This window comes from Dendrobium catenatum, unplaced genomic scaffold, assembly GCF_001605985.2.
Source record: "Dendrobium catenatum unplaced genomic scaffold, ASM160598v2 original_scaffold_86101, whole genome shotgun sequence".
NCBI lineage: Eukaryota > Viridiplantae > Streptophyta > Magnoliopsida > Asparagales > Orchidaceae > Dendrobium > Dendrobium catenatum.
In genome coordinates this window covers 126688-181384 of record NW_021404542.1, presented here as the reverse complement: position 1 = coordinate 181384, position 54697 = coordinate 126688, and the positions used below count along the sequence as shown (strand labels likewise).

Sequence of the window (54697 nt, the reverse complement as noted above, 5' to 3'; positions counted from 1 at the left end):
AAGCGCGCGGGCGGGAGCTTATCGGGGAAGCCGACAGCCGCGGTCAACGCGGGAGCGGGGAGCGGCGTCGGCAGTGGGTGGCGAGAGCGATGAGGTTTTTTTTTTTTATAAATTTGACCGGCGGTTTAGAACCGCCGGCTAGCCACCGGCATAAATTGCCGCCTGTAAAAACCGTTGGAATTTATTTTCCTACGCCGTTTTTACCGGCGGTCTTTTTTTTATAAATTTGACCGGCGGTTTAGAACCGCCGGCTAGCCACCGGCATAAATTGCCGCCTGTAAAAACCGTTGGAATTTATTTTCCTACGCCGTTTTTACCGGCGGTCACTTAACCGCCGGAAAACCGCCGGAAAAATTCAAAACCGTTAGAAAAGGTTCAATTACCGCCGGAAATGGGTGATTTTCCTGTAGTGTTAGGTCATGGGATAAGGGTCAGCACCCCTGCGGGGGTTTTCATGGGCAGCGCCTCTGGAACAAATTTTGTTTGTAAAGGAAATTTTAGAGTTTCATTTATTTTTCGGTACCATAATTGTTCCATGAAAATCTCTTATATTCATTTGTGTTTTGCATATCATGATTTTTTTTCTCCTTATGTTTAATTTTCCTTTTTGTCCTTTGGTGGTTTTTATATTGACATAGACAATATACAATTAATAAAGCATTAAATGAAAAAAAAATTATATTGACAATTTATCAAACAAATTATGTTTTACAAGTTCAATTCTAAACGTACATTCAATATGAAGTAAATACACAGCTAATACGTAGTAAATAAATAGTAAAGTTGTCTTGCCATATTATCAAAAAAATTTCCTTACAAGTTCAATGCTGAATGCGCTTTTGATATGCAGTGAATATACAACTAATACATAGTAAATATGAAGTGAAGTTTCTTGATATTTTATCAAAAGTTCCATAAAAGTTCAATTCTAAAGACACATTCGATACGTAGTAAATACACAGCTAATACGTAATAAATATGTAGTGAAGTTTCTTGGAAATTTATCAAAAAAATTGTTTTCATACTAGTTAAATTATGAAGGCACATTCAATACGCAGCTAATACACATTTTTGTGTATACTTTGTATTACCATTGACTCATATTATATTGTATTCTTTGATTAATTTTTCCTGCAAAATAATAAATTTTGTAATTTTTAATAAAATAATACTGCATTCCTTTTATATTTATATTGTTCCTTAGGTTCACACATGTTAAATAACATAAAAAGTGTAGTGGTGCGCAATATATAACAACATAATAAAATTGCTGTAATAGCATGGTAAGCACGCATTAAAAGCACAACAAAAACAATGAATATGCAGTAAAAACATAGAAAAAGTGTAGTAAAAGTTCATTAAATATGTAGTACAAGCATAGTAAAAAGAGTAAAAAATGAATGAAAATAACTCATACATTTGAAAACTATGCAACCTATTTTTTAAAATTGAAGAAGACGATGCAGATTCGATACCATTGATTACGTAGTAAATACTGAGTAAAAATGCAGTGAAAGTATAGTGAAAGCGCACTGAAAGCAAAGTGAATATGTAGTATAAATACAATGATTACACAAACACATTTAATATATAGTGAAAACACGCTTAGTAACATGATCTGAACTAAAATTACTCTTTTTATTAGAATGAATTTTCAAATATTGAGTTTAATACAAAGTTATTTTTAATTTAACAAATAATCATTACAAATAAAAATTAATATAATTGCAACTCTAAAGTAATGATATCCATCATCATCCTCGTGTACTCAGGCACCGGTTGACTGGTTGCTACCCCTATTATGAATTCCTCATTAAAACATTCGGGCAGGTTGGAGAATTTGATCTGGCTTGATAATGAAGAGATTTTTGTTGTATTTGCCTTCATGTTAGTTTTATTTTTTGAAAATTAATCTAAACAAAATATACATTCTCCTTATACACACCCTATTGATACAAAGTAAAAGCGTAGTGAATATGGAGTAAAAGTACAGTGAAATGTGTAAAAGTGCATTAAAAATACAGTGAAAGTGGAGCAACAAAAGCGCAGTAAATGCACCCAATTTTTTATCTACACAGTGGCTAAAAGAGGAGAAAATGCACAATTTTTATTCTATATCACTGCATATTTACTACACTTGTACTGAGCTTTGCTGACTTTTTCTGTGCATCTAAAACCTAATCCTGTGCTACGCTTTATTTTAGTAAAGGCATTCTATTCACAAAACGTAGCTCATGTAAAAAAATACAAAAACTTGGGAAACCATTAATAAAAACTTGGGATGAATTAGAAATTTATTAAAAATTTGAAACTTGCAGTAGCTCCAACCAAATTAACTTTCACTTCTTGGACATCTGCATACCTTCTTTCAGCCTCAGCATCCTGTGAGCATGCCATCTCCGTGAAGAATGAAACATTTTTCTCAATCTTCATCGGCTATTTCTCATTTTTTCTTTCTTAGCAGGCATCAAAAGTTTTGCAAAAATCCTAAATATTTGGATTTGAGAGCTTTCACGCATTTTTTTCTAGAGTGCCAACCCTAAATCCCTTTTTCAAAAAGTAAAAAACTCTTGGTCGAGTCGGTCGAGCTGGAAAAATAAAAATGAAAAATAAAATTTAATTGAATATCCACACATCTAATCAAATTGTCAAGATTTAATTGGAGTCCGCACCAAATAATTTCTCCCAACATATTGAGGCTTCTCCGCATAAATTAAATAGGCGGACAAGTGTACATAATAAGGGTAATTTTGACTATTTGATTTCAAAATGGAGGGCTTTTCAGGCTGATAAAAATACTTTTCAGGCTGATAAAGAAACTTAGTTTTTGAAAAAATTATTTTATAAAAATGGTGGTTCCAAACAAGTTAAGTTAACTGATTTTGTCATTTAGAACCAAAAAATGGTGTAATTAAGCCTAACCAAACCAGGCCTCATATTTATTGGCTTTTTTGCTTTTTAATCAAAATGACAAATGTTGACTAAGCCCAACTAAATTAGTACCTTCATAAATCAATAATCTAAATGACATGTTCTAAGTTATAAAAAGCGGAAAGCCAACATTTGTCATTTTGATTATTGATTTATAAAGGTCCTCTTATTTGTAAATAACTAAAGAAGTCTTTAGTGAAACAATGATAGAAATTTTAATAATTTATAAATAAAATAATAATAATAATAATTTATAAATAAAAAAAATAATTTAGAATGAAAGCTAAAGGTTCACAAGGACCACTTAGATTGGGACTCACCCTTCAATGATAAGCAACCATCAAAACTACTCACCTACACCTAGGGCAAAATGCCATCAATAGAATCAATCATCCAAGGTATAGGGAATGACCTTCTTAAGAGGGTTGTAGCTCGCCTCATCACACTCAATCGACCATGGAGTCCACTTCCCCACGATTTGAACTAAATTGCCTACCGTGTCAAAGCAATATGAGGATTCCATCCAAAGCCAACACTTTAAGAGGACTCAAAATTCTGATCTTGTTAATACCCATTGCTAAAGTGTTCAATTCATTTGTATTGAACTGATTTAGACCTGGTAAGAGTTAAAAGTTTATTGAAGTATTTTGAATTTATTTTTGTTGATCTAAGTGGGAGAATTGACGGCTAGAAACTTTCCCTAGGAGCACTGCAGTGTTGGGATGAGAGCAATGTGGCACGAAATGTTAAGAATCATGGAGGCAATAACAGTGTATTAATGCTGAAGGGAGTGTTGTGGAGCCAAGCTCTTTGTTTGAGGGAAAGATTCAAGGGAACGTTGTGTTGCTGTTGGTCACCACTGCAATGATGAGTTCTCGATTTGGAGGAATATGGAAAAATCTATAATATTCTAGCATGGTGTTGTGGTGTGGCATGTTAAAGCATCGCAATGTTGTCCACTATATATATAAGCTTGTTATAGAAGGAAGAAGGAGAAAGAGAGAAAGAGAAGGAAGAAGGAGAAAGAGAAGAAGAGAAAGAAGAAAGAAGAAATAAGAAAGAAAGAGAGGATTCAAGGGCTGAGGCGTGGGATTCATCTGTCTGTGATGTTCAGGAAATTGTTCTTGTTAACCTCAGAATAACAAAACAAAAAAAATCTTGAAAGCGAGCGGAGGCCGGGGTCGAATTTTCGGAGCCCACAGTTCTACTCGAGGTAGGCTTAGAATATTCTATTTTTTTATTTTATTTTGAGGTTTTTATAAAAAATTTTGAGATAAAATGTGATTAATATGAGTTTTACTAACTTTCCCTCATGTAACTTCAAATATATTTTAGAATATTTTATTCTGGTGATTTTGACAATAAGAAGTTAAAATTTCATTGGTCGGTTTAACATACATGAATTTCTGGGTAAAATATTATATATATGGTATTTTTGATAATTTTTATAGTTCAATAATAGTCTTAAAATGATATTTTCAAGTAACTCTGTGAATGGTTTGTTAAATGGAAAATTTCAAGGGGGAAAGTAAATCATACATGTGCAAAGTCCTACTTTTTTTGTATATAAGGTAACTCATGCAATTAATGCACATATTCAATGTTATGCAAGTATATTAATTTAGTGATTACATATCATGTCATTGGAGGAGTTATGATGTGATGAAATGTAAAATGCACTATTAGTTTTATTATATGGCTTGACTTTTTGTTTTGTTTTTATTCTGTTTTGGCCCTAATGTGTGGATGTGGGCAGGTACTTGCCCCTTTTATCTAGTGCAGATGTGGGAGGTTGAATAGTAAATCATACATGTGCAAAGTCCTACTTTTTTGTATATAAGGTAACTCATGCAATTAATGCACATATTCAATATTATGCAAGTATATTAATTTAGTGATTACATATCATGTCATTGGAGGAGTTATGATGTGATGAAATGTAAAATGCACTATTAGTTTTATTATATGGCTTGACTTTTTGTTTTGTTTTTATTCTGTTTTGGCCCTAATGTGTGGATGTGGGCAGGTACTTGCCCCTTTTATCTAGTGCAGATGTGGGAGGTTGATTCCATTTCTAGCTCTATCTATCAAGTATGGATATAGGAGATAAAAAGAGATGTATAAGCGGAAGTGAAGATATAAGCATGCATCGAGACATGTGCATCACATATTACATATTGTATAAACATGTATAAGTAAATAAGTCAGATTCACATAATAATCGTTCTACTAAATGAATCAGGTTATGACACTATTAATGATTTTGTTCCTTACATGGTGACAAACATGTTCAAGTAGTATTCTTCCTTCTATATATATTCATGTTTTTATACTAATATAAGTTTGAAATAAGAAAGTTTAAAAAATACACATTATTTCTATAGCATTGAGTATATAATTGTGTTAATATTTATATAAGCATGCTTAACTCATTTACTGTAAATTTGTAACTGATCGCTAAATATTACACATGCATAAATGTGAAAACATGGATTGATATCTAAAATAAAGATTGGAATAGCCTACTAAGCACATGAATGCTCATTGTGGTCTTTATGAAATTTTAGGAAAAGAAAAGGGTCTAGTTGAGTACTGTTGATAAGGACCAATTCATGAAGGGGTCTTTTTGTCAAGGCACTTTTTTGAGGATTTAGTTTCTTTTTATTTTGGATATAAGAAATCCCAATATGTGGTGATAAGTTTTTATTTTAGATAATTATTTTTTAAATGAAAGTTTTTTTTTTATAAATGTAAATTTTGTATATTATGTGATTATTTCTCAATGTTATTAATTCATCCATTTGATTTTATGGCATGACATGTTCCTTATATTATGCTATTATATTAAATGAAATGCTTAAGTTAGGAAATCATGTTTATGTGATGCTATGAAATGTTACTCCTGTTTTAAAGTTATGTACAAGGAATGCATATGTTGTTATAGTTATATGTGCATACTCTTAACATTTATCTCATAATAATACAAAATTGCTAAATACATTTCAATACAAATATTAGGATAGTTCACTTTTAAATTTGATTTATTATTCATATATTGTAGATTTATATAAAATATATTTCTTATATAATAATTATATTGAATTCTAAAGTAGTAGGTTTTTGATGACCTACTAAGTCTGTGATTTTACACCCTATATATTTGTAAATATTTTCAGGAATGGTAAAGCTCCAATTGAGTAAATTGGGTTAATAGAGATTGTTTACCAAATTGAGTCTCAAATCTTTGTATGTTCAATATATACATTCTTTTGTTAGTCATGAATATATGTTTTGATGAAAAGAAAGTTAAATCATGATTAATGTATATTATTCTTTTGAAAGTAAAGTTTGATGAAATGAAAAAGATGTTTCATTTTCATGTATATTGGATAAATTACAATTTATATATATTGTATATTGAGGAAAATACAAAGTAAGATAATTCCTCCAATTTGGTCTTGGGAAGTAATAAGTCCGTTGTTATGACCTTAACATAATTTGACATATTTGGGTGTAATAGGTTGTATTGGGTTAGTTTGTGGCAATACCTTTAATGGTGTTAGAGCAATGGTTTGTAACAATTAAATTGTAATTAGGGCCATATGAATGATTGGTAGATAAGTGCTAAGAAGTTGGGGTAGTTTAAACTTATTTTATGTATGTCTATCCTTATATGCAATAAGTTGAATTCTATGCATATGTGGTAGGTGAAAGCATTGAAAAGTATGAATCACCAGGATCTATAGGTAGCTAATAAATAGAGTTTCAGTCAATCAATGACTATATAGAGTGTTGCAAGGGCAATAATATATAATTCAATGATGCAGATTCCTAGCTTAATGGCCAAACAAGTGGGTGAAGCACAAAGTATAATATCCATACCAAGGGTAAATGAAGTAAATAAGCATTTGCATATATTTTTTAGGCTAAAGCCTCACCCTTCTTAGGGTGCTATAGAGCCTAGAGTGGCTAAGGATTGACTATCAATGATAGAAAATTATTTGATAATATGTAGGGCTCTGAGAGTTGGAAGGAGACATTAGCCTTGTTTCTATTAGATGGAGAAGCTGAGCACTGTTGGTTAGGCCAATAGAAATATTAAGAGAAAATGAATGTGAAGAATTTCTTAGATGAGTTTTTTAAAATGTTTAAAGTCTAGTTTGTGTCACCATTTGCTAAGCAGTATATGTAAGAGTCATTTTTTAGGTTGGTGTAAGGAAGTAAGTATGCGATGCAATATGAAGCTAAGTTAATCACATTAGCTAGGTATTCCCCACAATTATTTAGCACTCCTGAAGCTAAGTGTAACCAATTGTTAAGAGATTTGAGAGGTAGTCTTAGGCACTCATTAGCTCCTTTAGGAATTCCATTGAGCTCACGAAGAGAGCTAAATTGATAGATAATGACCTGATAGCGACCTAGTAGTGTTAGGATGCCAGTAAGAAGAAGCTTGGTGGGGAGCCATCCAAGAGTGGAGCCAATGGGAAGAGAGACAATTTAGGGCTAGTGAGTTATAGAGGAGAGGTACAATAGCTTCTGGGTTGCAAGTTTTTTGTGTCTATGAGTAGCACTACAATAAGTGGTTCTTGTGGTAGGAGGCCTTAGGGCCATTGTTTTCTATTCACTGGCCAGTGTTTTAGGTGTGGCTAGTTTGGCAACATAATAGCTCAGTATCCCCATAGAGGGGAAGGGAGATCCATAGTCAGAGGAGGCTATAAGTTTGATAGATAGTCAAAGGTAGTTCTATCAAGAATTCTTAGTGAGAGATCGAGTAGGGGTGATGGAAAATTTGTTAGGAGGCAATTAAGTTGAGTTCAAAGAGAGACTAATGCCATAGTTAATATCACTCCAGCTCAGCCTAAAGTTTATTTTTTGACTCAATTAGAGGCTAAGGATACTATAGACATGGTGATATGTACGATTTCCATTTCTTCTCATTATTATCGAGCTTTATTTGATTTTGTAGCTAGCTACTCTTTTCTCTCTGAGAGATTTCTAGATTCCTTAAGTCTATCTCATATATCTTTATTTTCTAGATTATTTGTTATGTTGCCTATAGGGGATTATTTAATTGCTAGCCAAATATATATATATGTGAGATTATAATCGCATATAGGAAGTTGGAGTCTAAATTAATTATGTTACGCTTGATCAAATTTGATATTATCTTGGTTATGGACTGATTAAGTAAGTGTGGAGCTTAGATTGATTGCAATTGAAAGAGGGTAGCATTATGTGTTGATGGAGAGATGTTTTATTTCCAAGGTTCTAAAGGAGTATTATCATCTTTAATATCAGTTGTGCAAGTTGATAAATTATGGAAGAAGGGAAACTCTGAGTTTCTAGCATATGTGAAAGGTGGAAGTAAATATATCAAAGTGATTAATGACGTCCCTATAGTATTGGAGTTCCTTGATGTATCTTATGAAGAGTTGGTAAGTTTATCTTCTTAGAGAGAGGTAGAGTTCTATATTGAGATGGTGCCTGATACATCCCTTATTTTGAAAGCTTCTTATAGAATGACACCCAAAGAATTATAAGAATTGAACATTCAGTTGCAAGAGCTATTAGATAGAGGATTTATTTGACCCAGTGTATCTCTATGGGGTGCACCAATATTATTTTTAAGAAAAATTGATGGGTTAATGAGGATGTGCATTGATTATAAGGAATTGAATAAGGTAACAATTAAGAACAAGCATATATTGCCACAAAAAGAGAAATTCTATATTAAAATGTGTTTTGAACCTATGATGGTTAGAAATTCATGAATGCAAAAATTGGACTTTACTAATGTTGCTATGAATCAGAGTAGTTTTACTCTTAATCTTTGTGGAGCATATAAGAGTGCCTAGCTAAGGTTTTACTCAACTTTAGTGATTATGTCTGCTTAATTTCTAAAACTCTAGTCACCATATATCTATGCATGATAGAGCTTAGTCTTAACTCTCCTAATAGTTCCTCTATTCCTTCGTTGTGGTAATATATCACTCTTATTTTTAAGTTCATGCAAGACATATGAAGAAACTAAATTTAGTACAAGGAAATTAAAAATCTCATTCAAATGATTCATGAAATTAAGATCCAAACTTAAGCATACATGATTTCTCACACATCATATGCCAAAAAAAAACCTAGTCAAGAAATTAGAAATAGTGAAAACAAAGTTCATTTAATTGCAAAACAAAATACAATAGAGAAGTCATGAATAAATATCACCAAAAAATTATTTTCAACTTGATATAGACTCTTCTTAGTTCTTACCATTAGAATTAACTCTCTCTCTCTTCGTTCCTGCTCCTTCACTCTCTTTAGACATTTCATAGATTGTTTGCAAATAAAAATATGGCTAGCCCCTCACAAATTAAGACAAAATTATTCATATTTAGCACTAATAACAGCCTCAAGCATCATAGCATTGCTAATATGAGTGGTAAGCATGTAATATTAATATTTTGAATGTTAAATATATAAATAATATATAATAAAGTAATATGTCTATAAGATAGATCATTCGACTATGTTTTATACATAATTTATTAACGAATTTATCAACAATGACAAGCAAATCAAATCAGCCCCAAAATATAGGCTTCATATGGCACAGCTTAGCGCTTCTTAAAACAACTTTCTAGTACAAAAATTTTAATTTTTATACTAAAAAGCTACTGAGTAGTAAAAAAATCTCCCCAAACGAAACCTTAATATCAGCGAATGCACCAACAAACTTTTTTGCTTGTGGAGATGTACAAAATTTTCCAAGTCTTAATCTCCTCACTATAATAAACTGAGTATAGGAATTTCTTTTGGTCAGATTTCATAGAAAAGCTTCTGCACTAAACAGCCCTCTCTGTGTGGAATGAGAAATTGTAACAGCTGGGAGCCTTCTGTTAACTTCATAAAATGCTGGAGCTTCAACACAAATTTGGAGCACTCTAACAACTCTCTTCTTTGAGTTTCTATAATTAACAGCAAGGTGACAAAAATGCACAAAATATCATGATGATGATAGAATCATCAGAGAGTTATATGTTCATCATCACCAAGTGCATCTTAAATGCATAAGAGAGAGAGAGAGAGAACAAAAATAAATTCAAAATTATAATACAAAAACAGAAATTACAAAAGCAATACACAACAGCTTCCTCTCCATTAGCCTCCTTGCCCATTTTGATTGAACCTTTCATAATAGTAAAGCTTATTAAGTTTGTTAATTAAATTCTCCCTGCTAATTAGTGATCTCTCCTTCCTCAGATTTATCACCATCATGTAAGATGAAATCCTCGCCAATAGTTTCACATACTACATCACTAGCATCATCAAAGTCATTATCCTCATCACACTCCCCCTTTACAGCTCCAACTACAGTTGAATATTTTGCTGTCTCAACCTCTTCATCACTTCCATTCTTGGCTAGTAAATTAGCTTCAGAATCTATCCTATCTTGAAATGGTTTCTTCTCCAGAAACACCTCTGGCTCAAGCACACCATCTTTTGTTGTGACTATTGGGAATAACAAAGGCTTATCAGGCACTCCATTGAAGAAAGTATTAAGAACCATGAATCTGAAAGCTTGCAGTAATTGACACTTATCGTGCCTTATATCACCATTCAGAAGCTTCCGCAGAAGGGTTGGTTCCCTCCTCTTGACAACTGGTTCATGAGAAAGGGCTGCCTCATTCCTAAACTTCAGCCTTTTGGCATTTCTCTTATTGCTTCGGAACCTACCTCTCTTTTTGCTAGTTGAAAGTTTGCATTTAGTTTCAATATTTGTATTTAATGCTTCACTAACATTCACATTTTTCGATGCTTGATCTTCTGGTTCAGTAAGGTAGATTGAAGGTATTTCAGCGACTTCAACTCCGAGTTCTGCCTGTTTTGCTAGAACTTCCTTTAGTTGCTGCAGAAAGAGGGTGTTATTGCTTATGAATATCATGGCTAATAAGAAGTGCACCGATAAAATAGGTTGATAAAGTTTTTTCTGATTCTATGTGAAAATAGATAAAATAACTCAAATGGAACTAATAAGATGGAGATTAAAAAATGTGGATTGATGTAGCCAACCGCAAATAGTTGGAATAAGACTAACTATGAGATGATTGGCCAGAAAAAATGACTTTGTCAGTTGAGAAGGATGATGGGGTGGGAGTTTGTGTCATCGAGAATAAAGATGAATACCTGCCGGCGTACTTTAGCACGTGAATCTATGTCTTCCTTGCTTGGGCTCAGCTTCTGGAACACAATATTTATTTAAAACTTCTTTTTCCTTGGAGAGAGAGAGAGAGAGAAAGGGAGAGGGAGAGAGAGGGAGAGGGAGAGGAAAAGAGAAAGAGAGGGGGGATACTAAGACATTAAGACATACCTTCTCAATGTTAGTTCTGGTAGGGAAATTCTTCTTGCGTGCCTCACGCCACTGCTGGATTTCACTTTCACTGTATACTACAGAAAGGGGCCTTCAACAGAATATGAGTCAGAATAACACTGAAAAAAAGTGATGGGATTACTGTTGATGGACAATTTCTTGAATGTTAGAATTGTAGATAAGATAAATCTCTAAAACCATATAGATGAAATCCAAGCTACAACAACAGAAAAAGGTTTACCAAGGAAAAACATGCAAATTGATCAAATATTCATTTATGAGTGATAGAAATTCTGTGAGCAGTTGATGCAAGAGCAAAAAATAATGAAGATATCAAATATTTTCACCGTTCTTTACACCTCCAGGTTTTTCTACCTTGTGAAGGTGAAGGAACCTCTGAGGATATGCAGCTTCCAAAATCTGAAAGCTGGAATAATGGTTTTTGACAGTGAATGATTCGCCTCATTTCCATTTACAGATCTCAGAAGGAATTTTATATTCAAATTTAGGAAAAGATAAAACCGCTATTGTTGGAGAAGAGAGTTTAACGTTAATATGACGTACCATCCAAAGATTTATGCAAGAATTGTGAAAAGTTTTTCAAAAATAATTTATGGAAAATACATTTAAGATCTCTTGCAACACTACAACAACAACAACATCAAGACTTTATCCCACTACGTGGGGTCGGCTACATGAATCCTTTTTCTCCATTGTGTCATATTAAAACTCAAATTCTCGTTTAAATCTAATAAAGAAATGTCATTCCTAATATTTTCTAACCAAGTCTTTTTAGGTCTAACCCTACCTTTCTTAACATAAGTCAAATCTAATACCTCTACTCTCCTAACCGGGTCATCGGAAGGCCGCCGTTTTATGTGACCAAATCATCTAAGGCGACTCTCTCTAATCTTATTTTCTACTGGAGCTACTCCAACATTTTCACGTATATGCTCATTTCGTATCCTATCTCTAAGGGTAAAGCCACTCATCCACCTGAGCATCCTCATCTCTGCCACAGTTAACTTAGTATTATGCTTCTCTTTTAATGACCAACATTCGGCACCATAAAGCCTTGCAGGCCTCACTACCATCTTATAGAATTTTCCCTTAAGTTTGAGGGGTACATTTCTATCACATAACAAGCCCGATGCATTCCTCCACTTCAACCATCCAACTTGAATTCTGCTGATAATATCCCCATCTATTTCACCATCACTCTGAACAATAGATCCAAGATATCTAAAATGTGTACTCTTATTAATGACTTGATCGCCCAAAGTCACAATCCCCTCACTAGGTCTATTACTACTAAAATTATACTCCATATATTCCGTTTTAGATCTACTCAAGCGAAAACCTTTAGACTCTAAGGTTGACCTCCATAATTCAAGTTTACCTTCAACTGCCTCTCTAGTCTTATCAACAAAAAGAATATCATCAGCAAAAAACATACACCAAGGTACATCCTCTTGCAAATGTCTAGTGAGAAAATCCATGACCAAAGAAAAAAGATACGGGCTTAAGGCTGATCCTTGATGTAACCCAACCGAAATAGGAAAATACTTGGTCAATCCACCTTGTGTTTGAACACAAGTAATAGCACCTGCATACATATCTTTAATGATTTGAATATAAGCATTATTGACTCCTTTCTTTACAAGAACTCTCCATAGCACTTCTCTTGGAACTTTATCATATGCTTTTTCTAAATCAATAAATATCATATGTAGATCCTCCTTATTGTCTCTATATTTCTCCATCAAACCTCTTAATAAATGTATTCCTCCTTATGGCCTTTTAAGGTCAATCACTTTAAATTGAGTTGGTATTAAACAGTGAAATTAACTCTTGCAAAGTCTAAAATGATCTCAGGAAAAGTTTTTCTATGCTGATTCTATCTAAGGAAATAGTAAAGTTGATGATATGATCAAATTAATTTAAATTTACTTGGTCGAGAAACTAAATTGAGCACTGAGAAAATCTAGAACTAAAATAGACAAACCTAAAAAAATCTATAGGCCATTTTGATCATTAACTTGAATAGAAAATAAGTATTTATAAGACTAACTATAAATACATGTGATAAGGCTAATGATTATTATGATGAAGAAATTTACAAAACACTAAACATGTTTTATTTTCATTTGTTAAATAGATCATATTAAATTTTGAGGCTAACTGATTCTGCATAGCCATTTACAATTTTACATGATCCCTTTCTGCTTAGATTTCTTAGTTGGACTTTGAATGATGGCTTAGTGGTTGCATGAGCCAAATAGATAGTGTGAACAACAAGGTGATGTAAAACAAACTAGGAATTGCTTAGAAATTAATAAAATTTGATATAAGCATAGTAACAATAAATTAAAGTTTCACCAGATGGGATTTAAGAAATTAAGGATATCAAAATTGTTACGGTAATCGGTTACACAATAGAAGAACAAGAACTTAAAATAACTTCAAACGTAAACCTAAACTTAAATGCTGTAAACTTTTAAATCCACCACATAACATCTAGAAAAGTCACCTCGAGTTTTCCTCACTCACACTCTTTGAAGGGATTTAACGGAAAAAAGATGCCAACAATCTTAGCGATGCCACCAAAAGTGATAGGACACCAAGGGTCTTGATCCACAGGAAGGTAGACGGAGGAGAACACGCGGGTGGATGTCCGACGATTTGACACTGTCCAGAGGGTAGTTGTTCATCGATAGTCTTAGCTAAGTGGAATAGGATACGGTCGACATAATCGTCGACGGTGTCTTCTATCTCCTAGTCGGGGTCGAAGAACGACGATTGAAGAATATATATATGCCCTTGAGAATCGTATGCAAAGCCATAGTCTACTTTAGAATTGGTCATCCACTTGCAAGAGTGGGAGAGGATGTGTGTTTTCTCCTTCTCTTGGAATACTATTCATGAGGGGATAAAATCCAATAGGAAAAAAGAAAGGGAGGGGGTGGCCTAGAAGGGGAAGGGACGTTTTGTGAAATTAGGGTTAGGGTTTCATATAGGGTAAGGTACAAAAAATCTGAAATTAATTTCAGATTTAGTAACATAGGAAATGAGATTTGGAATTTGAAATTTGAAGTTCAAATTCAAGTGGAGGGAAATTGAGGTGGAGAGAGGAGAGAGGAGAGAAGCTAGGAGGGCGCCGGCAGCAAGCATGGGGAAAAGGAGAGGATTTGGAGGGAATTTAATGCTTCCTAATTTATGGGTCTAATTTAGGAAAATGATAATTAAATCCAATCTAATTTAAAATTAAATTAGATTCAGATTTAGGAACTTTCCTAATTTAGATTTAGTTAATTTAGAAAGGTGTTTGGAATTCAAATTTGAATTTCAAAAATTGAATTTATTCTTTTTCAAATCATTTAGAACAATTTAGGTAACTAATAATGATGATTGAAATCAACATTAAGGGGAAAAGGTGGGGTGGCCGGCGGTGGGGCTTGGGAAATGGGCATGGCCAACGGTTGAGGGGGCTGGGTCGGCGGCTATAGATGGGGATGGGGTGAGGGCCGACAGGTAGGATGGTAGTTGGAGGGTTCCGGCGGTTGGAGCAAGGGGAGGAGGTGGCCGACGGCTTAAAGCAATGGGAAAGGAGGGGATCCAGCGGCTTAATGCAAGGAGAAGAACTTGAACCACGAGTCGGAGACACTTCCACCGACTGGTTGGTGTTGCTTTGCCCATACCTTGGGACTTAACCACTTAAGAACTCACAAGTTCAAGAAGAAATCAATTTTTTTTATAATAAGCATTAACCCTAATACAAGACTAAGGACATCATATATAGGTTTTGAAAGAGAAAAGAAAAGAAAAGACTGAGATGCCCTCAAGGCTACAACTCAAGCAAACTACCCACAGGGGTAAAATAGGAAAAACTAAAATATAAAATAAACAATAAATAAAATGCATCAAAAGTCATAATCATGGTTGCTAATCTATGGTGTCTCATCTGATAAACACGCCAAAATCTTCTGTTGATGTCCTCATCATTCTCCCTAGGTGGGAGGAAACTCGACCCCGTCGAGTGAGTGTCATGAGAACTCTCGTATAACTCTAAAAGATCTGGATCCACTCTCTACAGCTCATCCCGATCAATCCACGTGTTTTCCGTCTCTTGTTTCCCTTTCCACTGAATCAAATACCTTTGGCATCCATCTTATTTGGTGGAGATGATTTCATCATTAAGTATTGCTTCGATCTTTTCTGCACTAGATAGAGTAGGGATATTTGGAAGTGAAGGTAGGCTAGGGTTCTCACTAGGTATGGTCTCACAAGGCTCATTATTTAGTTGATTTTTTGGGTTAAACTTTGGTCCTTAAAAGGTTACAAGATCTTCAATTTAAATGTAGGATTTATGTTAAGAACTTCAGGTAGGTATAGCAGATAAGCGTTATAATTTTTTTTTGAAATTATTTTGAAAGGTCCAGCGCTTCTAGCATATAACTTTTTAACGGTCTCTTGAGGAAACCATTCCGGACAAATCCAAACCATTACAAAATCTCCAACCTTAAATTTTTTTTATTCTCTTGAGATCTGCATTAAATTTATAGTTAGCATTGCTTTGTTCAATTCTTTTATTAATTTTTTTGTGCAATTCCTGAAGATGAGATGCAAATGCAGATGCAGACTCATATATTCTAATCTTAGAAGTCATAGGGATCAGATCTATAGGTTGTCTAGGTTGATACCCATAAACAATTTCAGCGGGACTTAGGGGTTGTTTGATATGCAGAATTAGGAGGGTAAAGTAATTTATTTACGTGCATTTCATAAATTAGGTCGTTTGGTTTGTTTTGAGCGGAACGAAAATAATTCCTCCGAAGCATCAGCGATGTATTGCGACGGATATACCTAACCAAATAAGGGAAACAATTCTCTTGCGTTTATTTTATAGACAACCAAACAGCCTCAAAGTATTCGGAATACAATATATTTACTTTACATTACATTTACTTTACACTGAATTTCTTTATTAGGAAACCAAACAACCCCTTAGACCCGTAGTTCGATTAACAAAGTTGTTGTAGGAAAATTCAGCTATTGGAAGTTTAGAGTCCAAGTCCCGAATGTTTTCTCCTACCAAAGTCCTTAGCAGATTTCCTAGACTCCTATTCACAACTTCGGTTTGTCCATCTGTTAGGGGGTGAAAGACGGTAGAAAATTGAAGTTTGGTCCTTATTTTATGCCATAAAGTTTTCCAGAAATAACTAGTGAACTTAACATCTCGACCTAACACAATGGTTTTAGGCAACCTGTGGAGCCTAACAATTTCATCTAAATATAGTTTGGCAATCCTAGAGGCATCAAAAGTTTTGGAGCATAGGAGGAAATGAGCCATTTTGGAGAATCCGTCCGCTACCACAAACACAGAGTCATACTTTCTAACAATATTGGGTAGCCCTAAAACAAAATCCATGCTAACATCCTGCCAAGAGCAATTGGGTATAGGGAGGGGTGTGTAGAGTCCGGTGTTTTGTCTTCGCTGCTTAGCTAACTGACAAGTGTGACATCTCTTTATTAGTTTACTAACATCGCGCTTAAGACTAGGGCAAAAAAATCTATGCTCGACTGCAGTGATAGTTTTAGTTTGTCCAAAGTGTCCTGCTAAACCTCCCGTGTGTAATTCCCAAAAGAGGAAATCTCTAAGTGAGGTGTTGAGAATGCAGAGTTTTTGGTACTTCAATAGATATCCGTCTTCCAAGAAGAAATCATCAATTATGCTTTCACTTCCATTGGTCAATAATGTGTATGTTTCTTTAAAGTCAGGGCAATCCATATAATTTTCTTTAACTTGTTCAAATCTAATCACTTCTGCCCTTATTTCTTTAGTTATCATTATCCGACGACTTAAGGCATCTGCTGCCTTATTTTCAGATCCGGCCTTGTGTCTGATCGTATAAGTATACCCTTGAAGGAATTCAACCCAACGACCATGTCGTGCATTGAGTGTCGTGCATTGAGTTTCTTTTGGGAATTAATGTATCGCAATGCTTTGTGGTCAGAAATGGTAACAAATTCTTGTGGGAGCATGAAGTGTCTCTAATATGTAAGGGACTGAATGATGACATAAAATTTCTTATCATAGGTGGAGTATCGTTGCCATGTCATTTAACTTTTCACAAAAGTATGCAACAGGGTGTCCCTCTTGAGATAAGACTCCGCCTATACCGATACCAGAGGCATCACAATTTTCTTCAAAAACTTTGGAAAAATCAGGTAGGCGCATAACTGGGGCATCTACCATTCTTTTCTTTATTTCCTCAAAAACTTTAGAGGTAAGAACACTCTAATGAAATTCTCCCTTTTTCAAACAATCAGTTATGGGGGCTACGATGGTGCTAAAATTCTGAATAAACCTCCAATAGAAAGTGGTCAATCCATGGAAATTCCTAACATCTCTGAGATTTCTAGGTTCAGGCCATTCATTAATTGCTCGCATAGAAAGTAGGTTGTTTGTCAGGTTCAGCAGATATGCCTTGGGAGGATATGATAAATCCAAGAAAAGTCACATTATTAGTGAGGAACATACACTTCTTAAGATTAACATACAATTGTTCTATCCTCAAAACTTCACAAACTTGCTTCAGGTGATCTAGGAATTGATCCACCAAATTACTATAAATCAAGATATCATCAAAGTAAACTACTATAAACTTTCCTAGAAAGGGTCTAAGGACTTGGGTCATAACTCTCATAAAAGTACTTGGTGTGTTACTCAGACCAAAAGGCATAACCGTCCATTCGTATAACACATCCTTAGTTTTAAAAGCAATTTTTCATTCGTCTCCAAGACGGAATCTAATTTGGTGATAGTCACTCTTGAGGTCAATCTTAGAAAATAGGGTGGCTCCGGTCATCATATCTAACATGTTATCTAGACGATGAATAGGGAAACGATATTTGACTATGATTTTGTTGATAGCGCGGCTATCAACACACATTCTCCATGACCCATCCTTCTTGGGGGTTAAGAGTGCGAGGATAGGACTAAGGCTTTCCCTTAATAAAACCACGTTGCATTAACTCATCTAACTGTCTCTTAAGTTCAGCATGCTCCGTAGGATTTATGCGATAGTGTGGAAGGTTGGGTAGGGATGCTCAAGGTACTAAATCGATGATATGTTGGATATCCAATAGAGGTGGGAGTTGGTTGGGCAAATCTTCTAGAAAAACGCCATCAAAGGTTTAAAGGAGGGGTTTAACCTCTTATGTGATAGGTTCTTCCATATTCACACTCACTTCCCGAGCTATTAAGGCGTATAAGGGCGAACCTAACCCTAGTTTAGTGTCCGGGTTTTTAGCGGTTAATAGATTTAGTCATGTGCTGGGTTTAAGGGGAGTGGATTTTACATCCTCCTTGGTAGAATTAGGTTGGGAGGATAAGAGCTTAATCTTCTTACCATCGTACTCGAACACGCAAGTGTTAGATCTCCCATAGATATGAACATCATTATCGAAAAGCCAGGGGAGACCAATGATGATCTGACCAACATCCATGTTTAAAACATCGCACAATATCTTTCCATGTATCTCACAAACTCAATTGGGATACGAATCCTTTCTTTCACTTCCAAGACGGTCAAGTTGATCCAAGCGACCTTGTATGGGTTTGGGTGCGGAGTTGTTTTCAGGAGTAGCTTAAAAATTATAATAGACGAAACAACGTTCATGCAGCTTCCACTATTGATGATAACCTTACAGTTCTTGTCACCAATTTTGGTGAAAGTTTGAAAGATGGAAGTTCTACGCCAATCGTCACTCAGTTTAGGTTGTGACAAAGCACACCTAACAACTTGAATGTTCAAGTGATATATCTTTTGAAGGCAGTGGATCACGACAGTGTCTTCCTCATAGAAAAAGTCCTCTTCGTCATCAATGTGATGAACTAGTTCGGTGTCAGGTTCATCCTCCTCATCGATAACTTCCTCGATTATGATTACTTATATGGGCTGGAACATTGAGAGGCAATGTGTCCATACCCATGACATTTAAAGCATTTGGTTCCCGCAGGATTTTAGGTGTCTCATGTTCAGGGGTTTTATTCTTATAGTCAGGACGGGGTTAGAATTGTTCAACAATGGATCGACCAATCATGGGGCCAGGTGGTTTTGTTTGAGGTTGGCTAGAGGAGGATTTAAAATAATTTGGATGGGAGTCTTGGCTCCTAGAGTAGGCATGGTTCCTAGATTCTTCTAGATCTAGCACAAGACTACAAGCAGCCTCTAAGGTAGTAATTCCTCTAGCAAAGGGTTCATTTTGAAGGTCTTCCCTCAGTCCAGCTCTAAACATGGAAAGAAGTTGGACATGGGTAGTGGTCTCCTCGCCACTACGGCGGATCATAAAATCATCAAAAACAGATATATAATCCTTCACAGGTTTACTACCCAAGGTCAACCTATTCCAACGATCAAAAAGTCTAGGGTAGTAGGATGGGGGAAGATACTTTTGTTTGAGCTCATGTTTCATTGTTCTCCAATCAGTGATAGGGTATTCTCCTCGAGTTTCTCGCATATGTTGAAGGTTAGCCCAGTACTGACTAGCCCTACCAGTCAACTTCATTTCAGCAAATCTAACTTTTCTCGCATCTGAAATGTTATACTACTTAAAATAGCTATCCATACCCTTAAGCCAATCTAGGAAAACTTTGAGGGCTAAGGTTCCATCAAAGGAAGGGGCATCTATACGGATGTTCTTAAGTAATTGAGCAACGTTATCTCTCAGCTTTGGGTCATGTCCTACAGGTTCACGATTGGGCCTTGGTTGTTATAACGATAGGGATCTTGGGGTGGTCCTTCATCAACTCGAGCCTCTTCGACATATCGTGGGATTTCCTAAACGTTCGATGTTGTCAACTCGTTCTCTAGCTTGTCACCTAAAGTCAGCTAATTCACTCTGGGTATCTCATAGTTGTTGGATAACAGTACCTAACTGACCTACAATAAAGTCTAAAGTGCACTGAATTTGTTCCGGGTCCATTGGGGTAAGCTAGGTGACAACTAGGGATGCTAAGGAATAAAGGGCAGCACTATACCTATATGCCAAAACACATAAGGCTTACTAAATGATGCTGAGATGTAGAGGACAACAAACAACAATAATGTAAATGTTGCGTGGAGGTGAATTCAGCCTAAAACGTCTAGTGAATGTGTATGAAGGGGATCCTAAAATGAACTAGCATGCAACCATGCTCTGATACCAAGATTATGTAAAACAAACTAGGAATTCCTTAGAAATTAATATAATTTGATATAAGCGTAGTAACAATAAACTAATGTTTCACCAGATGGGATTTAAGAATTTAAGGATATTAAAATTGTCATGGTAATATATTACACAATAGAAGAACAAGAACATAAAATAACTTCAAACGTAAACCTAAACTTAAATGCTATAAACTTTTAAATCCACCACATAACATCTAGAAAAGTCAACTCGAGTTTCCCTCAGCTCTTTGAAGGGATTTAGCGAAAAGAAGATGCCAACAATCTTAGCGATGCCACCAAAAGTGATAGGACACAAGGGGCCTTGATCCACGGGAAGGTAGACGGAGGAGGAGACACGGCTGGATGTCCGAAAATTTGCCACTGTTTGGAGGGTAGTTGTTCGTCGATAGTTTCAGCTAAGTGGAATAGGATACGGTCGACGTAATTGTTGACAGTGTCTTCTATCTCCTAGTCAGGGTTGAAGAATGGTGATTGAAAAATATCTATTTGCCCATGAGAATCATATGCGAAGCCGTGGTCTACTTCAGGATCGATCATCCACTTGCAAGAGGAGTGGGAGAGGATGTGTGTCTTCTCTTTCTCTTGGATTCATGAGGGGATAAAATCCAAGAGGAAAGAAGAGAAAGGGAGGAGGCGGCCTAGGAGGGGAAAAGACTTGTTTTATGAAATTATGGTTAGGGTTTCCAATAGGGTAATGTACAAAAATCTGAAATTAATTTCAGATTTAGTAAAATAGGAAAGGAGATTTGAAATTTGAAATTTGAAGTTCAATTAAAGTGGAGGGAAATTGAGGTGGAGGAGGAGAGAGGGTAGGAGGGGGCTAGCAACATGCATGGGGAAAAGTAGAGGATTGGGAGGGAATTTAATGCTTCCTAATTCAGGGTTTAATTTAGGAAAAGGATAATTAAATCCAATCTAATTTAAAATTAAATTAGATTCAAATTTAGGAACTTTCCTAATTTAGATTTTGTTAATTTAAGAAGGTATTTGAATTTCAAAAATTGAAATGATTCTTTTTCAAATCATTTAGGATAATTTAGGTAACTAATAATGATGATTGAAATCACCATTAAGGGGAAAAGGAGGTGGGGTGGCCGGCGATTGAGGGGGCTGGGTCGGCGGCTATGGATGGGGATGGAGTGAGGGGCTGATGGATAGGATGGTGGTTGGAGGGGTCCGGCGGTTGGAGCAAGGGGAGGAGGTGGTTGACGGCTTAAAGCAAGGAAAAAAGAGGGGATCCAGCAGCTTAAAGCAAGGAAAAAAGAGGGGATCCAGCGGCTTAATGCAAGGAGAAGAACTTAAACAACGAGTCGGGGACACTTCCGCCGACTGGTGGGTGTTGCATTGCCCACACCTTGAGACTTCACCATTCAAGAACTCACAAGTTCAAGAAGAAATCAGAATTTTTTTATAATCAAGCATTAACCCTAATACAAGACTAAGGATCTCATATATAAGCCTCAAAAGAGAAAAGAAAAGAAAAGAAAAGATTGAGATGCCCTCAAGGCTACAACTCAAGCTAACTACCCACGGGTAAAATAGGAAAAACTGAAATATAAAATAAACAATACATAAAATACAACAAAAGTAAAGGCTCCTCATCGTGGCCACCGATCTTCGGTGTCTCCTCTGATAAACGCGCCAAAATCTCCTGCTGATGTCGTCATCACAACGTTTCCCAAATGTTTTCAATTTTAAAATTGATATTATATATTTTTTCCCTAAACACTAGATATGCATAAGGTTTAAGTTGATTTCAACGAGAAAAAAAAAACCTGAGAATCTAGTTGTTTCTCCGAAAATTAGCTTCATGAGTTCAAGGAACCAAACTATGAAATTTTGATGGATAAAAGCGTGGTTCATAAAAATTATGATTGATTCCAATTAGCAGGTAAAGGTTGTACCTCTTACGCATTGTAGATATATTATCGCTGCTCTCTGAGAAATTAGTATTTTTCTCTTTCCTCTTGCGATGTCCTGCTTATTAGATTAACAAGATAAGAATATTGGATCAATCTGGTAATGAAGCCTTGAAAAATGCAATGAAATCAACTAAGCGGAGGCCCAGCACAGCGGGGTGAAAGTATGATGTATCAGTCATTAAGAATGGCAATATGAAGTTGAGATCATTTATTAATCTCCAAAAAAATTACAGAGAATCCTAACAAATGAACATAAAAAATATAACAAAATTTCTCAAATTGCTGAAGAAAAACTAATGTAGTGGTCTTTGGCATTAGTATCCTGTGGCGGAGTGAAATTATTCAATAAAAAAACTGAAGAGCAATTTGCACTGCCTGTGGTTCTAGATGATTTGTGGCTTCGTATTTTTCTTGATATGCCTATGGTGTTGTTCGACATTGTCCTTTCAAACTAATCAGTTGCGATCTTTTTTGTGTTTGCTCTATAAAAAGGGCCTCCAAGACAGCGCGTTAACGGCACATTAGTACTACGAGAAATTGCCATTAAAATGCAAAAACTCTTGACATTCATTAGTTTTGAATGATGGGAGAAGCAAAAGAGAATTTGCCGCCTATGGGACTCTGAAGTTTTTACTTGTTGATAACGATCTGACTTCTTTCGGCATCCCTTTTCTATCCTCTCCATGATACGCTTCTTTGGTGCTCTCTTGTTGGTTTCTTGTACAATTTCTAGGGACCGAGCTCAACCGAAGCGAAAACCTTACCGAGTTTTGAATGACGTTCAGTAATTTCTCCTCCAACCAGAATGAAAGATCCCATTGAAGCGGCTTAACAACGGATACCCAATATTCAGTGGATCCCTTGCCCGAATTTTTCCGATGTTAGAGAAGGAACAAAGGCCTACTAGCGCTCTACAAAATTTTAAAATTCCAATTGGCAGTTGCTACTATTCCTTTTAAACATGTACATGAAGACCAATGCATGTCTTTCTTGATATGAAGAAATAAAAGACCCCGATAACGGTATCTTAAAGCACCGAGCATGCACACTTAGTTTGGTGTGGTGGGCAGGCTTAACAACCCCCCCCCCCAAAAAAAAAAAAAAAAAAAAAAAAAAACAAAAAAAAAAAAAAACCAATAACGCCTAAAGCACTAAAAGGCTGCTGAAATTCAAACAAAACAGACTCATAAGGGACTGAACTTTAAAAGATAATTTTTTTAAATAAAATGCAATTAAATAAAAATTTGGAAAATTTATTAGTAACTTATAGTGAACTCTGAAAACCTCACTCACGAGCGCAAACCCCCCTATCACTACTAAGAATAGTTGCAAACCTCAAGAACTCATTCAACATACTAAACTTGGAATGAAAATTAATTGAATGCCTTGTCAAATTATAGAAATAAAAAGATGCCGCATGAGTCCCACTCGCTTTAATTTAACTCATATTAAGGAAAAATTGCATCATATTTGAAAGTTAATGGAATCTGAAAATGGAATCCAACTCATATTCACCGGCATCGAATCGACAACATAAACATTCAGGCGAACATGATGCAAAAAGGGGATCATTTTTAAGTTAAAAAATAAATTTTTTGAGTTTAATGATAAACGTTTGTGAAAAATAAATTATGAATATTTTAAAATCTTGCACGCATTTAAATACAATTTTCAAACTTAAGCTACAGCACCGTGAAGCAAGCTACCGCCCCGAAAAGTGAGTCATCGTCTCATAAAATGTGCCACCTCTCGAGAAGTGCACAATAGTCTCATCAAGAGCCCTACCACCTCAAGAAAAGTTCCATAACTTGAAAAAGCATGCACTAGTCTAAAGAAGCATGCAACAACCCTATGAAGCATGCTAGCACCTAGAGAAGTGAGTCGTTGACTTGAAAAACATGCCAAAACACTAAAAGCCCATAATAGTCTAAAAAAATTGTGAAAATGGATTGAAAAGTCTGCAAGTATTTTAAAATAAGAAAATTTAATGTATATTGAAGAGTGTGTGGATATGCTATGCAAATGTATTGACATGCATGCAAGTGCATCGTGTGAGCGCATCCAAAAGCCCCTAAGTTGAAAGTGTGTGGGTACACCATGCAAATACACTAAAAGACATGCAAGTGCACCAAAAAGTATGCCAAGACATTGAAAGTATCAATCACATAGTGCAACTGTATTGAAAAGCATATAAGTGCATCGTACACATTGAAAGACATGCACATTAGTTAAAAAGAAATTTAAAATTCTGCATGTGTGAAACGCTTAAACACAAAAGTCTAATAATGCTACACGGGATTAAAAGCGAGCTAATCAAAATTATCATTTTAAATTAGATCACCCACATGTACCCCGACCATCGCATAGAAATCCTAACTCCAAAGTTCGAGAATGCTACACGGGGTTAAAAGTGAGCTAATTAAAATTATCTTTTCACATTAAATTTCTCGCATGTGCTCCGACAAACATAATTAACATTTGAATGCAAAAGTTTGAGAATGTTGCATAGGGGGCTAATTAAAATTATCTTTCAAATTAAATCACCCAAATGTCCTCAACCATTATATCGAATTCCTAAATCCAATGTTCAAGAATATTGCACAGGTTAAATATGAATTAAAATTTCAAGTTCAATCCTCTTTCTTAAAAAGCATAACTTAAATTAATATGTGAATATACGATCATGAAATCCACGAAGAGATTTTATTTTACATTCATATTAGACCTTCACAGCTCTCTTCGAGAAAAATTCATAAGTAAAATACAAACTTGCAAATTCAACCTTAATGTAATAATTTACAAAGCTGATATCGAACTCAATCCTTGTTGGCAAGCATACAAAGTTGGCAAGATTCAAACAGTAAATAAGATTATTCAAATTCCCAATGATGTCCATATTGAAAGTGAATCTCAATTGAAGGCGACTTGCTTTTTAAATGCCTCCAAACCCTAATCATATATATATATATATATAAAGTGACTTCAAAGTCACTTTGATGATGGCCGCATTAACAAAAAATCCCAACCAAGGGGACCACCAATTCATAAAAATATAAAGATAAATACCCTCAAATTTCAAAGTTAACCGATAAGGCTCGAATTCCAATAAAAATTCAAAATTTAATATTTAACAATACTTAAAATATTCAAGTGAAATTTATCTCATATAAAAAGTAAAATTCAACCAGCTCACAAAAATCAAATGATAGTAAAAAATATCACCAAGATTAATTCTCAAATAATCTCCCACTAGTAAGAATATGACAAGTGTCTTCTAATCAGTGTTTTGGGCCGCAAATGCTCTACAAGAAAACAATTACGATCGGTTGACTTGAATTTATTCCTTAGATAAATATACACCTTAGGTCTACAAAGTACACTTGGACTGAGCAACCTATTGTTGCTGACAAAGATCATTCAATTAAAATGGGTAGACTATATCCTCTGCCTAAGGGCATCTCCAACCGAAAATCTTATTTTCACTCCAAAATGTCATAATTCATCTCCAACCGAACTCCATTTTGCCAAGGTAACCGTTGTTTTCTTTTTTGGCGCGTTTCTTCGGAAGTTCGGTAGAAACTGAAAAATAGCGGAGATGAACAGTGTAACGCCAATACTGGCGTCCCACTGTTCACCCGCAACCAAATAGAGGAAGTTTTACCGTTCAACTAGAGCTCGCGAGCTACACCATTCAAGCGTTTGGAGTTCGGTTGGAGATGCTCTAAATAGATTAGGAACTATGACAACCTGGGATGATGGAACCATAAAATTTTGATTGGATTTATTATCATTCACTCACCATCCGATTTAAATGTGCAACGATAAATTTTCAAATCCTGCACATCTAAATAAACTACTGCTATATAATGGGTACTAAGTACCTAGCTAATGAATAGCATTAATCGAATTTATTCTTTAGTCATCTGGAGGGGTAATTAATCATAAGAGCTTGCGCTTATGGAAAACCGGAACTCGGGTCTTAAAGTTCACGCAAATAACAGTAAAATCTCTAGGAAGTATACTATCTCTAAGCGAATCTGCCTTCCAAAAATTTGACCCAGAACAAACTCTATTAAAACTCTCATAAGGCACAGACAGACCGAGACATGAATTTTTTGGATCTCACTAGAGAATGTGAGCCAAATTAAGAAAATCAAAGGCCTTGTAAAAATTCACCTTATAAATAATTATTTATTTTCTTTTCTTAATGGAACTATGAAGAAGCTCATTAGCAGCAATAACCCAATCAATAATTTTGATTTTGATGAAAACATCATGAGAGATATTTACTAATGATTGAATATTAGGAATAAGCTTATTAGCCAAAACCTTTGTGAAAATCTTTTATACATGAGAAGACTAATAGGCCTAAAATCCTTAGTGTCATAAATCTTAGGAACTCCAAAAAATTCAGCAGAAGAAATTATACCGATAGACTCTTTACTCCCCAAAGCCGTCGAAGAAAATTTTAGAGAAATCTTCTTCTAAAGAAGCCCAAAACTCTTCAAATTTTTCATAAAAAATCATCTGGACTTGTGGATTTTTTACTCTCTAAAGAGAAAATCACAATTTTAATTTAAAAGTAAAAGGCTGTACTCCACAATTCATATGCTGCTATTACTAACCCTACTCAGAAATCTTATTAGTTAATTATGAATGAGTGAACTATTAAAAAAGTAGAAGTGTATTTTCTTGCATTTAATAGCATAAAAACATGAAACTTTCAAGAAAGCAAAGTATTTAACCTCTTTGATTATTTCTGGTAAATGGTCTCTCCTTTTGCCAAGTATTTCTTGAATTGTATGACTGAGATTTTTGGAGTCTGTAAATTTAAATTGAATATTAGACATATTCTGAACGCATTAAAATATTTTAGTAAAAAGACATGCCTCATATGTGATGACTTCCTCTTCCATTGGTCATTAAATTTTGGCTTGAAATTATTGCTAGCAACATTCTCAGAGGAGTTACTTGAAAAATACTTTCCACCAGCTTGACCGTGCTTCAACTGAGATAAATTTTAAGTCAACTTTAGTGGATACCAGATGCAGGGAATTGGAAGAAAATTGTAAACATTCAATATAAGTAAAAGAAGTTGGTACTAATCCTATGCCGAAAGAAATCATACTCTGGGGATGTACAACACGGGTAAATTTAAATGCTTAAAAAGGAAAGTAGAACCAAAATGCACATGAGAGTGCATGGAAGATGTAGCTTAGAAAGAGCGCACATTCGACAAGAGCCTTAAAATATTTGCGACAGTTGAATTGCCTGTAATTATATACAGAACTAATATAAACCTAAGAAAAGAAAAAGTTTTCATGAAAAGGTTCATCCTGCTAAGCCAACTGAATAACAAACTTGCATTTTGCAAATACTGAAAGTAAGAGGTGGCTGCTAACATTTAGCACTTTGTTCTAAATGATTGTAGGTGGCGACTCCTATGATGTAATACTTTGTCCAGTATGACACAAAGTTCTTATCTTTCGGCTGATTTATTGTTCTGATACCATTAAAACTAAAAGGTATTAAAGAAGGCATATAAAAGTTCAGTGTTCTTTTGAATCTATAATATTGTGGTGGATAGATTGCTAGTTCATATTCAATATCAGATCAAATTCAGCTGGTGAAAATAAGTGTACCAGGCATATGCATATCATTGATGATAACGTCATAGTCACAAACATTGAATAACTATCATACGTGAACAAGATGACAAAGAAATATCGATAAAAAAATGTGGCTACAATTGATAAATTAGTCCACCAATACGGATAGGGTTCACATACACGACAGGACATGAATATGGAACATAACCGCTAATGAATATAAGGAGAGGTATTGGACACTACATTATTATATTATATCTTAAATTTAAAGAATATATTATAATTACAAAATTTTAAGTAAATATGAAATAACTTTATATAATAGTAAATTTATTTTGATGACTAATAAAAACAGAAATATACTTAAATTTACCAAATATCTTAAACTTAATTGAAGAAGAAATAATCACATGATAATATAAATTGATGACTTGAGTGAGAAAATTGTTTTTTTTTTGTTAAAAAAATAATAAAATTTATAAATAAATAGAGCAGAATAATAAAAATAAAACTAGTACTAAGTAAATATTAAATTATTTAAGTAATATATTTTAAAATAAAAAAATAATAGATAGCTTAACTTAAGTTATTTATGTAATATAGTTTTAAAATTAAAAATTATTTTCATAACACATCTGTCAAACATATACATCCTTTTCTTACTTTTTTAATCAGGCACATAGATGGCATGCCAGGTAAGAGCATGTGTTTGATATGATGCACTTTATTATTATGAAGTATCGATGCATCGTTATGATGCAATTGATATGAATATATTTGATATGAATGAATGCGATGCTCTGGAGTCAAATAAACCCCTAGTCCATTATCTAAAAATAGAAATTATAAATATCACCACATCCGTAGCTTTGTGAGTCTCTTGCTTCGTATATTGGAATATAAGAAGTGAAATTGTTTGTTTGGATTGCTCCTAAACCTAAGATTGCAACTACTGATACTGCACCATTTGTAGTTGTGCATATGGTATTGAATGTTGCTACGGGTACTGCAAGGTAGGCTGGCGCTGCTAATATGACTAAGGTGACAAAAATTATTAAGTTTGCTGATGAGGATGAAGATAATATTACCTTGTTTGTCCTTTGTTATCATATTTCTGATGTCAGCCACCATTAGATTTCTACCACTTATTTTTATGTTGATGTTCGGAATTATTTTTCCGAGCAGTTATCAAAGCGAACTATTCTTGAATCTTGAAGGCAATTCTTAATTTTATGAATGGTACCATAACAATTGAAGCATTTGCCAATAATCAAAATGCATTGTCCAGAATGCCATTCAACGCATTGAAGGTAATGAGATTTAGGTTTTGTTTGGTGCAGCTTTCTTACTACTTCCTAAAGCAGTTGTTTAGTAAAATAACTTATAGCTAAAAAAAATTTGTACTAAAAAGCTACTTTAAAAAACAGTAAGAAAGTTATCACAAACGAAGCCTTATTCTTCAATTTTTATGCCTAATTATTTTTAAATGCATTTTTCTAAAAACCTCCATTTTCTTGCCCGTCCGTATTATACACTTCCCAACATTTTTCACTTCATAAGCATCAATTTCCATCACATGTATCTAGATCAACAAGGTATCTATAATTAGTACATTTTATAGCAAATAAATACTTTTAAAATCCTTTCTGAAGCCAAAAAAAAAGTATAATCATTTGATCTTATGTTGACCAATACTAGGGATGTAAGTGAGCCGAGTCGGCTCGAGCTCAACTAGTTTATGGGCTTGCGAGCTGAGCTTATCAAGCTCACGAGTCGAGCTCGAGCACGAGATTGAGCCGGCTCGGCTCATGAGCTCGCGAGCCAGCTTGAATAAATATTAATATTTTAAAATAATTTTATTTTATTTATTAAATTTAAATATAAAAAAATTAATAAAAACCACATAAGTTTTATTTAAATATTAAACATTTCATATTTTTTTTCTAAAATTTGACTAAGTTTTCAAAATCTCGCTTAAGTTTTAAAAATCCCGCCTAATTTTTAAAAGTCTCGCCTAAATTTAAAAATTCTCGCCCATGGCGCGAGCTGACTCGAGCTCGTTTACAGTGAGATGAGCTCGAGTTCGAGCTTGCTTTCCAACTAAAGCCAAGCTCGATAAGGGCCTAAACTCGACCCGACTCAACTCGTTTACACCTCTAACCAATATAACAACAACAACAACAAGCCTTTATCCAACTATGTTGACCACTAGAATGAATAAATTTGATAATTCGACTGAATTGGGTTTCATACTCTTGAATAGCATGTGATCCTTGCTCCAACTTCTTTAAGCAACACATCAACTTAGCAACGTATGCTATTAGAAAATACTACTCTAATAAGAAACCTCTCAAATTATGCCCAAAATCTACTGCATCAAGTTTAAAATTGTTGCTCGATGAATCTTCTACCAATCATTAGTGCCTTCTTAAAGTTGAAATGTTATCATGTCCACTTTATGCTCTTAAAGGTGCTTAATACCTCAGTCAATTCTCAATGTCATGAAGTTATGCATAAAATTCAATTGGTTCAATCATCTTGTTGAATTTAGGGAGCTATGTTTTTAAGAATTAATCTAACATTTAGGCTAACACTACTTCGCTTGGCTGAAACTAAATGATTTCAATGCAATTAAAATGTTCTCTAAGCTGCATCAATTCAGCATGTTTCATCTATGTTGCAAAAATTTGATCCACTACTGTTGGTTTAATAGTTAGGTGACATGATAGAATTTTCTCCAAGAAATACTATCTCAAGCTAAAATTAATTTATTTCAAGTACTAGTTGTTGCTCTTAAGTTATCATCAAAGCTATGTAAGTCGAAAATTTCTTGCTCAAAGCATGTATAATCACATTAGGTTTACATATATAGTACTAAATCTGTAAATCATAATCATTCAACTATTATAGCCATCACTAATGTATGGTGGTTAATGTCTAAGTGAAAATATACTTCAATGTCTTATGATAAGTGAAAAACTCATAGTGAACACCATTGAGATAATGTTTTCTGATATTCAATGTCATAAGAAGATAATTCTTTGCATGCGCTCAGTGGCATAAGATAGCACTATATTGTCTTGCAGTATGATATAACCCAAATCTTAATGTGAGACATCATTATAAATCTAAAACCCATCCGTTCTTGAAAGAATGGTGAAAACAGGAACTAAAACTGAATAGAGGAGGAGGAGGATTCATCCTCTGAAATCTAGAAATAAATAGAAAATTAACAAGAAAACAAGGACAACCACCACCCAAATATTTTCTCCAAAATGTAGAAACCAGCCTTGAGCTAAAAAACACCTTATCTTAATTCTATTTACCAAATCAAAATTGAGGCATGGGGTCCCTATTTATACAAATTACTTGAAAGGATAGAAGGAATATGATAAAAAAAAGGGAACAAATAATCATAGAAGCTGAAACCGTAGAAGGCTAAATCGAACCATGCCGCAGGCAGAACTGTAATAGGTTCAGGCCTTGGCTAAACTGGACGCCGCAACAGGTATTGAGTTGAGAGACTGGTTCGGTCCAATCTTCGCCCTGGTGTCATTCTCTTGGGCTAGGGGAGGCTTTAGCATCAATACAACAACAACAACATCATCAAGCCTTTGTCCCACTACGTGGGGTCGGCTACATGAATCCTTTTTCGCTATTGTGTCCGGTTAAAAGTCAAATTCTCACTTAAATCTAATAAAGAAAGATCATTTCTAATATTTTCTAACCAAGTCTTTTTAGGTCTACCTCTACCTTTCTTAACATAAGTCAAATCTAATACCTCAACTTTCCTAGCCGGGTCATCGGAAGGCCTCCGTTTAACGTGACCAAATCATCAAAGGCGACTCTCTCTAATCTTATTATCCTCTGGATCTACTCCAACCTTTTCACATATATGCTCATTTCGTATCTTATCTCTAAGGGTCTATGCTCATTCCATATCCTATCTCTAAAGGTCAAGCTACTCATCCACCTAAGCATCCTCAACTCTGCCACACTGAACTTAGTATTATGCTTCTTTTTTAATGGCCAACATTCGGCACCATAAAACATTGCAGGCTTTAGCATCAATATAAGTCAATGAATCCTCATAATAGGGAGATAAATCTAAAATGTTGAAAGCAGCAAACATATGAATATCATCCATAATTCTAGTTGATACACATTATCATTGATACATTTAATAATGTGAAAATGTCAACCTGCCTTGAGTTTTAGCTTGCCATGAGTGTTTGGAGGAAACCTTTCCTTGCATAACCTTATCCAAACTAGATTCCCTAATTTGAAAGTGAGTTGTCTCTTAGATTTGTTGGCCTGTTTTGATTATTCAGCTTTTTGTTTCTAAATTTGATCATGCACTTGTTGATGGAGCTTGTGAATGTCTTGAATTTGGGTTTTAGCATCAGGACTATATGCAATCATTCCAATCAGAGGAACCAACTCTAGTGGATCTATATGATTTCATACATAAACTACCTCAAAGAGGCTTCCGCTGGTGGACTAGTTTCGAAATTTGTTGTAAACAAACTCGACTTGGGCTAAAATTTAATCTGATTTTTGTTTGACCATCAGTTTGTAGAAAAACGGCGGAGCTCAATTGGAGCTTAATGCCAAGCTTGATTATTTTTGGAATACCATGAAGTTGAACTATCCCAGAGAAGTAAATATTGGCAATATAAGATCAAAGTCTTCTTATAAAATACAAATTTGACCATCTTCGAAAATTGGTCAACTACAACCATGACAAAATCTTTTTACCTTTTGTGTGGGTAGTAGATCCACTGCGAAGCCGAAACTAACACAACCCTAGGTGAATCTAAGACTAGTAAAGGCAAATTTAACGTGGTGCTCTGTTGTCTATTCTTTACTATTTGGCAAGTTCAACATCTTTTAGTGAATCTCTCCATATCTCTATTAAGTAGTGGTCAGTAAAAATTTCTTGAATAATTATTAAGGTTTTATCATGACCGAAGTGTCCTGCAAACCCTCCATCATGGCTTTCATATAAGATAACCACGTGAAAAGAGCAATGAGGAATGTATAGTCGGTTGCCTCATAAGGGGTAGCCATGCTTAATGTGAAAAAGTTTTTATGTTTAATGTTGTCACAATTTCCATATCCTATGGAAATCCAGATCCTGGGCATACAATCTTGAATTGCTTTGAACCCCATAGTTTTTATTTGAAGGGAATTGAGTAGGTTGAGGCAGCGGCTTAGGGCATCCGCCACTCGATTGTATCTACCCAACTTATATCGTAGGGTATAATGGAAGAAAGAAAAATATTCCATCCATTTGGCATGTTTTCCCTTTAGTTTACTTTGATTATGAAGATGTTTAAAGGCTTCATGATCCGAAAATAGGGTGAATTCTTGTGCTAGAAAATAAAGACTACAATGTTGTAAAGCTTGGAAGAGAGCATAAAACTCTTTAGTAGAATACCTTTGACAAGACTCGTTTAATTTCTAATTGAAATATGCAATTGAGTGACCTCCCTTGCCTAGCACTGCCCAATGCCCATATTAGAGGCGTCACCATCAACTTCAAAAACTGAGGTAAAATCTGAAAGGTCGAGACAAGGTCGAGACGTACAGTCCCTATTTACCATGGTTGAGGCTAAAATACACCTTGTCTTCTATTCACCACCCCAAAATTGAGGCCTATAGTCACTATTTATTCAAACTTCTTGAAAGCACAAAAAAATAGAACAAGAAAAATAAAAGACACTAATAATCAGGATAGTTGGACCCGCATAAGGCTTAACCGAACAATGCAATAGGCAAAACAACAACAAGTTCAACCTTGGCTAAATCAGATGTTGCAGCAAAAGCTGAGCTGAGAGACTAGTTCGATCCAATCTTAGCCCTGACGTTAGGAATTAACTTTAATTATTAAACTTCAGCAAATCTTTGCTCACAGGCAACATACCATACATACTTTAACAAATCTTCTCTAATAGCAAGCTAAGCCAAAAAAATCTATAGAACTCTATGAAACTACTTGGCCTCAGTCAATCCATCACTATTTTGACCTTGGCTCAATAGAAATTCCAACATGGATTTGGGGGGGGGGGGGGGGGGGGGGGGGGGGGGATGTGCGCCCCCTAAAAAAAAATCGCCTATGAAGTCCACCATCTCTCTCTCTCTCTCTCTATTATTGTTGTATACTTTTTCTTCAACATCAACAGTTCAATTATTATTCATGTGACTTTTTTCACTTCTAATATGAGGCTTTTTTCTCTTATAATTTATTTTTTTATCATATATTTTAAAGCTAATATTTTTTATTATTTTTTAATTTCTTTACATATGTAATTTCATGCAATTTAAATATAATAAAAATTCACATGTTAATTTTTTTAATTCGATAAAAATATCATATAATTTTATGTTAAATATCAGACGCCGCCGATTGGGTTTGAAACTCCAACATCTTTTTCATCATATCCCGTAGATCGGCCACTTGTCCTTCCATGGAGGACATTCTTTCTTCTACGGTTTCCTTGATTTGATTTATCTCTCCTTCAATCCTCTCCTCCAAAGCATCCACCTTCTTAGCCGCCATCTCCTACGGCTTGCAATTTAGGAGAAGATCTCAAGATTTGGAAACAAATTTCAGCGATTTTCTCCCTTTCCGGTACAATTTCAGCCGCTGAAATTAATCAAAAAACAGCCCACGATTTGTCCCAAGACTTGCTCTGATACCAATTTGATACTAATCACTTTGGCAACAAATCTCAAGAACAACCGCTGTCCACAGCAGGAAAACAGCCCAAAACTGAGGGAAAACAGAGAAAAACTGCAGCAAGCACGGATAAAATACTTGTATTTTACTAATAGATGCAAGGAAAATAGCAAAGATACAAGGATCCTCTATTCGAGAGGAGGATCGCACTCTCCCAATCTCTAGAATACGATCTAGATCCCAAATCAACAAGAAGAACAAGAGAAATTTCAAAACAAAATCACATAACCCTAAACCACCCCATTACTCCCTACTTAATGCATACAATTCAAAATAGATACAAAAGGACCTAATTGCCCTCACTTCCCCTCATTTTGGCTCCAAGAAACAACTTGAATTTCAAGTGGACCCCACCTCTAGCCTTCCTGCGGCTTCCGCCTCATATTCCGCCCGCCTCTTTCTTCGGTAAAAGCGAACCGGCCCGCTGGATTGGGCCGGCTGGACCGGTCCAGGGAGGACCGGTCTAACAGATTCTTAACAAAATGAACTCCGAACATTGAGATAAGTCTCATTACAATGATGATGATGATGACGACAAGTAGAAAATCTTATCGTATAGTTCTAATAATTAAAAAACAATGCTAAAAAACATAAATTTATTTAAAAAAAAAACAAAGGAGTTAAGAAGATCATAGTAAATGGAAAATGCAAATTTAATACATGTTCAAGCTTAAAGTATTTGATCATATTTAATGAAATGACTAAACATAAGTTTCAAAGACCAAAAATATAAATAGTAATAAGGGAATCTAAATAAATGAACTAAGGCCTAACAAAAAATTTTGTAATAAAGGTTTAAATCTAATGAGATGCATAAGTAAAAAATGATCTCAAATTGAAAATGAAGAGTTTAGTTCTTAATTTACTAGTAGTAACCCTTGCCAATTGACTCTTAAGCATTTGGGCTAATAGTCTCCATCTATGTATAGGGCATATCTCAGGCCCTAGTGTTCCATCCATGTGTCCATCAGAGAAAATGGGAGCAAGCATGTTCTTCCCAAACAACTCCTCTCAGTTATAAGTAACATTTCTCAATTAACATTATCTAATAATAAAGTTGTATTGCTACACATTTGAATCAACACCTGTCCTCAAATTTGCGGAGTATGGAAATGATTATGAAATTAAGAATTGGAATATGAAACAGAATTCATGCAGCAACAATCAATAAAAGGAAAATATATACCTTCTTGGGGTTGAAAGATTGGGTCTAGGATGACCTTTCTCATTTAAAATACTTAACTTTCAGTTTTACTTAACATCAGTCTAATGATAAAACATCAAAGCATGAATAAGAAGAATCACTTCAGTAAGGGTTTAAGAAGGCGTGATTAGAACTTTAATAGCTGATTTTGACTCCCCACTCTTTCCACCTCACTCCCCCAGAGGAGAAATTTCACTTGTCACTCGCAGGAAACAGCCAAGAGCGTAAAAATATTGCACATATGGATTTGAAAAGCAATAAAAAGGATGTTTTTTTTTTCTTCAGAAATGTGCATTTTTGGGGGGATTACTAGATAACAGTGAAGATACTATGAACTAAAAAATGATGTTTTCTCTAGTTATTACCTGAGGCCACTGCCGTTCGTTGGATTTATTATCCTGAAGTGGACTTGGCAAGATTGGTTTTTGTAATGTCTGGTTGGCTATCTGAGTTTCCAGACCTGTCGAACTACTTAAACTCTGCCCAACATGTGTGTTGTCATTTCCCAAGAATCCAGGATTGGAATTACCAGAGTTTATCAGTGGTAACCGAGAATTTGGAGGAAAGATAGGGTTTTGCGAGCATAGCAATCCATTTGGTGAAAATCCCATCATCTGGTTCATATTCTGACCCATAGGCGGCCTGCCTAAAAGTCCTGCTTGTTGTAAAGACATGAAGTTTGGGCTTTGGAGAGCACCAAGAAGATTAAGTTGCTGCCCATTGAATTGGGGCATAATGCCCTGTTGTAAAAGCGCGCCCATAAAATTATTTTGCAGCCCCTGCATCAGCTGATGCTGAGCAAGCAAAGTGCCCAAAACAGCGTTCTGGTTGTTAAAGCCTCTCATCGCTGGCATCAAAATCTGAGGATTATTGAAGCCGAATTGGTTGGGCAGGGCAGCGCTTGAGGATATCTGGAACTGTGAACAATTCAAATGAATCATCCAAGTAAAACCCTACAGTTGGAGAGGCAGAAGGAAATTAAAAAACACAGAATGGAGTACCTGATTGGGAGATGGATCGTTTCCTCCTTGCACCTGATTTTGGTTTGGAAAGGGAGGAAGGAAGGGAAGCATCGTTCTTTTTTATTTTTCAATTCTGAAAAAGGAAAAACATTTTAGGTTAGCAAAGTGCAGGTGAAGTAAGCAAAGGAGGCAGAGCGGGAGGAAGCGATGCAGGATTTAGGCCGGATTTGAAGCGAACTAAATCCAGCCAAACGGCCAAAACTGCAAAACCAAATCTCAGGGAGCCGCGGTTGGCGGGAAATTCCCTCTTTTCATGGTAAATCCCGGATTTACAAAATGTTCGCCAGATTTACAGTATTTGGCCGAAGAAGCGCGCGAAAGGGAGAAAGTTACCTTCACAGCAAGCGAGCTTCCGTTGTTTCTTCCGATACAGCAGGCGTCGAAGGAGCAAAGAGGAACAGCAACGAAGAAGAACTCGTGCAAAACTCTCCACTCATGCGAAGGCCGAAGACCCAACGAAATAGAGAAGGAAAAAGCAAAACCTAGACTCCTATAACTTAATTAATATAATTTAAAATATTAATAAATAAGTGAAAGTAATTAAAAATATTTAAATAATTAATTTAGTCATAATAAAATTATTAGTTAAATAATTAGTTATTATATTAACTAAGTTATCCAACAATAACTTAAGAGGAGCTTAGGTTTTGCTTTTCCCCTCTCTATTTCGTTCGGCTTCATCCTTCACATGAGTGAACTGTTTTTCATGTGTTCTTCTTCGTGGTTGTTCAACTTGGCCCTTCAATGATGTTCCCTTCCAGTTGGATCGGAAGTTAACAACATTTTTTTATCGGAAGCAACAAGAGAGCTCACTTGCTATGAAGGTAACTTTCTCGCTTTTCGCGTGCTTCTTTGGCCAAATCTCATAAAATCGCATAACCAAAGGATTTAGTAAATACAGGATTTAACAAGAAAAGAGGTAATGACTTTGATTTAACATGATGTTTGGTTTTGCATTTTTTGTCGTTTGGCTGGATTTAGATCAAATCCGCTTCAAATCCGGCCTAAGTCCTATTTCAAAACAGTCCCTTAATCTCCTTGCTCCCTCTCTGCCTCCTTTGCTTCCTTCACATCATGTACTTTGCTAACTTAAAATGGTTTTCCTTTTTCACAATTGAAAAATCAAAAAGAATGATGCTTCCCTTCTTTCCTCCCTTTCCAAACCAAAATCAGGTGCAAGGAAGCAACAATCCATCTCCCAATCACGTATCTCCAATCAGTGATGTCTATTTTCCTTCTATATCTCCATATGAGAAATTATTTTGTGTAGACACTGTACCAGAAGAACCGTCTGAATTTGTTTAGTGAATAGTAAAAGAGTTGTGTTATTCACATGGACAAATCAGACTGTCTGGTATCCACACATAATAAAAAATACAACAAAGTAGGGTTTTACTAGGATGACTCTTTTGAATTGTTCATTTTTCTTCCCGATATCCTCAAGCGCCACCCTACCCAACTAGTATGACTTCAATAATCCTCAAATTTTGATGCCAGGAATGGGAGGCTTTAACAACCATAACATGCTTTTTGGCACTTTGCTTGCTCAGCATTATTTGATACAGGGAGCTGCAAAATAATTTTATGGGCGCGTGTTCTTAGTAATTGCATGGGAAGCAGCTTAATTTTCTTGGCGCTCTCCAAAGCCCAAACTTCATGTCTTTACAATAAACAAGACTTTAAGGTCGATCACCTATGGGTCAGAATATGAACCAGATGATGGGATTTTCACCAAATGGATTTCTATGTTCACAAAACCCTATCTTTTCTCCCAATTCTCGGTTACCACTGATAAGCTCTGGTTGTTCCAATCTTGGATTCTTGGGAAATGACAACACATAGGTTGGGCAGAGTTTAAGTAGTTCGACAGGTATGGAAACTAGCATCGACAAAAAAATTATTCTGAGCGGATGCTGAATGTTGTTCGGGGACTAACCTGATTGTGCCATGTCATCCCTTTGCTCGTTACCGCGGCTAGGTACTGGTAAGTATCGCTTGGTACTACGGCTCTGTACCACTGACGTAGTTGCATCTGATTCATCTCTAGACGTAGAGCTACGTCCGGGCGTCCGTGAAGAATAATCTCTCCATTGAGTATGGGTGGTCTCTAAACAATGGATTAACACGGTAGTGAACACATTGCCCTTGCTATAATAGCACGGCTATGGGTGGAAAGGAGAAAATCAATAACTAAAATGGGATGAGAGGGCAGAAATATATATAGCAGAGTAGTATGTTTCTATTCCTTTGAGTGAAGTAATATATTTATAATAATTAATAGAGCAAATATAATGAATATACATCAAAATATATGCTTTAAAAACTAGCATTAATAATATATGAATGAATAATTAACAAAATGTAATAAATCAAGTCAAACTATAAAATATATAAAATTAATATATACATATATATGATAAATAAAATGAAAATGCCATCTATTTAATAATTTTTAAATGTTAACTTGAATACAAAATGAATTTTACCTAACTCTTTTCATACCTCTCCAAATCAAGCATGCCTCAATCCAATGGTTCAAAATACCACGAAAGATTGCATTTAATATCAGCCGTTTGATCGAGGGCATCAATTGGTTGTTTTGACAATTTATCTTATGTTTTATGTTAGTGGAATGGTTGGTTCAAGTGGCCGGTTCATATTCACGCCTCCAACTCCCTAATATTCACGAGAAAAGGATATCTCTAAGGAGAAATTATCGTAATTGTGAATATAAGCTTGCTGAAATTATTGTAATTGTGAATATGGTTGGGCTCAAATTGGATCGATTTTAGTTTCAATGGAATCATCTTATTTAGTCATTCAATTTGATTATAAGTTTGTTGAAATTGGAGTTAGCATGGTCCCAGTTTTAATTTCGGAAGATCCCAACTTAAATATGTCACAAGATTCAAGCTTGATCAATGCGATTTTTTGGTGATGTAACATAATTGTGAATAAAAGCATTTCTTACAATCAAACAAGTACTAAAGAATTGCCATTTTCAGTGGAAAAGCATCCTTAGATCATCACTATAAAGATGAATATCCATTGGATTTTGATGTTCGGAGCTACATAGAGTAGGTGGATTGAGCTAATTTATTTGATGAAGAAATAGGGGTGTCAATTTTTGACATGACCCGAAACACGACCCGAACCCGACCTGGAAAAACCCGGTTTAGGATCAACCCGGACCCAAAACAGGTCGGGTTCGGGTTCAACAAATCAACCCGTTTTAAAAATCGGGTCGGCTTCGGGTTGACCCAGCAACCCGAAAATGACCCGAAATTGACACGAAAACTCCTATTTGACCGGGAAACCAGAGATTGATCCGTTTTGACCCGATTTTGACCCAAAAAATAGATGATTGACCCTATTTTGGACCCGAAAACTAGCAATTTTAGGTCAATTTCGGGTCATTCATGTCGGGTCGGGTTCTGGTCCGGAAACTTGACCCATTTTTAAAAACGGGTTGGGTTCGGACAGTTTCGAGTTCGACCCGAACCCGACCCTTTGATCCGAATTGACACCCCTATGAAGAAATGATTTTTCAAGCAAAATATAAGAGGTCAGTCCTCACTGTCTCTTTTACACATCAGTTCTTATCTATCATATTCCTTAAATTTTAAAGATTTAGATTTTATTGTGGATAACTTCTTTACTATTTTTTAAAATATTTTTTTAGTACAAAAATTTCTAGCTCAAAAAGTTTTTTACTAAAAAACTAATTCAAAAAATAACCAAAAAATTATCCCAAATAAATCCTTAGAATCTATGTGATATGGCTATAATATTTTATAATATTTTATAAAATTGATTATGAAGTTACTACGACAAATAACTAACTACTGAAGTTGCAAAGAATATTTTTCCACCGATAATAAAAAAAATTCATCACAAATTTTTTGAAAAGTAGTAAGAAATCAAGAATTAATAGTCAAATGAAATTATAATAATTATTTGAAAGCAAAACAACTAGAATGTTATTCCAAACAGGCCCTTAATGATAAAATTGCTAGCAAATCTAATTCAAGAAATACTCAAGCAAACTAAATTCAATTTTCCATTTATTGAATGACTACTGAATCTAATCAATCATCACACACTGAATCAGGTATCGGACAGTTTCGGGTTCGACCCGAACCCGACCCGTTGACCCGAATTGACACCCCTATGAAGAAATGATTTTTCAAGCAAAATATAAGAGGTTAGTCCTCACTGTCTCTTTTACACATCAGTTCTTATCTATCATATTCCTTAAATTTTAAAGATTTAGATTTCATTGTGGATAACTTCTTTACTATTTTTTAAAATATTTTTTTAGTACAAAAATTTCTAGCTCAAAAAGTTTTTTACTAAAAAACTAATTCAAAAAATAACAGAAAAATTATCCCAAACAAATCCTTAGAATCTATGTGATACGGCTATAATATTTTGTAATATTTTATAAAATTGATTATGAAGTTACTACGACAAATAACTAACTACTGAAGTTGCAAAGAATATTTTTCCACCGATAATAAAAAAAATTCATCACAAATTTTTTGAAAAGTAGTAAGAAATCAAGAATTAATAGTCAAATGAAATTATAATAATTATTTGAAAGCAAAACAACTAGAATGTTATTCCAAACAGGCCCTTAATGATAAAATTGCTAGCAAATCTAATTCAAGAAATACTCAAGCAAACTAAATTCAATTTTCCATTTATTGAATGACTACTGAATCTAATCAATCATCACACACTGAATCAGGTAATTGAAAAGCAAGGGCTAATCTATATAGGAATAATGCAAGCTCCATATCTTACCCATTATTTTTGTTTTTTTAACAAGCACTTTTTCTATTTCTTTCTCATGCTCAAGATTCTTAAACCAAACCAATCTCACATACTTCAAAACCAACATCTGCTTCGTTTTCAGCAATGCTGCCATGGATTTCACATTTACTAAATAAACCCGACAAAGCTATTGCAAAAGATAAGCTCTCAAAGTAAGCTTATATATAGGGGTGTCAATATTTGATATGACCCGAAAATCTGATCCGAACCAGACACGGAATTTTTGAGTTCGGGTCGACCCGAACCGAATCGGGTTGGGTTCACATTAGGAATTTTGACCAGTTTGTCAAATCGGGTCGGATTTGGGTTGATCTGGAAACCCAAAATCAACCTGTTTTGACATGTTAGGCCATCTTGTCGTGCCATGTCGCGGTCAGAGACCTGTCAGACCATCACATATTGTCAGGGCGTCATTGTGTCCGCCAGTTGCAATGTCGCATCGTCGTCGCGTCCATCATCCCAGCACTACCCTCGCACGCCCGCTACGCCCGTCACTTCCCTTCACCGGCCTGCCGTCAGGGCATCACCGTGTTGATTTTTTTTTTTCATTTTTTTTGTCAAACAAACTGTCGAAGAAATGTCGCTACCCTAATCAAACAAACTGTCGAAGAAACGTCGCTACCCTACGCCAGCTTGCTGTTCTTCTTCTAGTTCCTTCGCCGGCATGTCATGACTGTTCACCGGCCTACCCTCGCACGCCCGCTTCAGCCTGCCATTCGTGCTTCTTCTTCAAGTGGACCAATTCCCTCCATTTCGTGTTGGGTTCACCCAAAAGCAGGTCTGGTTCAGGTCCGAAAAATCGACCCGTTTGTAAAAAATTAGTCGGATTCAGGTTGACCCGAATAGTGCCGGATCAATTCCGGGTCGACCCGAACCCAACCCGTGACCCGAAATTGACACCCCTGCTTATATATTCTCTCAACAGAATCCTCAGAACTACTTATGCTTGGGCAACTCACTGCTTCCTCTCAGCTTTCACCAATGGTATGATGGTTTTGCAAGTATAACAAAAGAAACAAATATGAAAATGAAAGGGTGAATAAAAAAATAGATCTAGCAAAATATATGTAAACAAAATGCTTTTCTTTGATCACTTCACAGTAAGAAGCTTAATAACAGAAGCGTATGGAGGTTACAGATTCATCAAGCTTTCTCAGCCAACGGGTTCGAAAGCTATCTTACAGAGCAACCATCGAGTCCGGTCTCACCCTCCGACCAAAAACTATGGAGATTAATAGATCAAAACCTTGTCTCTGCTCTATTTTCCACAATATCTCCCTCGGTCTTACCTTACATCCTTCATCTTAAAAACTCTCACAACATCTGGAACATATTGGAACTTCGCCTGCAACCTTCCAATCGTTCTCGTGTTCTCCAGCTAAAGAACGAGCTACACAATGTTCAGATGCGTGATCAAACCATTCCTCAATATCTTGCACAAATCAAATCTCTGGTGGACAACATTTCTGCAGCCGGATCACACATAGAAACAGAGGATGTCATTCTATACACATTGAAGGGCTTACCATCCTCCTAAAACCCATTCAAAGCATCAATCCGAATCTCGCCTCACACGATTTCTCTGGAATCCCTATATTCGCTTCTATGCAGTGAGGAAGTTAACCTTCAGTCCGAACTACAGCAAGATACGACATCAACAGGTGATGTTCAAGCTCTATACTCGTCCAAAGGACGAGCGAAACCATCAACCCCTCGTAGTACCAGGGGCCGTGGACCTCCTCCCAGCTCCACCGCAACCATGTATAGAGCTCCGTATCCGAAAGACCAAACTCAGCAGCAAACGAACCGTTCCTCCCCGAGACCAATTTGCCAGATTTGTGGAAAATCTGGTCATTCTGCCTTATCGTGCTGGCATAGATACAACTCTAACTACAGCTCCCCATCGGTCTCCAATACCAGAGCTTACTTCACTTCATCCCAGAACACACCCAGCAACGATTGGATACTCGATTCTGGGGCCTCTGCCCACCTCACACCCGATGTTCTACACATCCCGCAACCAACATCTTACCAGGGCTCCGACTCCGTCTCTACAGCGAGTGGATCATCACTTCCCATTCACCACAGTGGCTCGAGTATCCTTCCTCTCCCAGAAACCAATCATAAGCTAAAACTCACTCGCCTTCTTCACGTTCCTTCAATATCACACAACTTATTATCTATATCCAAACTCGTCACTGACAATCAATGATCTGTATCCTTCGATCCTGGTGGATTCGTCATCAAGGACCTACGGGACAACACCATTCTTCACCGTGGCCATAGTCAAGACGGAATCTACCCTCTCAAAGCCCTCCACACTACAACATCTTCAGGTACACCAACTTCAGCTTCAATCTAGCATGCTCGCCTCGGTCATGCTCATCCTCGTGCAATGGCCGCATTATCTACTCTTCTCCCCGAATTAAAGACATGCTCATTTTCTTTTGTCTGCACTTCTTGTAATGTGGCCAAGAGCCACCTTCTTTCTTTTCCAAAACAAGCAAAAGATGTATCTACTCCGTTCAGTTTAATACACTCATATGTTTGGGGTCCTTCCCCTGTATCCTCTCTAACTGGTTATCGCTACTACTCTGTGTTCATCGATGATGCTACCCGCTACTGCTGGGTTTACTTAATGCACACTAAAAATGAAACTTATCTAAAATTTAAACAATTTCTTGCAATGGTCACAACTCAATTCAAAGCCACCATCCAAACCTTTCGCTCAGACGCCGGTGGTGAATACACAAGTCATGAATTCAAAAATCTCCTCCAAGCCCATGGCATTCAGCATCAGTTCAGTTGCCCGAACACTCCCCAGCAGAATGGTGTCTCCGAAAGGAAACATCATCACCTTCTCGAAACCACATGCACTCTACTACATGCCGCCAATCTACCATTTCGTTTCTGGGCAGAAGCCCTCCAAACCTCTAACTACCTAATAAACCGACTACCCACGTCTGCATTAAACTCTCAGATTCCATTCATCTTGCTCCACGGCCAACCCCCTCAATACAACCACCTCAAATCGTTTGGCTGCCTATGCTTCCCATGGCTACAACCTCAATCACCTCACAAACTCGCTCCTAGATCCACACCTTGTATCTTTCTAGGCTACTCTCCACATCACAAAGGATATAAATGCTACAACACTCAAACCCACAAACTCCATATTTCCCGCCATGTACGTTTCTATGAACATCTACAATCATACAACGAACCTCTCACAACTTCTTCTCTCACACACTCTAACACATACATACCTCCAATGCTCCTAACTCCTAGCTCTATTCATCCGACACCCAACTCCATCATTCCTCCATCAACCAACTCCATCTCAGCTACTACTAAACCTCTTCCCACCACTCAACCCATCAGTACATCTCCTCCTGATATCCAAACCTTACCTACCAACACTACAATTCCCACACATTCTATGGCTACCCGATCCAAAACAGGTCACTCTAGACCAAAGAAAGTATATGATCTACTTGCTGTTGCTGACTCTATGTCCCCTCCCACATCCTACAATGCGGCCTCCAAACATCCCTCCTGGCAAGCAGCCGTGTCAGAAGAAATTGAAGCTCTGCTCAAACAGAGGACCTGGTCCCTCACTCCGCCTCCGCCTCAGGCTCCAGTTCTTGGCTGCCGTTGGACCTACAAGATTAAAACCAATCCCAATAGGACCATCGACAGATACAAAGCGAGACTCGTCGCTCAAGGCTTCACACAGCAATACGGAGTAAATTACAAAGACACGTTCAGCCCCGTTGCCAAAATGCCCACAATCCGCCTTCTCCTCATTATCGCCATTCATTATCAATTGCCACAGCTACAATTCGATGTAGCCAATGTGTTTCTTCACGGCGACCTTCATGAGGAAGTGTATATGAAACAACCACAAGGCTTTGTAGACCGGGATCATCCAAATCACGTATGCCGCCTACACAAGGCTCTCTACGGCCTAAAACAGGCTCCCCGGCAGTGGTTTTGAAAGCTCACTGAGTTTCTTCTTCACTTCGGATTTCAATTCAGTGTCGGGCAGACCCCTTGCTACTTGTCTACAACAAAGCCACAACTCAGCTCTACCTACTCATCTATGTAGATGATCTTCTTCTCACGGGCAACGATTGATCCACCATCAATTCGCTCCTACAACAATTACAAGCCAATTTCGATCTAAAGCAGCTCGGTCAAGCCAGTTTGTTTCTCGACATTCAAATCTCATACACTGCTACTGGCGCATTCCTCCATCAATCGCATTATGCTCGCGATATACTCATCGCCTCCGGTCTCCAGGACAGCAAACCAGCTAGCACAGCTATCTCCCCCTCTGGCACCAGAAATGCCCCTCTTCTCACACCGTATGACAATCCAACCCAATTCAGGCAGCTAGCTGGCTCTCTACACTATCTCACCGTAACTAGACCTGATCTATCGTTTGCTGTCAATACAATCTGCCAAAGCATGCACAACCCGACCATCCACAACTATACGCGGCTTAAACGGCTTCTCCGCTATGTCAAAGGCACTCAACACCTCGGTCTACCCATCACCAGAGGTTCTCTCGAGCTCACTATATATTGTGACGCCGACTGGGCAACGCACGCTACTGACAGAAAATCCATCACCGGATTTTGCACCTTCCTCGGCAACAACATCCTTTCATGGAGTGTGAAGAAACAAACTACGGTAGCAAAATCCTCCACTGAAGCCGAATATAGGGCTCTTGCCTCTGCCCTCTCGGACATCAATTGGCTGCGCCGCCTCCTTCTAGATTTCCAGATACCTCTCGACAAACCGACTACCATTTTCTGCGACAACGCTTCCGCATTGTCCCTTGCTCACAACCCCGTGTTCCACGCACGGACCAAACACATAGAAATCGATCACCATTTCCTCAGTGATCACATACAGAAGGAGACAATCACAGCAATTCATCTCAACTCTGAAGATCAAATTGCTGACATTCTGACGAAGCCGCTCTCGACGACTCGCTTCATCACTCCAAGGAACAAACTAACCATCAGTGCCTTAGATCGTTAGTTTGAGGGGGATGTACAGATATAATTAGTAATGGTATTGGCCACATGGGCAACACCATATACTCTCTCTGCGCCACTTCTCTGACCCTTAACGGTCTCTGACACTGTAGCTTTATGAGCTCTGTTTCGGTTCTTATATACCGCAAGCTCTCTAATAGAAACCATGGGTTTTTCTCTAATTCTACTGTTCATCTTCTTCCTAACCATGCTCTTGCAGGAAACTCTTCAATTATGGCTTGGTCATTTTACCAAGTTATTGAGAATATAGAAGTATGCAGTACCGTAAAAAGGGTGGTCTCCCAATTTCAAATGTGGACAGGAATATTCAGCAGAAAACACAATCAACACATATGAAACTACTAAGAAATTAAATAATGACGTGATTACAGAAATGATATACTTTCTCTAATAAGCAGCTCAGTAACAAACAGCAAAGATGGACGCCACAAACTCGAAGTTTAGCAGTATCGACAGCAAAACATCTAAAGGCAAGCATTGAAGCAGAAAGCAATAAAGCCTTCGATAGATAGTTAAAAAAGGGACGATTCAACCACTGAAAATGCTTAAGTGTGCTTTAGAAACAGTAGCGATATCCTTACCTTCTTCAAAAGCTTCTCCGCATCCTCCTTAGACAAGGGGAGTTGAGAAGAAGGAACGGGTTCGCAACTCCGCTGAGCCAGGGATATAACGGAGAGATTGGGGATAAGGATCCGATGTTCCGTGCTCTCATTCCCCAGTACCTTTTCGCCGAAATTGCTTTCGAGTTCGGCCGGAAAGGGGTCTCTGGCGCCGAAGTCACCGAGAAGATCAGGGGCCATGGATCGGATGGGAGAATGGCGACTGCTCCATCTCGTTCGCTTAAAGAAGAAGACGACGGACGATAGAGACGGCGTGTAGAAGGAAGAGAAGGACGTGGCAACGAGTGTGTTTCTAGCACTGGAGCAGGTGCAGATAAGGGAAGGATGAAGAGAAAGGGAAGCGGATGCCATAGGAGTGATGGATTGGTTCAAGCTCAATGTTTGCTGATCTTATCCATGTATATGGGACAACACTTTCATTAAAATTTTTTTTTTTGGGGAAATTTTTGGGCAGAGCCCATTCCATTATAAAATGAGGTAGTTACATGTAAAAGAAAACAGCGAAGAAGAACCTATACCAATATAGACCAAAGGATCAAAACCAGGGAATAAAACAAAACTTTCCATAAATACTATAAAAAGAAACTGAGAAAGAGAAAGAAACAACCAACATAACCGAAGGCAGTGGGATCAAAGAGAGAACCCACGGGATCAGGAATTGCCGCTCTCTCTATCTGGTTGCAAAATGAACTGTCCAAAACATCTGCCCTCCAAAGGAGAAAGTGGCAATTCTGTCATCCTAGCCCATCAAACCGGAACCCAAAAAACTGCAGAAGCAAACTGCAGTAAAATCCAACAGAACACAGCAGGAGAAACAAGAAAGCTCTCGAAATATCGAGCAGTAAAGCATCTCAAAGTAGCTCCATAAGCTCTTCCCTCGATTTCCATCTCAGAATCTTGCCAAAACAGCAGCTTTTATTTTGTGTACTAAGGTGGTAGAGGAGGCCACATTAGTACCAAAATTTCTTTCATTTCTTTCTCTCCATAAATGATAAACCGCACAGCATATAATCAGAAAAAATAAATCCTTCTCCTTTTTAAAGTTTTCATCAATAAACTCAAATATTTGAAGGATGGATGGTCTTAATAGCAAATTTCCAATATTTTTAAATAAAGCCTTAAGCACAGCGAAAGAGTAGTCACACTCAAAGAAAAGGTGACTAACCGTCTCCACACCAGAGTGACATAAAGAGCAATTCTGCTTCACAGTCATACCCCTAGATATCAGAATATTAGTGGTTTTAAGCCACCAGAGAGGGCCATCCAGCAAAAGGAAGAAAATCTAATGACATAATGCTTATGCCACACGAATTGCCACCAATTAACCTTGATGAGGTTATTATACAGAAAATCCCTATAATCTCTTTGCTTACAATTCTTGCCAGTACCCCAAAAAAGAGTATTATGAGAATCCAACAGCACAGGAAATTCCAAGAAAACCTGGTGTACATCTACAGGTAACGAATCAGGTAAAATCCAACCAGATTCATTAAGAATAACCTTTATACTTTCATTCACAGGGAAAGAGGCAAGGATAGGCCGAACTTCCTCAATTTCTTCTAGACGTTTGTCCCTAAACCAATGATCCCAATAAAGAGCAAACTTAGAGCGCACAGAAACATTAAAATGAAAGTTTTCTTTGGCAATACAAGCATCTTTACAAATACTTTTTCAGAACTTAGAGGCCTTAGTTCCAGGCTCCTTCCAAGGGGAAATATAAACATTAAATAACCAGATGGGAAGAGGACTGGAAGAGTTGTAATTCCTGATAATAAGAGAGCAATTGAACCCAAATTGAAGAGAATGAAGGGAGGGTAAGCCTATGCCCCCCATTGTTTTGGGCTTACAAGTATTTTTCCAAGAGATTAAATGCATTTTCTTGCAATTAGAGTCCCTAAAATATAGGAATTTGGCACAAACCTTATCTATCTGTTTAAGAATAGTTTTCGGTATAATGCTCCCCCTAATCCAGTAAGCAATAGTATTCCATATCGTGTATCTTAAAAATTGCAATCTCCCTGCAAACGATAAAGCCTTAGCCTTCCAGCCTGAGAGCTTCTTAATAACACCTTCCAAAAGCTGAGAGAACCAAGCCAGTTTTGGGTTGTAGGGGGAGATGGGAACTCCCAGGAAGTTCATAAAGGAGGAAGGAGCATTGATATTAAGAGAAGAGAAAATACCCTCAGCATTAGCACAGTTAGGAGGTAGAATGATAGAGCTCTTATGATAATTCACCTTAAGACCCGAAGCATAAGAGAAACTGTGAAGTAGACGGTTAAGAGTCTCACAATTACTAGAATCAGCCTTCCCAAAGACAATCAGATAATCGGCATACAGTAGGTGGAAGAGTTTGTAATCTCCAATAGTGAGAGTTTCAAACCTGTTATCAGAGAGATTACAGTCTAGAAGACACGATAAAGCATCCATCACAATACTAAAAAGGTATGGACTCAGAGGACAGCCTTGACGAAGTCCAGAAGTAGAAGGGAAGAAACCATCAAGGGTCCCATCAATACACAAGGAGAACCACACATCCTCAATACAAGCTTCAATCCACCTAACGAAAGGAGCAGGGAAACCTTTTTGCAGCATCCTAGCCAAAAGGAATTCTCTAGAGACACTATCAAAAGCTTTTTTGATGTCAAGCTTCACACACATAAGCATAAACTTGGAGAATTTCCTATGAAATTGAAGAATTTCATTTACAAGTAAAACATTATCAGTGGAAATTCTATTACGAATGAAACAGCTTAATTTTCCTTTATAATGAAAGGCATAATGAATTTCATTCTACTAGCAAGAACTTTGGCAATAATTTTGTAGATAGCATTACAAAGAGCAATAGGAGGAAACTCAAAAATATCCTCAGCATGACTAGATTTAGGTATGAGAGTGATAGCAGCAGCTTTAGCCGAGCGCGGAATATAAGGATTATTGTAAAAGTACTTAACAGCAAAGCAAACCGTAGGACCACAAACCATCCAAGTGGACTTAAAGAATTCAAAGTTGTAACCATCAGGCCCTGGAGTAGAATTTGAAGCTCCCGAGAATACCGCATATTTTATCTCCTTGTCAGTGAAAGGAGCAATAAGATTTTCAATATACTCAGGGGGAATAGTATTACCAGTGGGGAACATGTTGATGTTGAAATCAAGATTCCGGGGAGAGTTGAAGAGCTTTTGGAAATGAGATATAGCTTCCTTAATAGCATCGGACCAAGAAGAATTAGAATTAGACATGGCCAGAGTAATAGCAGTTTTTTTGTAACTCCTCCTTATACGAATCCTAGCATAAAGGTATTTGAGATCATCCTCACCCTGAGCTAACCACTTAGCTTTAGCTCTCTGCTTAACCCAGGAAAACCACAAAGAGGTGGTAGCTTCAAGTTCCTGATTTATGCTTTTCAGATCTTTAGAGGTTTGTACTAAGTCATCTCCAGCTTGCAATCGAAAAAGACAAGCAGCTTGCTTGTCTTGAATCTTCTTTATATCTTCAGCCATAGTGTTTGAATTAGCCCAACTTTTCCCTTTCACTGCCCTTTTCAAAAGTTTAAGCTTGGTACAGAGGTCTACTAAAGGGTTACCTTTAGTTTTAACAGCAAAAACCTCAAACATAAGAAACCAGAATTGTTCATTCTTAAGCCAAAAATTCTTAAACAAAAACCTGTGATGAGTGGAAGGACTAATTCCAGCTTTAAGAATAACCGGACAGTGATCCGAGACATCAGAATTTTTTACCACATAATAGGAATCTGGAAAGGAAGTGAGCCAATGTTCATTAACCAACATCCTATCTAACTTGATATGAATAGGACTCTCAGTCCTTTGATTATACCAGGTGTAAGAGTGACCAGTGGATGCCAAATCATTCAAATTAGATTCAAAGATGAAGCTGTTAAAGTCATGAAGCTGATGTTGAAGAAGTACATTCCCACCTAACTTTTCCGAGGGAAATCTGCAGCAATTAAAATCTCCCATAACAATCCAGGGAATACCTGCTACCGGAGAAATGCTTTTTAACTCTTCCCAAAGAGTCCTTCTACCCTCCTGCATATTAGAGGCATAGATAACCGAGAGAAGAAAACGGGGGCTAGAACCAAAAGCTACCATACCAGCAATCATTTGGGAGGAGCAAAAGGAAGGATTAAAAGAGAGCCTATCCTGACTCCATTTTATCCAGATTCTGCCGGGGTTAGCACAATGAAAATTATTGCAACTTGATTCAACATCGTAAACCAAGTGGCTATTGTAAAAGCCTCCATCCGAGAGACTAGCAAGCTGTATCTTATTTTCCAAGATACAATTCATATCTAAATTAAGATATTTGACTAACATTTTGCAGTATGAAACCTTATTAGAGGCAGAAAATCCTCTAATATTCCAAGCAGCTATGGTTGGACATATCATTTATGTCTAGAAGTGGAAGCAGGAGGCTTTTTTGAACCCTGCCCTCTAGTACTCTTGGGTTGAGGAGATATCTTTTTCTTCTCTTTGGAATTTGTAGGTGGGTCTGAAAAAGATGAGCTTTCGATTTTAGTACCAGAGAAAGCAGAATCCTTTGCTCCCTGTAGAGTCAAAAATTTATTGCTAGTCTGTATGTTGGGTGGAATATAGGAAGGGATAACCGGAATATCTGTCTCTCCCAGTCCTTCCTCCGTAGGAGAGTTGAGATTGGGAATATTTAAATTTCTAGATTCAGAGGCTATAGTGGGTTCTGGTGCTATATTATGTATCTTACTGGAAAGGGTATTTTCATCCTGCTTAGGAGAGGATGTTTGATCGGCAATTGCAACAACAGGACCAGCAGTAGGCGGAACTATAGGGGGAACAGTGTTAGGGAAATCAACTTGAGAGGGCACCATGGCAAGCACTGAAGTGGAAGCAGCTTGTATATTAGTGATGGGATTTAAAATTTTGCTAACAGGTTTAAAAGCTGGTGTGTTCCTCCTAGCCTGAGAGCCAGGACGGTTTTGAGATTTATTGCGGGGGTTACAAGAGGAACTACGCCCTCTGTTTTGGGTAGGAGGATTGGTTTCTTTATGTTGATTTGAAGGGCATTGGGCTGAGGAGTGAGCTAGGGAGGAACATGTGCTACATGGAGTAGGTTTCCACTCATATTGGATTCGAAGATTGATAACTTCCCCTTCAATAGAAACCCCCACAGAATCAGGAAAAGGAGAGGTAATGGAAACTTGTATACAAATCCTTGCATAAGTTAATCTGGTCTTAGCAGTTGTTAAAGTATCAACAGCAATCGGAATGCCTATTTTAGAGGCAATTTTGGATATCCCTTCTGAATTCCAACAGACTAAAGGCAGATCGTGCACCCTAACCCAGATAGGAACCGATGTGAAATTTTCTCTTGTCGGATGGAAATTTTTGGTCCACTTTTGAAAAAGAAATGGTTTTCCATGGAAAAACCAAGCTCCTTTTGACCACACCATATCATAATCTTCTAGTAAAGAAAATCTAAAGAGAAAGAACCCATCTGATAGAGCAACAAGCTGAAAAGTACCTTTGAGCTTCCAAATACGCATGGCAGTTTCTTTAAGCGCTTCATAATAAAGCCTCTTACCGATCGAGTAGCCAACAAGACAGAGACTCCATTCGGCCGCAGCTACTTCTGTAAAATCTTTGTTAAAAGGAATGATCTCCTCTGGGGTTTCAATGAGGGACACAGGTATATGGGGGGAGGAAGGAGCTGGCTCAGCTATGATATTAGACCAGAGATGATCTAATACCCGACGAGGAGGAGATTTTTGGGTAGCAGAGGAAGACGAAGAGTTTACCAGAGGGGGAAAAAGGCTAGGATCTAACTGACCCAGCGGATCCATGATGGCCACCGGCGGAAGGCCGGTGGCGGCCAGGTAAAGGAAGGAGGAGCAAAGTCGCAGAAAGAAGAGAGCGGCTAGGGCAAGCAGACGCAAAAAACTCCACACTTCCATTAAAATGAAACCAATTTTTTTTTTTTTTAGGCTAATTAAGTCAGACTCATACATCACATATATAAAACTCGAATACAAGATCTCTTAGTTAAAAGTTTAAGCTCTCATCCAACTAATAAAGATAAGCTTATAAAAACAGCTTCTCATTGTCACATTTTTCTTAATGATGTTTTATGTGTTGTGAGAACTTTATGGATAGAAAAAAAAAGGCAAAACAAATAAATGTTTACTGTCTTGTATCCTATAAAATTTTCGCGCACTAACCCAAAAAAAAAAAAATTTGAGAGTAATTTATAAGAGACAGATTTTCTTAAGGGATTCTTTAGTCGGTGGAAAAGTGAATATAAAGTATTTATTAAGCTGTATTTATCATTTTTTGGTATTGGTTGGCTGAAAAAATAAATTCAAAGAAAATTATAATAAATGCAGTGTATTTATCCTAGTTCAATTTTGAGGTAAAGCATTCTCTCCTAATTTTGAAGGAGAATGCTTTACACCTTTTGCTCCTTTACTTGAGCACCATCATTGCCGCCATTTGTCATTGTCACCCACCGATCCAGCCGGCCGTTGTCATCGCTGCATCCCATCGTTGGCCATGGATTGTTGATTATCGCCGCCCTCCATGGCCAGCCACCGACCGCTGTCGACCATAGCCGGCAGCTGCTGCCGCTGACGCCCTCCTCTCACCCACTGTCGTCTGCAACTTGCCGGGGCCATATAGGACTTTAATCTACATTCATTACTTAATTCCAACAAAAAAATATTATTCATCTGCATTTACTTTACATTCATCCAAATAACTCAAAAGTATTCTTTTTACACACATTCCTTTTACATTACATTCATTTTATATTGCATTTCTTTTTCAACAAACCAAATACTCCCTAAATAAAAATATTGAAAGCGAATATGATTGTAGATTATAAATGATATTATTTCACATAATTGTTGGAGCATATATAAATGATAGCCATGAAATATGAATGATGTATTCTATGATAAAAGTTGAAATTGTCTTGAAGCGTTATAGTTTTCTTCAAAATATTAGTTGTGATATGTTTTTTTTTTTTTTTTAAGAAATAAAATTAGAGACTAAGAAGTCTAGTATAAATATTTGTGTTAACATTGGGAATTAGAGTTGGTGCCAATAGTATGCTTAGCCTTCTTATTCCAATGTTGTATTGTAGACAACATTGGGATTAG

At 36.6% G+C, this 54697-nt stretch overlaps 2 protein-coding genes across 3 annotated transcripts; both read right to left on the bottom strand.

Annotated features, from left to right (window-relative positions):
• Nucleotides 1–9791: 9791 nt before the first annotated feature.
• Nucleotides 9792–37513, bottom strand: LOC110104170. Of its 2 annotated transcripts, none has more exons than XM_020833156.2 (9): nt 37362–37513; nt 37008–37101; nt 36372–36923; nt 27341–27459; nt 27197–27273; nt 22434–22506; nt 11294–11384; nt 11110–11163; nt 9792–10831 (listed from the first exon to the last, which is right to left on the bottom strand). In XM_020833156.2, exons 2-9 carry the CDS (start codon nt 37077–37079, stop codon nt 10160–10162), a joined length of 1710 nt encoding a protein of 569 aa, XP_020688815.1. In that variant the 5' UTR covers nt 37080–37101; nt 37362–37513; the 3' UTR covers nt 9792–10159. The 2 variants fall into 2 exon arrangements, with proteins under 2 accessions (XP_020688815.1, XP_020688817.1); XM_020833158.2 differs by having other exon boundaries at nt 36372–36917.
• A 9947-nt stretch (nt 37514–47460) lies between these two features.
• Nucleotides 47461–48009, bottom strand: LOC110104183 (probable pterin-4-alpha-carbinolamine dehydratase, chloroplastic). The gene has a single exon (XM_020833173.2). The coding sequence runs from the start codon at nt 47899–47901 to the stop codon at nt 47476–47478; it is 426 nt and encodes a 141-aa protein (XP_020688832.1). The 5' UTR covers nt 47902–48009; the 3' UTR covers nt 47461–47475.
• Nucleotides 48010–54697: the final 6688 nt, after the last annotated feature.

Bases quoted from the DNA above. Each gene is read 5' to 3' on its own strand.
- LOC110104183 (XM_020833173.2), bottom strand. From the start codon at position 47,901: ATGGCATCCGCTTCCCTTTCTCTTCATCCTTCCCTTATCTGCACCTGC.
- LOC110104170 (XM_020833156.2), bottom strand. From the start codon at position 37,079: ATGCTTCCCTTCCTTCCTCCCTTTCCAAACCAAAATCAGGTGCAAGGA. The intron at 22,507-27,196 runs GTTAAATACTTT...TCTAATAAGCAG, and splicing joins TACCAGAAATAATCAAAGAG to GACATCGCAAGAGGAAAGAG. The intron at 11,164-11,293 runs GTATGTCTTAAT...ATTGTGTTCCAG, and splicing joins CCAGAACTAACATTGAGAAG to AAGCTGAGCCCAAGCAAGGA.